At 32.3% G+C, this 56,313-nt stretch overlaps 4 protein-coding genes, 2 long non-coding RNA genes and 1 pseudogene across 9 annotated transcripts; 2 read left to right on the top strand and 5 right to left on the bottom strand.

Moving 5' to 3' along the window:
- Window positions 1-12,323: 12,323 nt before the first annotated feature.
- On the bottom strand, window positions 12,324-13,250 carry LOC146885406 (uncharacterized). Its single transcript, XR_014995948.1, has 3 exons — window positions 13,057-13,250; window positions 12,823-12,888; window positions 12,324-12,394 (listed from the first exon to the last, which is right to left on the bottom strand). It is a non-coding gene; the product is annotated as an uncharacterized LOC146885406 (long non-coding RNA).
- Window positions 13,251-15,875: 2,625 nt separating this feature from the next.
- LOC146885407 (uncharacterized) lies at window positions 15,876-16,921 on the bottom strand. Its single transcript, XM_085674912.1, has 5 exons — window positions 16,825-16,921; window positions 16,432-16,542; window positions 16,251-16,326; window positions 16,042-16,169; window positions 15,876-15,967 (listed from the first exon to the last, which is right to left on the bottom strand). Exons 1-5 carry the CDS (start codon window positions 16,919-16,921, stop codon window positions 15,876-15,878), a joined length of 504 nt encoding a protein of 167 aa, XP_085531038.1.
- A 1,332-nt stretch (window positions 16,922-18,253) lies between these two features.
- On the top strand, window positions 18,254-19,627 carry LOC146885408 (uncharacterized). The gene is made up of 3 exons (XR_014995949.1): window positions 18,254-18,538; window positions 18,682-18,745; window positions 19,119-19,627. It is a non-coding gene; the product is annotated as an uncharacterized LOC146885408 (long non-coding RNA).
- Window positions 19,628-21,359: 1,732 nt separating this feature from the next.
- LOC114188295 (protein FAR1-RELATED SEQUENCE 5-like) lies at window positions 21,360-21,953 on the bottom strand. Its single transcript, XM_028076897.1, has one exon. It carries the CDS (start codon window positions 21,951-21,953, stop codon window positions 21,360-21,362), a length of 594 nt encoding a protein of 197 aa, XP_027932698.1.
- A 1,697-nt stretch (window positions 21,954-23,650) lies between these two features.
- Window positions 23,651-32,482, top strand: LOC114188215 (uncharacterized). 4 transcript variants are annotated; one of them, XM_028076779.2, is made up of 7 exons: window positions 23,651-23,796; window positions 24,041-24,109; window positions 24,229-24,303; window positions 24,393-24,538; window positions 24,617-28,713; window positions 31,762-31,958; window positions 32,084-32,482. In XM_028076779.2, exons 4-7 carry the CDS (start codon window positions 24,460-24,462, stop codon window positions 32,196-32,198), a joined length of 4,488 nt encoding a protein of 1,495 aa, XP_027932580.1. In that variant the 5' UTR covers window positions 23,651-23,796; window positions 24,041-24,109; window positions 24,229-24,303; window positions 24,393-24,459; the 3' UTR covers window positions 32,199-32,482. The 4 variants fall into 4 exon arrangements, with proteins under 4 accessions (XP_027932580.1, XP_027932579.1, XP_027932578.1 ...); XM_028076778.2 differs by having other exon boundaries at window positions 24,041-24,146; window positions 24,393-28,713; XM_028076777.2 differs by having other exon boundaries at window positions 24,393-28,713.
- A 1,933-nt stretch (window positions 32,483-34,415) lies between these two features.
- Window positions 34,416-38,322, bottom strand: LOC114188296 (uncharacterized; annotated as a pseudogene).
- Window positions 38,323-41,876: 3,554 nt separating this feature from the next.
- On the bottom strand, window positions 41,877-42,971 carry LOC146885409 (uncharacterized). The gene is made up of 6 exons (XM_085674913.1): window positions 42,945-42,971; window positions 42,591-42,858; window positions 42,388-42,484; window positions 42,184-42,305; window positions 42,015-42,099; window positions 41,877-41,928 (listed from the first exon to the last, which is right to left on the bottom strand). Exons 1-6 carry the CDS (start codon window positions 42,969-42,971, stop codon window positions 41,877-41,879), a joined length of 651 nt encoding a protein of 216 aa, XP_085531039.1.
- Between the last annotated feature and the right edge of the window lie 13,342 nt (window positions 42,972-56,313).

Below are 56,313 nucleotides of genomic sequence, written 5' to 3' on the forward strand. Positions count from 1 at the left end.
TTTTTCCAAAGTATTGAGAAGATTGATGAATGCAGAATAAAAATTCACTAAAGAAAAATAAAAGCTAAAAGCACTAGAGAAGAGCTCTCGAGTCACATCAAGTAATACAAGGACCGTTTCAGTAGAGAAGCAGACCTTGTGTACATGAAAGAATGCCATTCAACAATTTTTCATGAGTGCAAATTAATGAATAGATTATATTACTGATGGGTCTAAAGAATACCTATCATTGACGAATTTCCATTTTTCAATGTCCAAGGCATCCATACCAACATAAAGGAAGATAAAGATCTCGGCAACAAATGACAAGGTTGAAAAAGAATGCCTGCAAGGGTTAGATGAAAAATATGTTCAGGAATGTGTAAACTTGAACAGTGTATATAACATGAAGAAATATGTTTAGAAGACATACTTGGTAGTGATTCTTGAACTCTCAGTCACATTATGCCAGGTATAATGAGACATAACAATCCACAAAAGAATACAGTAATACAGTGAGGATGTGATATCGCTGTCATTAGGCGATTAAATTACCACTACTTAACTTTAGCAACTTCATAATTGCCAAGTTAGTAGTGAACAAAATAGTTAGGGTTAAGATAACCCTGAATCGTCTCACAACGAATACGGAATTGATCTCAAATATTTGATTCTTAAAAATGCAATTAAAACTAGCAACTATAAAAATATGGGGTTTTGATATGCAAAGAAAATGATATGGAAGATTGTAAACACAGTAATAGTAAATAGGTCAATTCCACTGCTTTTTCTAAATAAGATTCTTCATTGGTTATCTAGAGATTATTGTTAAATTAATTATTGTTGTTGATTTATAAATCAATCAATGTAAAGACTCAATTCATTTGTTGGCATCAGTCTCAATTAAAAGTGAGAATTGTTAGATTGTCCATAGTAAATTCAATCAAAGTACAGTCTCAATTAATTTTACTATGCCTAATCATTTCTATTCCTTTGTTTCTTCACCAAATAGAAAACTTAATTAATCAAAATAAAGTCTTGACTAATTTTAGTTAAAGTAATTACCTCTAATCAAAGTAAAGTCTCAATTATTGGCAAAAACTTCTTTAATCAAATGAAAGTTTCTAAATAAAATTAAAGTAAAGTCTCAATTTAATTTAAAAACCTTTTAACTCATATGATTAGCATGCATGTAGATTTAAAATCATTATTTTCTATTCGATTAAGAAGCAAAGGACATAGATAAACAAAACCACAACAATAATCAAAATAACAAATACATAAATTCATCTAACCTCAGAATCCAATTAAGAAATTACAGTGGAATCAACCCTTAAAGCTTATCCCTCCATGGATTTGATGGAATACATGATAATAAATGATGAAGGAAAGAAAATAAAAGAGAGAATGAGAGATGTGATGGATGACGGTGTCTGCCAAAACTAGAGAGTTCTAAGTGTCTAAGTTGTAAGTTGTGTCACTTCTGCTCCCTTAAATCTCTTTATATAGGCTTCAACTGGACTTTGGGTTTTATCTGTCGGTTGCTAAAATCTTTTATTTTTATTTAATTAATTAGCAACTTAATTTCTGTCCAATTTCCAATTATGCCCTTCTTATTTAACCATTTTTGTAATTTTGACCAGAGTTGACTGCTGGCATTGACCAGTTGACCAGTTGACAGTTTGACTGTCCAATAGCAGCCTGATACGTGGCGGAGAGTATCTCCCCAGAATTAGGGTTTCACTCTCACACTCTTCAACCTCCCTTGGTTGTGCGTGACGGCATGGAGGGTGACGGCGCGGCTACTCCGACTTCTCCGGTGAAGGCGCGGTGGTGGAGGCGTGAACTCTGTTGGCCATTGCTGGTTCACGTTCACAAACGGTGGTGGAGCTGCGTGAATGGTAGAACTGCGATAGAGGCGAGAAGGATGGTCACCGTGGCTGCTGCAGAGATGGTACGAGGTTGAAGGTGCAGGCGACAGTGGTGTTGCGATGGCTCTTCCGCTACTATTGCGGTGCGAACGTGGTGGCTCTGCTGCAGGTTGGTGGTGCGCGAAACAAGCTTCCATGGTGGCCCAAGGTTGGAAGATGGTGGAACTGTGGTGGCCGGAGGTTTGCGCGTTGCGGATGAAGGTTGAAGATGGTTCAGATGTAGATCTGTGGTGGTGGCGTGGCTGACGGCGAGGTGCGTTCGCTGGTTGAGCTGACGGCACTGCTGTTTTCCGGCAAGATGGTGGAGAAGATTGAAGATGGTGGCACTATTGCAGCGTGAACGAAGAGGTGCGGTGGTGTTGATGGTGGCAGCCATGAATGGCCGTGAATGGTGGCCGGCGGTGGTCGGAAAGTTTGTTGCCGGCAATGGTGGGTCATGGTGGCGGCTAGGATTTGAGGAAAATTAGGATTTCTGTTTTGGGATGAAGATGATGACGTGGCAGTCTTCCATTGGACAACTTGTTAGTGCAAGGATTATTGCCACGTGGCTTGTTCTGGTTGGCCAATTTTAAAAGTTGAGGATTGTCACATGGCATGATCTAGTTGAGTGGAGTTTAAGTGGTAGGAGGGGTGCAACTTAGTGAAAACTGGGGGTGCAGAACAGGTTTTTTGGTGGTCCACTTTAGAAGGAGTGTGCAAATAAAATCTAGGGTGTATTTAGCTCCTGATTTATTCTTTTCCAGAATTTCCTGATTTTGGACTCATTTTGTATCTTTGAATATTTCAAATCCACACTATTAATGACCAAAAATAAATTTCAGCTGCATTAACAAACGTTAGAATATCCAATAATATTTTATGCAACTAAAATAAATTTTTTACGCCACTTTTACCAAACTTACTCAATAAATTCAATAATCACAAATCCTAATTAAATCAATCTTTAAGCATAGAAAATTCAATTAAATCCCCAAATTTAAATATTAAATGAGGGCACAAATTTGAACTCATCACACACCCTCACTTATCCTTTTGCACTCCTGGGCAAAATTGAACAATTTCAAAACTTTTTTTCCGAGTTTTTTATTTATTTCATATTTTCACTGGATTAAAGAAATGAATACAAATGGAAACATATCAATCTTCTAGAAATCATGTTGTCATGCACATATAAATGGAAAGATTATGTTTTCCACACATGAGTTAGTCTTTTGAGTTTACAAGATAATCAAATATGAAAGAGAAACACTCAAGTTAAATGTATATTTTCTCACCAAAATTCGCTCAAGTGTTTTGGCTTGTGTTTTCACTCAAAATACCCATGCAAGTAAACACTTTCAATGCTTAGCAAGACTCTAATATTCACAACTTTAAGAAAACATGCATTCAAAAATCATGAGGACTTTTCACAAGTTATAACAGGGCCAAGGCAAAGGTAGGAAATTTTTTTAGGATTTTAGTGTTTTTGAAATAGTAAGGTAGAAAGAATTATGGAGCATAGTTTCAAAAACAATCCCTTTTTTCTGTTTTTTTTTTCTTTTATCCTTTGTTGCTCTTTTTTCAGACAGCAATCATTTTTTATTTCAACATTCTGTCATCAACAATTATTTTCCTTTTGCCATTTTTATAACTTTGTGGGGGAAATACTCACCCCCTCACTTTATTCCTCAACCAATCTCAACATAATCCACTAGCTCCTTCTTTCTCCCTAAGGTAAGGAAAAACATGGTCTTTTTCTTTTTAAGTTTTAGCAATATGCTCAAAACAAGAAAAAAAGGTTGAAGCTCAAGGGGCTGCCAATGGATCAATGTCATGGTTAGCTTATTTGGCCAAGTAGCTAAAAACAAGAAATGCCTCAGTCATATCAAATCATGCATTTTCACCTAAGATGCAAAACAACAGAATCAAGCTAAACATTTGAGTACCAATAAGACATGAGCAAGTCACACAAGAAAAATAGAAATGGCACATGGTAGTTCTTCCTTACAATAAAGCTCAAAACTCACAAGGTCAAAAACTCTTTCACAAAAGATTTATTCCAGAAACTCCAAAATCAACTCAATTAGTAAATCACAAACAACAATTCACTCATAGCGCATGACTTTTATTTTCCCAGAATTATGATTGTTCCAATTAGTGAATCAAATCCAAAAAATCCAATGTCAACATGTTTTATTGAAAGCTTTTGGTCATGGAACTTCTTTGTTTTCTCTTTGTAGAAATTTAAGTTTTCATAGGCTGCAAGCCTAATCTCCTCTAGTTCTTGCAACTGAAGTTTTCGCTCATTTCCTGCTTCTTCAAAATCCAAGTTGCATGCTTTCACGGCCCAATAGGGTCAATGTTCAATCTCCACAGGTAGATGACAAGCCTTTCCAAAAACCACCCTAAAAGGAGACATTACCTATAGGTGTTTTGTAGGTTGTCCTGTGTGCCCATAGTGCATCATCCAATCTTGTGGCCCAATCCTTTCGACTAGGCTTCACTACTTTCTCTAGTATCTTTTTAATCTCCCTGTTAGAGATCTCTGCTTGCCCATTAGTTTGGGGGTGATATGGTGTAGCAATGCGATGTGTCACCCCATACTTCTTTAACATGTTCTCAAGCAGCTTATTACAGAAATGAGTCCCCTGGTCACTGATGATGGCTCGTGGTATCCCAAATCTACAGAAAATGTTAGACTTGACAAAACTCATGACAACTCGAGAATCATTAGTCCTTGTAGCTATGGCTTCCACCCATTTGGAGATATAGTCTACAACAAGCAAAATATAAGAAAACCCAAAAGAAGGAGGAAAATGACCCATAAAATCAATACCCCAAATATCGAATACCTCACAATATAGCATGGGTTATTGAGGCATTTCATCCCTTCTTGTAATGGATCTGGCTGCCCTTTGGCATTGCTCACAATTTTCATATACACTTTATGCATCTTTAAAGATAGTAGGCCAATATAATCCACAATCCAACACTTTCCTACATGTTCTTTGTCTGCCATAATGTCCACCAAAAGGAGACGAATGACAGAACTCAAGCACATGAGGTATCTCGATATCTGGAACAGACCTCCTTATGACTTGGTCACTACCAATGCGCCATAAGATTGGGTCTTCCCAGATATAGTACTTTGCCTCACCTTTTAGCTTGGTTCTTTCATATTTGGAGAAGGAAGGAGGAATAGCAGAAACAACCAAATAGTTAACAATGTCAGCAAACCAAGGTTCAGGAAACATACCTTTCACAACAGTCAATGCTAGGAGGACTTCATCAGGAATGTCATCCTTAATAGGAATGTTATCTTCTCCATTTTCAATCCTGCTAAGATGGTCGGCTACTAAGTTATGCGCCCCATTTCTGTCTAGAATCTCAATGTCAAACTCTTGGAGCAGTAGCATCCATCTGAACAACCTTGGTTTCGAATCTGCTTTCTTCAGAAGGAATTTTAATGCTGCATGATCAGTGTAAACAATTACCTTGGAACCAAGTATATACGGTCTGAATTTGTCCAAGGCAAACACAACAGCCAATAATTCCTTCTCAGTTGTGGTGTAGTTAGCCTGCGCTGTGTCCAATGTTTTGGAAGCATAATATATCACATGTGGTAGCTTCCCATTTCTTTGTGCAGGCACCGCTCCTACTACAAAGTTTGATGCATCACACATCAACTCGAATGGTAATGTCCAGTCAGGTGGCTGGATAATAGGAGTTGCGGTAAGCGCCTTTTTCAATGTATCAAATACATCTTTGCACCTCTCTCCAAAGTCAAATGCTACATCTTTTTGCAACAAGTTGGAGAGAGGGTTGGCTATCTTGCTGAAGTCCTTGATAAACCTCCTATAAAATCATGCGTGTCCAAGAAAAGATTGAACCTCTTTCACAGAAGAGAGGTAAGGCAATTGTGAAATAATATCAATTTTAGCAGGATCTACAGATATACCATTCTTGGAAACAACGTGACCTAAAACTATACCTTGTTCCACCATAAAATGACATTTTTCAAAATTTAAAACAAAGTTAGTTTCTTCACATCTCTCCAAGACTCTAGAAGGATTAGACAAGAAGTGATCAAAAGATGAACCATATACACTAAAATCATCCATAAAAACCTTTATACAATGCTCCAACAAATCTGTAAAAATACTCATCATACATCGCTGAAATGTTCCAGAAGCATTGCAAAGGCCAAATGGCATTTTCCTATAGGCATATGTACCGAATGGACAAGTAAAGGTAGTCTTATATTGATCCTCTAGGGCAATACAAATCTGAAAATACCCAGAGAATCCATCAAGAAAACAGTAATGAGACTTACCTGCCAATCGGTCTAGCATTTGGTCCATGAATGGTAAAGGAAAGTGGTCTTTCCTGGTGGCCTGGTTTAGTCTTCTATAATCAATACAGACCCTCCAGCTATTCTGAATACGAGTAGGAATCAACTCGTTCTTCTCATTCTTGACCACGGTGATCCCAGATTTCTTGGGGACCACATGTACAGGACTCACCCAAGTGCTGTCAGAAATAGGATATATAATACCTACTTGTAACAACTTGGTGACTTCTTTCTTCACAACCTCCATCAGCTGAGGATTCAGTCTCCTCTGAGGTTGCCTTACTAGCTTAGAATCCTCCTCCAAGCGTATTCTGTGCATGCAGAAAGAAGGACTAATACCAGGAATATTTGCCAAAGTCCAGCCTATTGCTCGCTTGTGATCTTTGATAACCTGCAATAGCTTTTGTTTCTGCTCGTCAGTAAGCAAGGCAGATATAATAACAGGGAGTTTCCCATCCCTCTCAAGATAAACATATTTCAAATGAGATGGTAAAGGTTTCAACTCCAAAGTGGGTGATTGTTCCACAGATGGCAACATTTTACAGCCTAAGATAATTTCAGCCACCTTAGCATCACACTCGGACGCCACAGAGGTATCAAATAGTGACACCGCGTGCTCAATATCACCTGTTTTAGAATTTTCTTTTTCGTCTAAAATCGAGCCCGAAATATTCGAAAAAGAAAAATCTAAAGAAGAAGAAAAACCAGATAAAACATCCAAAAGTCCAAAAGCATAATTGTTCACTACATTACTCAATAAATCAATACAAAACAAAGAATGGTCTTCAATTGGGTGCTTCATGGCTTCTAGCACATTGAACTGCACCTTCTCATCTCCTATCTCCATAGTTAAGGATCTTGCATGCACATATATCTAGGTACGTGCTATCATCATGAATGGTCTTCCCAAGATAATTGTGGTTGAACTCATTCCTTCATCATCCTTCATGTCCAAGATGTAGAAATCTGCAGGAAAAATTAACTTGTCCACACAGACAAGCACATCTTCTAGCACACCTGCAGGGTTAACTGTGCTACGATTGGCCAATTGAATGACCACACCAATAGACTTAAGAGGTCCAAGATGAAGTGAAGTAAAAACTGATAAAGGCATTACATTAATGGAAGCTCCTAAATCTAACATAGCATTATCAAACTTAGTACTTCCTATAATGCAAGGAACATAAAACATACCCGGATCCTTACACTTTTGTGGCATTCTGACTGCAGGCTTCTTAATTAAGCTAGACACGTTTCTTCCCATATTCACTACCTCTTTGTCCATAATACGCCTTTTATGTGTACATAATTCTTTGAGAAACTTGGCGTATTTAGGAATTTGTCTCACAGCATCCAATAAAGGGATGTTTATCTCCACTTTCTTGAAAGTATTCAAGATTTCTTTGTCTAACTCCTCCATCTTTTTAGTTTTTGGTTTCAAACGGTTTGGATAGGGAGGAGGAGGAGAATAAGGAGAAGAATTTTCAGAGGAAGTATTAGGGGATACCAACCTGGAGTTATCACTAGGTGCAGGCATTTCAGATGTTGCTTGTGTTGCTTCATCTGATCTTCCACTTTCATTATTAGGTACAACTTCATTGTCCTTATCTTCATCTTCTTGGGCATCCCCAAGGCCTTGTATTTGCTTACCCGATCTTAAAGTAATAGCACTTACATTTCGCGGGTTGATTACAGTTTGTGCAGGCAAATTGCTCGAGCCTTGTTGAGACTTCATCTGATTTAACTCATTTGCCATTTGTCCAATCTGAGTTTGCAAATTTTGATTGGTTGCTTCCATCGTCTGTTTCAACTCATTGATTTGTCCCTTCATCATGTCAACCATCATTTTCATCATTGCTTCCATGTTTGAGTCACCAAAGGTTGCAATTGGTTGTGGTTGTTGCCTCTATTGAGTTATAGAATTACTCCTTGTGGAAAATTGTTGATGGTTCGACGCCATATTCTCAATCAATTGTCTTGCATTTGTTGACGTTTTGTCCACCAATTACCTTCCACTTGTAGCATCTATCATTTGTCTATCCATGATACTCAATCCCTCATAAAAGTACTGAATGAGGAGATGCTCGTTTATTTGATGATGAGGACATGAAACACATAACTTTTTGAATCTTTCCCAATACTCGTGAAGATTTTCTCTTTCTTGTTGCCTTATCCCATAAATATCTTTGCGAATAGCAGCAACTCTAGATGCTAGAAAAAACTTTTCCAGAATCAAGTTGATAGAATTGACCCGGATTGGCCCGAGTCATGCACTACGCACTCCACCTGAAAGTGTTTCTCTGTTTTTTTCTTCCTATTCTTGTTTTGGATAAAGATTTCAAGAAAGAAATAAGTTAAGATGTCGTTGGGTCTACTCCCAAGAAAGAGAGGTGCGTCACAGTAGACAACTTAAATACCAAGTCTTGCCTAGATAGAGTTTTCCAAACTAGTCTCAAAAATTTCATAAAAGAAATTCTTAATCAAAACAAAAATAGAATTTTGCTTGAAATATAAAAATAAAACTAAAGACTACAAAAAACACAAACTCTATTAAACGTATATCGTAAAATAAAATAAATAAAATAAAATAAATAAATAAATAAAAACAAAATCAAAATATAAGAAATACTAACTGTATTCCCCGGCAACGGCGCCAAATTTGATATCGTTGTCGTTAGGCGATAAAATTATCACTACTTAACTTTAGCAACTTCAATATTGCCAAGTTAGTAGTGAACAAAATAGTTAGGGTTAAGATAACCCTGAGTCGTCTCACAACGAATACGGAATTGATCTCAAATATTTGATTCTTAAAAATGCAATTAAAACTAGCAACTATAAAAATAGGGGGTTTTGATATGCAAAGAAAAAGATACGAAAGATTGTAAACACAGTAATAGTAAATAGGTCAATTCCACTACTTTTTCTAAATAAGATTCTTCATTGGTTATCTAGAGATTATTGTTAAATTAATTATTGTTGTTGATTTACAAATCAATCAATGTAAAGACTCAATTCATTTGTTGGCATTCTCACTTTTAATCAAAGTACAGTCTCAATTAAAAGTGAGAATTGTTAGATTGTCCATAGTAAATTCAATCAAAGTACAGTCTCAATTAATTTTACTATGCCTAATCATGTCTATTCCTTTGTTTCTTCACCAAATAGAAAACTTAATTAATCAAAGTAAAGTCTGGACTAATTTTAGTTAAAGTAATTACCTCTAATCAGAGTAAAGTCTCAATTATTGGCAAAAACTTATTTAATCAAATGAAAGTTTCTAAATAAAATCAAAGTAAAGTCTCAATTTAATTTAAAAACCTTTTAACTCATATGATTAGCATGCATGTAGATTTAAAATCATTATTTTCTATTCGATTAAGAAGCAAAAGACATAGATAAACAAAACCACAACAATAATCAAAATAACAAACACATAATTTCATCTAACCGCAGAATCCAATTAAGAAATTACAGTGGAATCAACCCTTAAAGCTTAGTCCTCCATGGCTTTGATGGAATACATGATAATATATCATGAAGGAAAGAAAATAAAAGAAAAGAGAGAATGAGAGATGTGATGGATGATGGTGTCTGCCAAAACCAGAGAGTTCTAAGTGTCTAAGTTGTAAGTTGTGTCGCTTCTGCTCCCTTAAGTCTCTTTATATAGGCTTCAACTGGACTTTGGGCTTTATCTGTCGGTTGCTAAAATCTTTTATTTTTATTTAATTAATTAGCAACTTAATTTTTGTCCAATTTCCAATTATGCCCTTCTTATTTAACCATTTTTGTAGTTTTGACCAGAGTTGACTGCTGGCATTGACCAGTTGACCAGTTGACTAGTTTGACTGTCCAATAGCAGCCTGACACGTGGCGGAGAGTCTCTCCCCAGAATTAGGGTTTCACTCTCACACTCTTCAACCTCCCTTGGTTGTGCGTGACGGCATGGAGGGTGACGGCGCGGCTGCTCTGACTTCTCCGGCGAAGGCGCGGTGGTGGAGGCGTGAACTCTGTTGGCCACTGCTGGTTTGCGTTCATGAACGGTGGTGGAGCTGCGTGAATGGTGGAACTGCGATGGAGGCGAGAAGGATGGTTACCGTGGCTGCTGTAGAGATGGTGCGAGGTTGAAGGTGTAGGCGACAGTGGTGTTGCAGTGGCTCTTCTACTGCTGCTGCGGTGCGAACGTGGTGGCTCTACTACAGGTTGGTGGTGCGCGAAACAAGCTTCCATGGTGGCCCAAGGTTGGAAGATGGTGGAACTGTGGTGGCTGGAGGTTTGCGAGTTGTAGATGAAGGTTGAAGATGGTTCAGATGCAGATCTATGGTGGTGGTGCGGCTGACAGCGAGGTGCGTTCGCTGGTTGAGCTGACGGCGCTACTGCAACGTGAACGAAGAGGTGTAGTGGTGTTGATGGTGGCAGCTATGAATGGTCGTGAATGGTGGCCGGCGGTGGTCGGAAAGTTTGCTGCCGGCAATGGTGGGTCATGGTGGCGGCTAGGGTTTAAGGAAAATTAGGGTTTCTGTTTGGGATGAAGATGATGACGTGGCAACCTTCCATTGGACAGCTTGTTAGTGCAAGGATTGTTGCCACGTGGCTTGTTCTGGTTGGCCAATTTTAAAAGTTGAGGATTGCCACATGGCATGATCTGGTTGAGTGGAGTTTAAGTGGTAGAAGAGGTGCAACTTAGTGAAAACTGGGGGTGCAGAACAGGTTTTTTGGTGGTCCACTTTAGAAGGAGTGTGCAAATAAAATCTAGGGGTGTATTTAGCTCCTGATTTATTCTTTTCCAAAATTTGCTGATTTTGGACTCATTTTGTAACTTTGAATATTTCAAATCCACACTATTAATGACCAAAAATAAATTCCAACTGCATAAACAAACGTTAGAATATCCAATAATATTTTATGCAACTAAAATCAATTTTTTACGCCACTTTTACCAAACTTACTCAATAAATTCAATAATCACAAATCCTAATTAAATCAATCTTTAAGCACAGAAAATTCAATTAAATCCCCAAATTTAAATATTAAATAAGGGCAAAAATTTGAACTCATCAGGATGCCACTTAGATAGGATAGCAGTAGAATATTTAGATACATCAGCACATCATGTTAATGTCAAATGTTGACCCTATCCACAAAATGTTACTAAAATTCTTTAAAACTTAGTTCAGCTAGCATGTAGGATAGGTAAACATCATAAGAGCAACCTCACGATCTGTAGAGTGCCTGAAATTAAGAAGAAATGTGTTCAACATCAATAAAGAATTGTTTCAAACCATCCTGTGCCATGCCTCATAATTACCAAAGAAAGGGTCTAAAAATAATAGAGTTTGAAGAAGCAATTCAGGTGCCATAAGCATTAATCCCAACCTATATAAATACACATAAGTTTGAGAATGGTTGATGAATGATTATTCTAGGATCTTCCATGACCGTAAATTAGAAAAATAAGTATATATTAAGCATGATATTTTTGGAAATATAAATTGGTTATAATCTTAAACTTAAGGCATGAACTATGTACAGTGGTTAATGGTTGAAATCAACTGCATAACCACTCTTTGTTATAATCTAATGCAAAGATGTATAATAGCTGTGATAGCATAAAATCAGTTTTACTCTGCCAAACTCAATAGCTTTTGAAATATTTATCTTAAACATCATAACAATAGTATTGACTTTTGATTGAATGATCATATAAAAAAATTTATATTGATGGTAAATAATTATTAAACCAGTAAAACTACGAGCAATGTTCATCAAAAGACTGCACTTTATATTTTTTTTCTACTTCCTTTATAGTATAGTTTCTTAAAGGTGCTCATGGTTGATGCGAGAAAGAAGGATGCATATACACAATCATGCTAATGCAGTAACAGACATTAACCTTATTTAAGGTTTTATTACCTTCAACTCTTTCATATATTTTTCTCGTTTGGCAAATGTTACCAAGAATGCATCTTCCTTTCTTTTTGCTTTCTCAATTTGATAACAAGTAAGAGAGTGATAAAGGACAATGAAGCCGAATGAATTGATGATGAATTATTTTGAAAAAGAATAAAATGGAAAACTAGATTCTAAACCTGCTGTTTTAAAGACACTACAGAGGATTTCAAGCTCTGAAGATAATCAATCAACACTTTGGGATCTAAAAAGAAGAAAGATTAAATAATGTTCAGGTATAAATGTGCATAGAAAATAATTGTAAAAAAAAATCGTTCTTAAACAATTAATACATTAACAAACCTGAAGTGATCCCAGCAGGTAAAGAAGATAGTGCGTTAAGAATCTTCGAAGAATTAAATGCTAAAAGAGAATAGTTCATAATTTTTACATTACAAAAAAAAATCTAACTATTTCCAGGGTAAAACAAGGTAAATAGAGATAAATTGACAACAATTAGATTTTACTTGGTACTCTCGACCTACTTCTTCCCTATGTCCAATAGTGAAACACAAAAAGGACAACTTATTTGAACATGTCAAAACCTAATTGAATAATTCATTTAACTTTCCACTCAAACAAACTGAGATTAAACTAGCAGACAAAGCACACACAGGTTTGTTTTTCACTCACCTTCACAATGTCTTCAGGAACGCGGAGAACACTTCCTTAATTTGCGATGTCTTCACCGATTTGCCCCTAATGTGAAATTAAAACCAAATGAATCACTAATTTATTAGTAATAAAGAGATATATTAAAACTAAAATGAAGAAATCAGAAAGGAACTTGCGAAGAAGAAGGATTAGAATTTTCGAAATTAAAACAGATGTGTCGAAAGAAGACTTTTACGCAAAAAATAATATTACCTGAAGATGGCAATGGCGGCCAGATGATTCAACGATCGAACCTGATAGGGTTTGAAGACACAATTTTCAACTGTTTAATTTCGAGCAAACAGATTATTTGTGAATTTTTGTGAATACTTATGACACAAAAAATATTGTTGAGACAAAGTAGCAGAATAGAATCACAGTTTGAAATAAAACAGGGTATTGGAGAGTTTGTGAAATAGGAACACGCGAGAGGTTCGATTGGAAACGTTGTTAACCTAGACATATGAAAGCTATTACTTAAAATTTAATTTTAAATGAATTAAAATATTAATTTAAAACTAATTTGAAACCACGTAGAATTTAATTATCTAAAAAGGTTTGTTAACAATGTGAATAGGAATGGCAGACATTTGAAACCACGTTGGTAATTTAAATTTATTATTAAATAAATTATAATATTACTTTAAATTTACTTTTAAATAGATTAAACTATTACTTTAAAATATTAAATTTTAAATTAATATTAATTATTTCAATCAAATTAATTAATTATAAATTTATTATTATATTTTAAAATTTTACAATTAAGTTAAGAAAATGAAAATCAATTATTTATTTATAGTAACATTTATTTAAAAATGTTACAATATCATAGTAACAATATTTATAGTAACATTTTTAATTACTTATGGTAACATTTTTCTAATAGTATTACTATAGCTATCTATAAGGTAACATTTAGGATAAATGTAATAGAAAAATGTTACTAAATCTAATAAATCATGTAGTGTATGCTTTAAATAAAGTTACATTTATAATTATTAATGGATATAACATATTTTTTGTGGTGTACAAAATGTGTAATACATGTTACTACATAATAGTATGATTTCATTGTGTTTACTTAAATACATATTGAATATAAAAATATACGTCATTATTATTATTGTGTTGTTAGAAAAACAATGTGTATAACGTTTTATTTCTTTTAAAGTAAGTAATAAAAAGGTCATTTTAAAATCAGAATGAGGAATAAGTAATATCATAGTTAAGACAAGTTCAGCTTTTTGATTTAAATGGAAGCATTACAAAAAGAGTAAGTAAGTCACATATACTTAAGAAAGATTTTAAACATATGTATTAATAGTTACTTTGAATTATACATTAATATTTTAGTTGATGACACAGAGAGATATGTTTTCTAATAAACTGTCATAGCTTTAAGGTCCATATAAAATTAATAACCATATCAAATAAGGTTGAGTTACAAATGTTCTACAGTCATCAGTAGTTTGCATTTATATTCGACCATCACAACAGTCACACAAATTTTGTCTTATAACTTCAAATCAAATATACATATACCAAAAGAGATTTGTTGTGACCTCAAAAACTTGGGATAATGTAGACATAAGGTTATAATTGTTAAAATGCAAACAAGCATAATTTCTTTGATCTTAAGTCTTTTCTTTCTTAATAAATTTCTTCCTTGTCTTCGTTGTTTTGGTGGTCGACATTTGGCCTTATGGAATATTTTCAAGTCTTTCAAACTCAAGGTTAGAATCCAATGATAATAGTTTTGAAGGGGTAGGATTTTTATCAACTTTAGGATCATGGTCAGTTATGGCACTGATGGACATTTGTAAAAAATGATGAAACACAATTTAAAATTTGCTTATACACAAGTAGAAATAGAAAACTTCTATGATAAAATCTATATTATATGAACTGACCACACAACTATGAGACTCTGTTGCCATGTCAGACCTAGACATCTCATCTGCTTGTTCAATCTATAAAACCAAAGAATTTGAAGTCAATGATTTAAAATAACAATAGTAAACATAAATAAACTTAAAAATGGAACTCTTACAGGTTTTAGGTCAAGTTGACTTTTAATGCTTCGAATAATTTATGGGTCGCTTGAAACCTTGATTACATATGCAGATTTAGTTTTGGGTTGACATCTCACCCTAAAAGCAAGTGTACAATCCTAGCAAAACATCCAGATCTTTCGGGAAACATTTAAGATCATCCTCACCTTCCTAATAAATTAAATAAAAATTGTAGTTAATTTCAGTACATATGATAAGTTAGACTTGTGTAACAAAAAAAAAGACAAACACAATAGTTGTACATCTATCATTTTTTTTCTTAAATCAACAGTTGATATTCCAATAAGATCAGTGCAGTCTTGATCCCACAACATAAAATTTCTGAATCCAGATTCATCCGCTACTTGCACTTCCAACTTATATTTGCATTATACATATGTAATTTCCTTTAATTGAATAATTTCATTAATATCATAAAAGTATGCAAAAACATAAATATTATCATAATTGACATCTACTTACCTAAGTGCAGGTTTATCGTTAGTAAAGTCACAATAACTGCACTTAAAAGGTCCAATTTCATCGGTTTTCTTCCTGCAGCTATTACAAGCCAAAAAAATCCATCCATCATTTCCTAAATTGAACTTCACAATACTCACAACGGTAACACAACAGATCTCCTGATTTAAAAAAATAAATCAAAGCAATAATCTAATAACAATAAATGTACTATGAACAAAAGTCAGTATTGAGACAGTACAATACCTCTTTCAAATTTGTAATGTCTAAAAGTTTTTTGACAACAACTTTAAACAAAAAAACGATCGTTCGTACTTATTTGTGTAGAGGAACTTGTTTGAGTTAGCTCTTGACTATATTGAGAGAAATCATTCCCAAAACGACTATAATGAATATACATGATAATGTTCAATAAACAACAACATGTAAAGAAACAAATAACAATACAATATAATAAAATGAGTGATTAAGTTATATTACAAAAACGTACTCAGACCACTACTTCTTGAAATCTGCAATTTCTGGTGCATCTTGAAGAAACAACAATTTTGAGCCATTCCATGAATTAGAAATACAAACTGGCCATGGACCTATTAACAAAAAAAGTAGATAAGCTAAATATACAACATCCCAGTATGAAAATTAAAAAAAACAATGTATTAACTTGATGCAGCTTTAATCTTGCAAAGAGTCAAAATAATGACAATAACTTCAGATGGATCATTTTTCTTCCAAGTACTAAGAAATTTGTTGCAGTAAGAATCCCACAACGTACAACTAACAATTGCAGAGCTACATAGATAAAGTTGTGGTCAAAAATTGACATATTGATTAAAACAATCAAAGCACATATTTAAAAAAATAAGCAACTACCTCAGATCATGAAGATCAAACACAACATTTTTGGAATGAGGCTTTGTCCTAACATTGTCAATAACACCAATGACATCTAATTGAAAATGGAAAGTTAATTAATCACACATACCAAACAAAAAAAGGAAAGAAAATAAAAAGAAGAACAATAGTAAGTCAAAATTTAATTTTACAAACTTACCAACCAACAAATCAGTAGCGAAATTCCCATCAACAATATCTTTAATAGACTTAAACTTAAATACTTTCATTGAAATGGTAGTAAGTAATTGTTCTTTGATGGTCGTAGCTCCTATAAATAACAACTTAAATGAATGATCACATACACGATACTGTCCTTGATTAGTTAAAATTTTGAAGTTGTTTATAATATAACTTTTTCCCTCAACCAACTTTTGTTCCCACAAAGAAAAACCTTCCTTTTTAACCAAGCCCTGAATAATATCATGTTGAATACAATAATCAAATAAAGTTAGTACAAATTAAACTCAATGATATAAAATTTTTAACAATAAACGACAACAACTTACTTATTCATCCATCAATATCATCTCAATATGTGTATTAGAATCACGATTCTTTACAGACCACAAATCAGTTACCCTAATAGCAAGCTTAAGAGTTTCTCTTTGACCATCAATCCCACTAATAAAATCAAAATTTCTAGCCATCTATAAACTATTTATCAAAACAAAGCACTGATTAAATAACTTTTTAAAAACATATACGTAAAAGACATGAAAAACAAACAAATAAAATAAATAAGCCTGAACCCTAAGAATTTTATGTTCCACTAAAAATAAAAACATTTAACTTCCATAAACACCAAAACCAAAACTTGAAATACAAAAATATCCTGGAGTTAGAAATTTCAAGTTAACAAAAATAACAAAATAAAAAAATAAAATGGTGAAATCAAGGACCCATTCTCAAACATGTGAAAAGTGAAAAAGGAGAAAAAAATATGGACTTCATGTCTAATGAAGGAAATAAAAAAAAAACAAAACACCAAAAATAAGGCGGAAGAAGGGTAGATAATACTTGATGTTTACAGAGAGACGAAAATGAAAGGAGTAGAAGAAAGCGTCAGTCTGCTGTATAATACACATATGAAAGTGATAAAAAATGAAAACGAATGAAATGTAGCAGATCAAACATCAAAACAACAAATACCGCGGAAACAAAAATTTAACGAGAAAAGTAGAAAAAAAGGTTGATCATGAAACAAAGATTGAAGGAAAAAAGTTAAAAATCACCTCATGAATACTGACGATCGGAACATCAAACCCAAAACAAAAAGGAATGAAGTAGGAAAAACAAAAATTTAACGTAAAAAGTAGAAAAAGAAATGATCATGAAAAAAAAAATTGAACGAAAACAGTAGAAAAATACATGATTTCTAGAGTAGCGGAACATCAAAGCTAGAAAAAAAAATGAACGAATGAGCTGATGAAACAAAAATTTTACGAAAAAAGTAGAAAAATAGCTGATCATGAAACAAAGACTAAACAAAAAAAGTAATAAAAAACCAGATTTGTACAAAGCAGCGCATGATAAAAAAAAGGAATGAACTGATGAAACAAAAATTTAACGTCAAAAGTAGACAAATAACTAATGATGAAACAAAGATTAAACGAAAAAGGTAAACAAATACATGATTTCTTAACAGGAGCGGAACATCAAAGCCAGAGAGAAAAACGAAGGAATGAGCAGATGAAACAAATTCTAAACTTTAGAAGACTCAACACTCTTCTACCTCTACCAATTACTCAAACATCAATCAATCAGCTAATCAAATGTCAGAGATATTAAGTGGGAAATTGAATTTGACAATTAAACCCAAGAGTTCGGTTTCTCTGCTGTAAAAGCAGTGCTAAGTCTCTACTGTGCTATTTAAAACGGCGTCATTTACACTTTTTGAATTTAATAAAATATTTATTTATTTCTAATATATTATTGAAACGGTTGCATTTAGTTTTAAAATTTAATAGCTTTAGGTTATGTCTGGGAAAACTATGAAGCGAGAAAAAAAAACAATGATGGCTTTCATAACCATTAAGATGGATAGCACTGAATTTTGGGGATGGATTTAGGGCCAACAGTATTTTTTGGAACTAATTGCAGTAACAGCAGTGCGAGCGTTACATCTCGTCTCCACCACAAGGCTTCTTCGTTTTCACGGATCCAACCGTTGCATCTCGTCTCCACCATCGGCGCCTCTACAATGTAATCGGAAGCACCGTCAGATGGCTACGCCGACTTCATTGTCGTTTTTACTGTTGCTCAAGGTTTATTTTGTACCCAATTGGTTTCCCTTTTCGATGAACATCCATCACTTTATCGTACTCGCAAACAGAGGTGTTTCTAATTGGGAACACTAAATCCTTTTCCCCTTTTGTTAATTGTGTGTTGTCTTGGTTGTTTGTTGCAGGTGGTTGTTGACATTCAAATAAATTTAGATCACATTGAAATGTATGCCGATTGAACACCTAAAGGTAATGTCCTTGATATTGAATTTGCTCAAAGAATGTTATTTGAATTATGATATTTCTAATGGTACAAAAGATGCGTGGTTGGATGATGATGCCTTATTCAAATGGAAAAAGAATCCTGCAAATTAAGAGAATAAACTAAAGGAATTGCGTGTGCAAAAATTATTCCTTCAATTGACAAACATTGGTGATTCAGAAATTGAAATTTTCATTTCATTAGCTATGTCGTTACTGTTTGTTTTCAGAAATCGTTTATGTTCCATTACTTGGTTCATTATATCTTGGAAATTTTGGTGCAGTTTTGGTGCAGTGTGATTGTGTTTTGGTCTAAGTTTTTAGATAGTTTATTTTGACAACAAAACATGCTGGTCTAAAGACTATTTTCCAGATTCAAAGTCATGCTCAGAAGCTTTTTCCCAGGATTTACTACTGTATTCAAATGGAAAGGTTGGTGCAGTAAGAAGTTGATATTGTGTTGATCTGAGTGCATTTCAATCTTGATTGAAAACATTTTATTGACATTAGGATGAACACAAAACAAATATGTGGGGGCTAAAATGTCTTCCACCTTCGAAAGACCTATGCTACCTAAAATGTACTGCTTTAAAGTTATGGCTACTTGATTGGAATCTCCAGAGACAATCATGGTTTTCGTGAAGAAGCAAATACATGTCTTATGCATTTGGAATTCTTCCTCCACCCGAAGCTATACAAGAATTTCCTTGCAGCTTTAGAAGAATGACTTTTGAAACATAACTTCCTATTGTAATATGTAGTTTTTCTTTTGAAGCAAAGCTTCTTGTTGTAATATCTAGTTTATGTTTTGAAGCAAAACTTCTTGTTGTAATATGTAGTTTCTTTGTATTGTAATAATGTACAATTTAATTGGTGTAATAAAAAGTTGTTCTTGGAAATACTTCTTTTTCATTCTTGTTTATACAAAAGATGGTGCAAAGTTGATTACAAGAGCATATCAAATTCCAGAACTTAAAAAGCATTAAGAAAGTCATATTTTACAAACAACTAATCATGACAATAAAGTGACCTAACTAAATTCTAATGATTGATTTGATGCAATATTGCAGCCATCTTGGACATCCTGAAACAATAAAATAAGATGTATGTTAGTAACTTCAATAAGCATGCTAGTTATTGTTGTAAGTTATTGTTAAATTCTAAATAAATACACACACCATAAGCATGCTAGTGAAACTCATTTGAAAGGGTTAAGATAGAGAAGGTACTGAATATGACTCTAATGGAACTGAAGTTGATGACTCCAATAAATTTTGACTTGAATGAAGTTGTGAAGGATTCACTTTTCTTCTTTTTTGTTTTAATTCATCAACCCAACTCTTCAAACTTCTATACTTCTTTTGTTTTGGACCATATTTCTTCTTAAAGCCAATACCTTTGGATGTTGATGATTCAACCACATGTTGTATTGCCTCAATAGTCGTACCATGAGTACCATGTGATTGATTGTTCAATCAAATCGCAACCACTTTCTTCTCAAGTTCTAACACCCCTTCCCAAACCATAGTGCATGCTTCTGAATCATCCGATACATCATGAGCTAATCTTAAAAGTCTTGAACATAGTTGCTTATATTGTTTTGAGCTTTCCAATCTAGGATCAACATTGATTGGCTTTCCACCATGATCACTCATTGCATCACTTCGTGCATGTCTTGTTAACCTCTTCAATATATATTTTTCTGGGAGAAGCTTGATATCCTTACAAAATAGTATTCTTAATGAATGACAACACAATATTCCCCATTGTTCAAATTTTCTACAACTACAAGTAATTGCCCACTCTCCATTCTCTAAGTATGACTCATATGAAACATTTCATTCTCCTTTTTCATCCACCATTGTTATGACATAGTTGCAACATACATTGGTTTCATTCCTTTCAACTATGTTTGTTGCAGATACAAGATCCCATTCTCGTTGGAACAAGTTGAACATAGGAGGAGTGTATATCTATGAAAGTTGTCGAATTAATGGTGAACTTTGTACTATCATTCTTGGTATCTTTTGGCGCATCTCATAATCATGTCGTAACTCATTGTATCTTTTTTTTCTTGAACAATCCGTTCAAATTGCTTAAAAAATTGGTTGATATTCAAATTAGGTCTTGTGCAATTCTTTATATCTGAATTAATGCTTTCACTTAGTTGTGTGCTCCTCATGCCAAGCGTAAAAGCATTCTTCATATAACATGCTGCCCATTTCTCTTTTCTCTGATATATTGAATTCAACCATGTGTTTTCTTCAACATTGTATTTCACCAATAAATCTCTCCATAAGTTTTCAAAATCTATTTCTTCTTCATAATCATACATACACTTCTTGAAATCTTGTAAGAAATGTGATCCATCCTTCATTAAATTTCCAAGATGCTTGACTCCATTCCTCATTATATGCCATGTGCACAAACCATGCTTTGTCAACGACATAATCTCCTTTAATGCTCTTTTCATGGCTTGGTCTTGATCAGTAAAAACAGTTTGTGGATTTTTTTGATTGTGTGCTTGCAAAAATGTTTGAAATAACCATTTGAAGGACTCAATGGTCTCATCATACAATAAGGCTGCCCCAAATATCAGCCCTCATCTATAATGATTAAATCCCGAGAAAATTGCAAGAGGCCTATGATCTCCATTTGTACAATATGTTGTATCCAACGAAATGACATCTCCAAAACAATGATAATCAAATAACATTCTTGCATCAGCCCAAAATATGTTTGTTATTTGTTCTTCCAAATCCATTTGGTAGGCATGGAAAAATGAAGGATTATCTATTAATTGTTGTTGGAAATATTGTAACAAAATTCCAGCTTCACCATATGCCATATCTCTTCGCCTCTTTGAGTTCAGATAGTTCTTTGCATCTTCTCTTGTATAGCCCAAATTCTCTCTACCTCCTACATATTTACTCATCAAATCAAATGATGCCTTTTGTTGAATCCCTGCCTGTTCTGCCATTTCAAGATCATATGCTTGAAAATCTGTTATTTTTTGTTTACAAGGTAATAGATGAACTGTTTCTGGTGGATGAAGTGGGTGGTTATGATCATCAATAAAATCAACTACTCTATATCTTTCACCAACTCTTTTAACTTTCACTCTTGCAGCACATCCTGTTCTTGTCTCAGGTCGAGGATTATTGGTCTTAAAGTCTCTTTTATCTAGTTTTCGCATACCTTCCTTACAACAAACATAGATGTAAGAAGTAATACACCCATCTTTTTTATTCTTGCTAGGGTAGTGTTTTCTAACTCAAAACCTTTACTACCACCATAATTAACCCAAAACTTCCATGCATCTTCTAAGTTATCAAATTCAAGACCAAGTTTAAGACTCAAACCTGTATCCATCAATTACTCCTATAAAAAACAAATATATATAAAAATATTTATTAAATTGGTCATAAAAAAACATGAATGTTTTTAAGGAGAATCATGACAGAAACACAATAATATATGCTTACACATTTAAATGTTGTGAAGAAAAACAAAACTGAAAAGAACTATGCTGAATAACAAAAAAAATAATAATGACCTGATAAACTTCTGAGGTGCTGGTCCTGAGCAGCTGCACTGTTTCATTCAGATGAGGGTTTTTTTACAACAGTGAAAGAGGAACTGTTAAAACGTTACGCTTCATTCTTCTACTAAAAGTTAATATATTTTATAAAATTGGAAAAGTGCAAACGGTGCGGTTTTAACTAGGCCAGCAGGGATTAAATTGAAAAAATGCAAACGATGTTGTTTTAATTGGGCCACCAGAGACTCAGTATCTTCCTGTACAATAGAGAAACGAAACTCTTAAACCCACTGAAGAGAAGAGAATAGCACAGATGACGATGAGAGAAGTAGAAGTTTGTGTGATAAAAAGCGGAAAGACAATAAAACCAAAAAATTTACACGTATCAACTAGGGATGTCAACGGGACGGGTAGGGTACGGGTAGTAGCTCCCCCGTACCCTACCCGCTGGATAAATATTCGCCCCGTACCCATATCCGTCGGGTATCCGTTATGCGGGTACCCGTCTATTTTTTTCATATCCGCGGGTATTCACGGGTACCCGCGGGTATTTACGAAAAAAATTTAAAAAATAAATATTTAACCATAATTAGTGCTTGGATCAACAAGTCCCCTTTCTCCGATTGATTCTTGAAAAACAAACAAATAAAAAATCACTACCAATTTATATAGTATTTTATTTTTGAATAAAATATTAAAGAAATTACTAACTTCATCATGTCCACCTCTTGCAACATTGTATAAAGTTTCATGTTGTCCATAACTAGTCTTAGAGACACATCAATGTCTCCACAGTATATGGAAGTAATTTACTCATGTGTGGGGTAAGAATCTGACCACCATTATTGAATGAAGACTCATAATGTTTTTTACTAATATAAATATATATATATATATATATATATATATATATAAATATAAATATATATATATAAAGGTATTTTTCTGAATTAAAGTTTAACGGGTACGGGTATCCACGGGTACGGATACTATGATACCCGTACCCGCCCCGTTAACATGCGGGTATCAAAAATACCCATACCCACGGGTAGCGGGTATCCATTTTTAGTATTCATTTCCTACACGTTGCGGGTTTTATCCGCAGATACCCGCAGGTACGAATTTTTTTTTTACATTCCTAATATCAACTAGACAATAATAGGTATTTTCGTATTTTTTAGTGGTAGTTTTTTTTTTTTTTTTATATTGTTATAGATATTAAATAGATGTTATGGTTAAAATTTACTTGACCGCTTCTATATTATTGTTACAATATAATCATATTATATTTTAATTAATAATAATATTCGAGAAGCTACTAAAAAGGAATTACGAGTGTGATTCCCAGAAAATACAATAAAATATTTCTTATGAGTAGATGGAGGGAAAATATGCCGCTTGGTTGCTTTATAGAATATGAGTAGTTGCTGAATGGGGAAATACACAACCTTGAAGAGATTCTTTTTACTCCGACCACGCCAAAAACCCTTTCCCACGGGTTACTTCCTTTTTCCTTTTTCGCAAACTAAATTTTTGGGTCTGGGTATATAAAATTACATGATTTCTATCTGATATATTGATTGAATGCGTGGTTTTGGGTTCTGGGTATTAACTGTTACATGATTTTACCTTATTGTAATCCCTTATCCGTTAGCTCTGCACCATGTTTGGTTTTGTTTGGAGAATGCCAACTGAGATATATACTTTTAAATAACAACTACTCTGTCGTGCCTGACTTGCAGAAACCTCCCATTTTGGGCTTTCTCTCCAATCCTACCTCACAGTCTGAAGAGGCTTAACACTGGAGTGAGGTAAAGAAACTTATGATCACATCTTTCCCTGGACCTAGTTAAGCATTCTTTGATGTATATTGCGCTTACACTTACATTTTTGGAATAATATTAATTTGTTTGCTTGTTTCCCATAAAAGGGTCGTGCAACTTTTTTTAGCGGGAGTCCATTTGATCATTTTGAATAGAACGGCAAAGCTTATGCTTCTTACCAGGTTTTAAAATCTTCTTCAGATTCATTATTTCTCTCTTTTCATTTGTTAACAGTGTAACATCATATCAGATTCTTTTCTTGTTAACACAGGCCAGCAATGCTTGCATTTTCCCAGACTTTGTTTTGACTTTAGTAATCTCAGGAGAATTTTAGGACAATGGACTGCGTTTTAGCGCTGCCTGCCCAGAAAGAACGAAATGTGATCGAATCGGAAAGGAAGAGAGGGTCCAAGAAACGTAAGCCTCATCAAGGTGACATCGAGGAGAAGGTTGATTCTGATTTGTATTCTTATGGATGTGACATTGGATTTGTAGGAGATAAGTTGCTGTCAGATGGAAAGATTCAATCCAAGCAAAAGATGAAGAAAACAGTTGAGGATGAGCAGCAGGAAAATGCAAATGACACTGAAGCCAGTAAATTCATACTCAAGAGGAGTGAGCCTCACATTTACAGCAGGGAGAAGATTGATCAAGAATTGTGCAGTTATGGCTGTGGTATTGGATTTGTTGAAGATAAGCTGCTAGAAGAGGGAAACATTAAATCCAAGGACAAGAAGAAGAAGAAAGTTGTTGACCATAGGCTGCAGGAGGATGACTTTGCCCTTGGTTTTGTTGAAGATAAGCTCTTGGTGGATGGAATTATTAAATCCAAGGACAAGAGGAAGAAGAAATTTGCTGATAATAAGTTGCTGAAGAATGGTGATGATATTGAAACCAACAACTTCATACTAAAGAAGCATGATCTTCAAGGTGACAGCAGGGAGACAATTCATCCTGATTCGTGTTTTCATGGCTCTGACATTGGATTTGTTGAAGATAATTTGCTGGTAGATGGAAAGTTTAAATCCAGGAAAAAGAATAAAACAAAAAAAGCTGTCAAGGATAAGCTGAGTGAGAATGGGGATGATGCTGAAACCGGTAAATTCTTACTCAAGATGCGTGATTCTCAGAGTGACTACATGGACACTGTTGATTCAGGGTTTTGCTGTTATGCCAAATCATTGGATAAGGAAAGCAAGTCTTATCCGATTGCTTTACCTGCCTTTGGACGGTTATTAGGGGATAAACTGGAGGAAGATGGTTGTGCGGTACAGAAGAATCAGCTGGGACGTGAAGGTTATGTTGATTCTGTTTATTTGTCTGCTGTTTCTAGAGATATCTTTGAGGATAAGCTGAATGAAAATGGAAATGAATTCAAATCCATTGGTATTAAATCCGAGAAGAAAAAGTCTAACAGCCAGAAAACTGTTTCTGAGAGTACCAAAGCTAGAAAGGTTTCTCCTTACTTTCAGATTGAAAATGTGAAGAAGACTGTTGAATTAGACGCACCTGATAATGGTGAAAATGACTTTGACATTGTTGCTTCAGTGGGTACTTGTAGATATATGGTCCAAGACAGGGAGGAGGGGAACAAAGATAAAATTGCCATTGCGAAGAATAAATCCAAATGCAAGTGTAGATACAAGAAGCTTTTATCTGTTGAGCATGATCCAATTCAAAAAAATTCACCTTCCATTCAAAGTGACAATGAAAAGAAGGTTAATGCATATTCACGTTGTTGTGAGACTGAATCCATTGCTTCACCAAGTATTGGTAGTAGTTTCCTTGGAGATAAGACGCTGGCGGATGGAAATGAAATGGAAAATGGAACAACTAAATTAAAGAAGGTCAAAGCTTTCCGAAATAAGTTGCGAGAGAATGGAAATGACGCTCAAACTAGAAATGTTAATTCCATGAAAACAGACTCTGTGATACAGAATAATACAACCCTTCGTGTTGAATATGATTCCCATTTTTTTCATAATGACATTGCGGAGATGATTACAGGCAATTCATTGAATATGAAAAGCAGATCTGAGTCCATTGCTTTACCTGTCTGTGGACATTCCATTGAGAATAACCTGGAGGGAGAACTTGGTGGGGAGAAGATCAAACAACATGGACTTGATAGTTGTATTGATCCTCTATTGTTTACAGTTGCTTCTGGAGACTTTGAGGAATGGCGTGAAAATGGAAATGGAATTGGGACTCTTAAAGTTGAATCCCAGAAAAAAAGAAAATTCAGTGGTCAAAAAACTGCTGCAAAGCATGGCAAGGTTCCGAAGGTTTCTCCTTATTTTCAGAATGACAAGAAAACAGTGAATGTTGAAGCGCTTGAACATGAAAATGATTTTTATTCTATTGCCAACTCTGGTGATAACATCGCAATTGAAAATTTTAAATTCCAAGGTAAGAGAACATCCGCAACGAACAAGACAGTGGAGCATGTGCAAGTTCAAAAGGTTTCTCCTTTTTCTCAAAGTAACAATGGGAAGAAGGTTGATCATTCTGGAGACTTTGAGGAATGGTGTGAAAATGGAAATGGAATTGAGACTCTTAAAGTTGAATCCAAGAAGAAAAGAAAATCCAGTTGTCAAAAAACTGCTGAGAAGCATGGCAAGGTTCCGAAGGTTTCTCCTTATTTTCAGAATGACAAGAAAACAATGAGTGTTGAAGCGCTTGAACATGAAAATGATTTTGATTCTATTGCCAACTCTGGTGATAACATCACAATTGAAAATTTTAAATTCCAAGGTAAGAGAACATCTGCAAAGAACAAGACAGTGCAGCATGTTCAAGTTCAAAAGGTTTCTCCTTTTTCTCAAAGTAACAATGGGAAGAAGGTTGATCATTCTGGAGACTTTGAGGAATGGTGTGAAAATGGAAATGGAATGGAGACTCCTAAAGTTGAATCCAAGAAGAAAAGAAAATCCAGTTTTCAAAAAACTGCTGAGAAGCATGGCAAGGTTCCGAAGGTTTCTCCTTATTTTCAGAATGACGAGAAAACAGTGAATGTTGAAGCGCTTGAACATGAAAATGATTTTGATTCTATTGCCAACTCTGGTGATAAAATTGCAATTGAAAATTTTAAATTCCAAGGTAAGAGAACATCTGCAAAGAACAAGATAGTGGAGCATGCTGAAGTTCAAAAGGTTTCTCCTTTTTCTCAAAGTAACAATGGGAAGAAGGTTGATTTTGGATCATGTTGTTATGACAGGGAGATTGGATTCAGTGCCTTATCTAGTACTGGTGTTGATTTCCTTGAAGATAAGCTGCCAGAGGATAGAGATGTAAGTGAAAGTCTGGAAGTGAATGGAAATGACACTAATGCTTATGTTAATACCAAGAACATGAAATTTGTGGCTCCGAAAACTGTAGTCCAGGTTGGTGTTAGATATGTTTCCCCTTATTTTCAGAATGACAATGGGAAGAAGTTTAATGTTCAGCCACTGAAAAAGGAAATCAAGTCTGAATCCATGGTTATACCTACCTTTGGAAATTTAATGGAGGATAAACTGATGGAAAATAATGCAGGGAAGAATGTTATACAACAGGTACTTGAAACTCATGCTGATTCTGTTGCATTAATAGCTAGTTCTGAAAATTTATCTGAGGATGAACCTCAAAACATTGGAAATGAAATTCAAACCTACAAAATTGAATCAATGAAGGGAAAATCGAACAGCACAAAAACAGCCCAGGATCATGCCAAAGCACGGAAGGTTTCTCCTTATTTTCAGAATGACAGTGAAAAGACAGTTAATGAAAAATTCCATGGGCTTGAAAGTGACATTGATTCTGTAGCTTTAATGGGTACTTGTACTTTTGGAGATAAAATTCCAATTGAAATGTTTAAATATGAAGGAAATAGGACATCTGAAAGGGAAGTGTCAACTGAGCATGCTCAGATTCAAAAGGTTTCTCCTTTCTTTCAAAGCAACAATGTGAAGAAGGTTCGTGCTGAATCATGTTGTGCTGGTGGTATGCTCCTTGAACATAAGCTGCTGAGGGATGGAAATGTAATTGAAAATGGATTGACTAATATCAAGAAGAAAACCATTTCCAATAAACGGCAGGGGAATGAAAATGATACCAATAGTAAAGTTAAACCCAAGAAGACAAAACCTCTAGTTCAGAAGAATGTTGCCAATGATATTAGATATGTTTCCCCTTATTTTCATAATGATAGTGGGAAGAAGATTAATGTGAAGACAAAACCTCTAGTTCAGAAAAATGTTGCCCATGCCATTAGATATGTTTCCCCTTATTTTCATAATGATAGTGGGAAGAGCATTATCGTGAAACCTTTGCATGAGGAAGGCAAGTTGGAATCTATTGCTTTACATGCTGCTGAAAATTTTGTGGAGGATAAATGGGAGGAAAATAAATCCAGTTGCAGTGAAAAATCTATTGAAATTAAAAAAAATCTTTCTGCCTCTGAGAAGTGGGACGAGGCTTACAAAAGAAAAACTCCTGATAATGCATGGAAGCCTCCACGGTCTGCAACTGTTCTCATTCAAGAGGATCATGCTCATGACCCTTGGAGGGTGTTGGTCATTTGTATGCTTCTCAACCGGACTTCTGGTAGACAGGTATCAATTATTTGCATAATAATTATTTGTATGCATAACCTTAGATGTTTAGCATAGTTTATTTTTCATTTCAGCCCTTTGTTTTACTCTTGGCCTGAGGTAGGCACCATATACCGGGCTTTTATATCTGTTTATTTGAAGGCACAAAATTGTCTCTGTCTCTTATATTTGTAGCTGTTATATGGTATCAGTGTCATTCATCTGTGTTTATCTGCAATTGAAGACACGGTAAAATAGGGGCTATAGTTGTTGTTATGCCTTTCTAAAATGTTTTATGTGGGGTTACTATTGCCATCTTCGAAATGAAATCTCAGACGTTAATGTTTATCCTCTTTGGTACTCAGGGAATTATGTTTCATTCTCTCTTGCTCTATGAAAATTAGGGTTTATCTTGCAGTGAGTGGTAGAATTGTTGCTTCTAATAAGAGCCGGATGACTAATTTTATAGTGATAGTCATGTTAGTCCAAAGTTCTCAGGAGTGATAATCTCATTGAAATTAATATTTAGTTCTCCCGTCTTATCAGCGAATTGCCAGATTTGCAGCAATTTTTATGGCTTATATATACCTATCACGTGAAAGGAATATTTAAAACCTATGTATGCACGATATAGTATGTAGTTTTGTTGCATTATTTTTCCTCTTTGATTTTTTTTGTTGAACTCGGTTAACATTCCATATTTATAATATGGTTTTGAGAGTTTAAAAGGTTGTGGTCAGTTAATGTTGAATTTTCTGCAACATGTACTCTTTTCTGGGGACTCCAGTCAATCTGGTAAATCTCCTTGTAATCTCGCCTAATAAAATCTCAACAACCTGCTGCAATTTTATGCTTGGCAAGTAGCATATCATGACTTTCCCCAAGTAATTCTTTGGGCCTTTGTACAGAGCCTCTTAATGCAGATACGTGGTTCTTGTTATTGCAATACGTAGATCATAATTCTTAGCTGAATAATATTGTGATCGTAGTTTTGGAGAGTCAGCCATTATTTTCTATCTTAGTATTAGTAGTATCTTTGTATATAAGTGTAATGTAACAACAATTAAGCCTAATATTAATATATTTCTTGAAAGAGGAGTGCTAGCAACTCTAACACTCGTAATACACCCGACAGTTTGTTAAAATTTATTGGAAACTACAAAGTTAGGAAATATTCATAAAATAAGCAGTAAGACCATATTTGTAATTGCAATAAATTTTAGCTAATAGTAGAAATTGTGTTCAGAAGAGTGTGTTGCTACCATTTCTCCTTTTATAAGTTGACAAGGATTAATTTTATAAGTGAAAAAATGATGCTGGGTTGTTAATTAGTTCTTCATTCTTCCTTATAGAATGGCTAACCATGGCTTATATTCTATGCACCATTTCTTATGAATGATGACATGTTGGCTTGATAAATAGGTGATCATTTAACAAATGAATGAAATCAGAATTCAGGTGTCAAGTTCATGACGTGTTTCAGAAGAGAAAAAAATTAGTTTATGGATTTGTGTATAGAGTATTGAGGAATATAGATGCCATCCTTTTCATATCTTGAGGGCCTTTTGCTTGATTGCTGTTAACGAAGAATTTTCAAACTTACTGGGGTGACATTTAAAACCCTACAAGTTGTTTTACCTCACATTTTTACTATGTCCACCTTTAATTATTTGCTTTCCATTCTATCCATGTTTATTCTTCAAATTGGGTTTCATTTCAATTGTAGGGTAACCAGTGAATTAAAGTCTTGTGTGTTTTAGTATAGTTATCTCAACTAAACTACGAAATTTAGACCATGGTTTCTATGGCAAATTTGAAGTATTACAAAAGGCATATGGTCTCGCATTGCTTACATCACACACTCTCAAAGAGTTTATATACCAAGGCACTCCTTACACTTCCAAAGTGGGTAGCAAAGAGGTGGGCCTCGTGCATATCATTTGGGCTTTCTATGCACGGTTCAATTCAAATTCTGCGAATTCCACCCCCACTCCGCCTGTGCAATAAGGAGGTCTAGGTTCTTTTTACCAGTTTGTTTTTTCCTTTTGCCTTTGGTTAATATAAACCCTAAAGCCTTATCTGGATTTCCTTATATTTTGGCCTTGTGAATATTGGACCCTTGGTCTTCCCTCTTCATCCCTTTATTCCGTACCCTGATCGCGTCATGTGCCTCCACTTTCTCTACCTTTCCTTTCGTAACCTACGCAATCATTGGTGCTTGTGACTATGTAGATCAAGTCTTCACTCCCAATAAAAGGTGTCTCTTATCTTGGGTTCTTTGCTTTTACAAGCTTGCTTGCTAGTTTTGTGCTCCTTGTACCTCTCGTGAAGTTCTAATTGTAGTCTGGAGGGTATGTGCGACACATAACGGATAAGTCCTTAAGATTAGTGTTCATCTACGTCTCAGGAAACTTAAGGGTAGTGCTCATCCATGTCTCAGGAAACGATTTGGCTCATGTTCTCAGTCAGCCTTTACTACAGTTTCTTCTGCCATTGTTTTCTTGGAAATATTTGTTTCAATTTCTTACCTACTCTAATCTTCAAAGTTTCCTCCTTGCCAAAATCATTTGAAGTCCAAAGCTCCTTCTAGTATTTTGTTTGGACGTCTATACATAACAGGATTGTCATATATAACTTTCTCCAAATTTTAGGTATGTTTCTTCCGGTGAATAATTCAAGAGTGTTGGTATCATGTATTCTTCCGAGTCTTGCTTTCACATTGGTTGTTGAAATTGGATATTGAGTCCATCAATTTAGTGCGTGTTTGGCTTGACTTTTGAAGCCTTAGATCCACGTCAGTTAGGTAGGAGCACTGTTTGAGAATGTGTTAAATTTAGGAATCATAAAGCCTAGTCAATCCGTCTTAAAGAAATCATTTCATAGTTGTCATTCAACCCTGAAAATTATGTCAATAGAACTAGTAGTTATTGGCAGAGTTGAACTTCTGCTTTTCCTGAAAACAACCTCATGCATTTGTGGTTTCCTTTCAATTAAGAAGGACCATTAGATGTAGTGTAAATCTTGAAATTATATCTACATGTACTGATGGATTATTTTTGCAAAATGCAGACAAAAAAAATTGTGTCAGACTTCTTCAAGTTATGTCCGGATGCAAAAACTTGCATAGAAGTTGCAAGAGAGGAAATAGAAGAGACAATAAAGACTCTAGGTTTTCAACACAAAAGAGCAAAAATGTTACAACGTCTCTCTGAGGAATACTTGGACGAAAGCTGGACTCACGTAACTCAATTGCATGGGGTTGGGAAGTAAGTCATTTTTGTGTGCACTCTTTTGGTCATTATTTATATGCAGTAATTACATATTACCTTGATTGTGTGTGTGTTTTTGATTGCTTCTGTTGTTGATGATACTGTGGTTCTTTCTTAATCAGGTATGCAGCAGATGCATATGCTATATTTGTTAATGGGAAGTGGGATAGAGTGACACCTACAGATCACATGTTGAACTATTATTGGGAATTCCTCCGTAGAATCTATCAAGCATGAATTGGAATGAAATTTCTAATTTTGCTATTTTTTCTGTCTTTTCTTTTCGTATCAGTTAGAAGAGGGTTTTCCCTCTCTTTATGGAACCACAAGTCTAAGTTTCCAAATTGTAATGTTTTGAGGAACAATGTGCTAAGCATGACCTACAACATTTTGCATAGGGCTTTTTATTTTACAGATAACTATTTATGCCCATCACTATAGCTAAATTGTTGAAATTCAGTTTCTTTTTGGATCATGTATGTTATTTTTCATTTTAAAATGTACAAAATTATGTTTCTTAATCGTACTATTCATATATATATATATATATATATATATATATATATATATATATATATATATATATATATATATATGTATGTATATTCCTTTATTTGATGACTACACAGATATCTCAAACTTTCTACCCTCATTCTCAGTCCACCATATTTTTTTATAACTTATTAATTGTCAAATCTTGTCAATTTTTAAATTGCTGGTAATTTTTTTATCCAAAAGTTCATGTTTTATATATTTTGACATCTTAGTTTAATAATTTAAAATACATGTATCATTTATTATCACATGAAAAATATTATTAAAAGAATAAAAAAAAACAGAAAATCAGTAGAGGATCCAAACATCTCAAAAATATAAGACAAAGAAGATAAGATCTCTTATACATAGGAAGTTTGCCTCTATTATGAAAGAAACCCAAACTAATTAGGAGACAAAATAGAAGACTTAGAAGATTCTATCTTACTTTTTCAATTTTATTTACTCTTCTATCCTAATTTTATTATTTGAATATCTGCGGTACTTGATCATTCTATTATATAATAATAATCTTTCTAAAGTTTACGCTAATTAAAGGTGACATGAAATGTCATGTCACAGGAAGAGATGAATTCTAAACTGTGAAGAGTTACAACTTTGAGTCCTCTAACCAATTTAACATTGTTGGTAATTTTTTGTATCTTAATAACCTACATTAAATACCAATTTTTGTTTGAGATAACGCTTTTAGGAACTATATAGATTGAGTCAAACATTTTCAACGATATGAAAGGATACGTAATCTAACTAGTTTTTCTACCCATGCAATGCACGGGGTTTTTGTAGATGTAATTTTTTTGGTAATGACAATGAACAATAAGTGCTATCCAATAATCTATATAATGAAAATATGATGTCTTTAAAAATTTATCAAGTGTAAGATACATAAAATAAATCAATTAAGAACCTAATAAAAAACATATTGTTGTTGCTTTGAGAAGCATTGTTGCTCTATTTCATTTTTTCTTTTGTTGTCTATTTTTTTATCTGCAACAACCAACAAAAAAAAAAATGATTGATACAAATAAGCACTTTATAACGAAGTGTTACCAAATTACACCTCTTTGTTCAAGCTGTTTTCAATGATAACAATTAAAGAAGCAAAGATATAAATAAGTTAATCTATGTTTATACAAATGAATAAGTTAAAATAAGAATAAAAACTAATTAATTGCATACCTATAATCTCTTTTTTGTTAAACAACTTCAAAAATTTCTTTGTACACAATGTTTTTAGTTGTGTTGGAACCTGTTTTCAAATGGTTGTATGACTTCAAAAGTGCAGGATATAAACAGAATAAAAATAAATCTTTGATATAAGAAGAATTAGGTAATAAACAGAAGACTCACTAAACTCCAATCCAGTTAATGAATGCCTTTGTATAACAGTTTGAATAATTTATCATTGTCAAGTTCGAGTAAAAAACATATACATAGTAAAAAATATCAATTTCAGCTTAGTTAAGTCCAATCAAACCTGATATGTTGGTACTTTCAAAAGCATTGTTGTTGTGTTTAATTTGTTTGTTCTGTTGTCTTATTTTTCATCTGCAACAACAAAAAATTCACTGATACAAAAGAACACTTTATAAAGAAGTGTTACCAACTTACACCTCTTTGCTTAAACTGTTTTCAAACTACATTTGTAGAATGAGATGTTACAAACTTACATCAATGTTTATTACTTCTTGAATTCAACCTTTGTTGTAACACCATCTTGCATTTTAAACAATGATTTTTCTCCAGTCCAAAATAGAACATGCAATACTTTGAAAGATAACAATTGAAGAAGAAGCAAAAAGATAAATAAGTTGATTTATGTTTATACAAACAAATAAGTTAAAATCCAAATAATAAATAATAAATTACATACCTATAATCTCTTCTTTGTCAAAGAGTTTAAAAATTTTCTTTGTACACAACGTTTTTAGTTGTGTTCCTAACATTTCCATCTTCATCTAGTATAAGTATTTTCAATCCTCTTTTGATTTTTACTCTAGAAATAACAACATATAGCTAGCCATGTGTGAATACGGGACGTGGAAGATAAAGTCTGACTCTAGAAAGAATTTGTCCTTGACTTTTGTTAATCGTCATTGCAAAGCATAAGGATATCGGAAACTGTCTTCTTTGAAATTTGAAAGGCAACCCTGAATCAGATCGAACTAAATCCATTCTTGGTATAAAAAATCTGTCACCAATGTTTTTTCCAGTAATTACAGTTGCAGAGATTACATTCTTGCCTAAATGGTTAACTTGCAATCTTGTGCCATTGCAAAGACCTTTCGCTTGATCAATATTTCTTAAGAGCATAATTGGCACACATGTTTTTAACTTCAGTTTATGATTTGGTATCCCTGAACATTTGATATCATTTAAGAATTCAGATGTAAACCATTTAGATTGAACTTCATCTTGTTCATTAGATTGACAAGGTGTATCTGAACTTAAATAAGTTACCTCTTCACCACCTAATAAAGACAACATGAGTTCATTTACTTCCTCTACAAAATTAGTTGTTGGGCACAAGATTGCTCCATCATCAAAATAACCGGGCTTCATCATGTTAACCACAAATTGAGGATAGACAAATTCAACCAATGACAGTAAAGGTAACTCTATATTTGCAATCAGCAGCTGTTTTGGAATCTCAACCATGCACTCACCATTCTCATTTAAATCCATGTCTCTATCTCCAATCTTCAATATCCAATCAACAAATTCTTTGATATCATTGGCTATTTGAGTATCTGTTGTAGTACTTAATCTCATGTTCTTTGAGAGTTTGAGCACTTGACAACACTTCCATAACTCAAAATACTTGGTTGCTAATTTGATGATATCAAACCTAGATCCTTTCTTGATAGCAGGTAAAATTTGCCTGAAATCACCTCCTAACACAGCGGCTTTACCACCAAATGATTTGGCATTATTGGCATCATCAACATTTTTCATAATATATCTTAGTGTTCTATCAAATGCTTCAAAGCACATTCTATTCATCATTGGTGCTTCATCCCAGATAATCAGATTGATTGCCATCAAAAGTTTAACATGAAGACTACCTTGAGCTATGTTGCAAGTTGATTCATCATTAATTAACAATGGGATGTAGAAGGTAGAGTGTGTTGTTTTTATACCAGGAAGTAGTAAAGAAGCAATTCCACTTGATGCTACGTTCAATACAATCATGCCTTTGCTTCTTAGAGCAGCTGACAATGTCTTTCACATAAAATTTTTCCCTGTACCACCATAGCCATATAAAAAGAACAATCCTCCCTTTCTTGAAAGAATTGCTGTCATGATATCCTCATATACATGAACTTGTTCATCAGTGAGTGCTTTTAACAAAATGTCATGTTCTTTGGCCATGTCTTCTTTATTATATTGCAGCTCATCAACAATAAATATATTCTAGAATATATGTAGATCTGAAATATCAAGTTGAGGTAATGAAGGATAATCTTTCAAACATCTACCATTTGACATTAGCATTTCTTGTATTTGAAGCAGACAAATTTTCTATAATTTAGCATCTTTAATTTGAAGACCTGCATCAAAAAGTTAATGCAATCAGAAATTATATTTCTATTAATTTAAAGAAATGACAATATACAATACCTGGTAAGTTCAACTCCTTTCTTTTTCGGTACAAAATTCCATCACATAAGACACTCCAAGTAGAATTCTAAACTACATCAAGTTTAGAAATTGTATTCATCGACAACAAAGTAACAAATAATCTTCTAAGTTGATAGCCAGAAGCAAATTCACTTGCTTCTTTGATTGCATCAATATATTCTTTGTCGTCAGTCAACAATCCCAAAGCATAGAAAGCTTCTTGGTAGGTTTCAAAAAATTTACCATCAATGGTCTTTATGTTGTCATAATCAATACAACCTTTTTGAATGGTCAATAATATCCTCAAATAATAAAGGTCTCCAAAGCCAGGAGGAATATAAGTAAGTCTACCAATGTTGTAGCCTTTCTTCCTTGGTTTCCATTCTTTTTCTTTAGCAAACCACACAAATTTGCTTGGAAATTCAGAATAAGTCAATTCTTTTCCTTCTGTATAAATTTTGTTAGCCTCAAACCAAGCTAGAAACATTGTGTTAGCATTTTCTTATCTATTTAAGACCACATTAATATCATCATCATCTTTAAACAAAGCTGATTGTTGGCTAAGAAGATGGAATGTCAATCTCTGAACAGGAGGCCATCTATGATGGATGTCAAAAGCAAATATTCGCCAAGCTGCTTCACATGGTGATGATAGATACCTACAATCGTAATACCTCTTGATCTCATCAATAATGTTTGATTTGTCAGATTCTGAAGAGTTGTTGCTTATTTTAAGAGTAGCTCTGTCAGGACCTTTGTTCACACAGTAGAACAAATAGTTTATTGAATTGGTCTTGTTGCAATACTCTGTACTGACGTGAGCTTAATACCTCATTAGAAGAGGTGGATTGTAAGGAACAACACTTCTATTGTCAAGTTTAATTCCATTCTTCTCAACAAATCTACCATTATCAAGTCTTCTATAGCATGGATATCCTTCTTCATCAATTGAAGTTGAAGATGAGAATTTTTTTGGATAAAATTTATAACATCTACCTTCCTTCATGCACGGTTAATTATATCTTGCAGGTCCGCATGGCCCATGGATCATGTAACTTGAAACAACTTTTTCCAATTTGGGGTACAAATCCATATTGGGCAATTCAGCTGATATTACTTTATAAATATCAATTGGATTTTTCAATTTGCTTTCTCCATCCAACCACAAAAGTATATGGACATGAGGTAATCCTCTTTTTTGGAATTCTACTATGTACATTCCTGGATATATGAAAAAAAAATTGAAATTAGTTGTAAGAATTTCATTTCATCAATATCTTCACCATGTATATTATTTGATACAAAACATACCTATAGTGGTTTTTCCAAAGAAATCCTTCTTTTTAAAACATGTCATCATTTCATCAAGCTTGATTTTGAAGACTCTACATACAATATCAAGTATGTCTGAAGCGGATAACCTTTTGGCCAAAACAAATTGTCTTATTTGACTATAATTCACATTGCATGTTATAGTAATGAAAAAATCATGATATCCAATTTTTTTACAAATGGCCATAACATCTTGACAATTGTTGAACATGTACCTGGTACCACTAGTGAATCAAGCATGCAAGACAATAAGTCTTCCAATTAAAGAAGGATTTGTCTCTCCTCTATTAACAACCTCTTGTATTCCATTAAGAATATCACAATGAATTAACTTCTGATTAGCTCTAATGAAAGACAACTGTTGTGCTTCAACCATTGTATAGCAATAAACCAAAAACTGTTGGAACAATCGGCATGCATTGACAATATTACCAGATTCTATAGATCTTTGTTGTATTCTGAATGCAATAAATTCTCTCAAAGAAATTCGAACTCTCACCCTTGATTTACTTTTTGAATGAGATTCTCTTATTGGAATATCTTCTTCATAACCATCTTCTCCATATGGAAACATGAGAGGATATTGCAGTGGAATGAAAGGAGTGTGAGTTTCATGTAGTTCTGTCAATTCACCAGAATAATTTTTGACCATTATATCTCTGCCTACATCTATATTGGCAAAATCACCAACTATCAGTGCAACTATTTTATCACATGAAGGTGTGTTGTAGACTCTAGGGTCTTTGTTTCTGCCTCTAAATAGTCTTAGGGTGAAATCTGATTTCATATTTTACAGTGACAAATCACTAACTCTTCTAAAATATTTAGCAAGAACATTATGATTTTCAATCATTTTATCAAATCAGCAACCAATGATTCATCTAGAACAGATTCCTTACAGTTTGACCTAAAACATAATTAACGGAATAGATGTCAACAAATGTATTTAAATATTTAATTTAAGCAACATAAAGCACATGTTAACTAACCTGAAATGCTTCATTTTGTTACTCATTTCATTTTCGGTATCATATATGTACAATTGTGCAAACTTTGACTTTGATCCATCTTCTGGCAATAAACTACCAATATGGTGATAGTTCTGTCCATTAATAATAAATTGTGGTTGAGCATAACCATTGTTCATTGAAGCATCTATCTTACCACCAATTGAAGTAAATGAGAACATGTTGTTGTATATTATTTTATTCTGTAAAAATAGTTTGCTTCTATGATCTTCACCATTTAACAAAGCTTGAAGTAGATTAGGTGTTTTTTTTAATAGTGGAAGTTCCACTTTTCGCTTTTGCCAACACAATGAGAATTGAACTTCTTTTGAGGTGTTACATTTTTCTGCTCTTTCTTCATACCAAAGTTGAGTTTTACAATATTGACATTCCAAACAAAGTTCTCCAATATTAAGAAGTTCTAAACATCATTAAAAAGCATTAGCATGAAATGCATATATTTACTGTCAAATTATGTACAATTGGTGTTCGTTTACCTTGCAACTTTGCTTTGCAATACAATTCGTTTGTACTTGTAGTATCTGGTTCAATTGTGGTCAAATGACATGCATTAAATTAATGATTCAAATTATGTAGTTATTCACATGACTAAGTTTGGCATTAAATTTGTGAATTACCTTCATTTGTTATTGTTGCTGAAGAATCATTTGTTGTGTCTGAACCATTTTGTTTTGTTGTTGTTTCATCATCAAGACTGAATATGTTTTGAAATGATTGTATGACTTGAAAAAGATATTTGACAACCTTATTCTTAGAGACATAATAGGAATCATTTACAACTTCAGATGTTCCACCTATGGAAAAGAATTGTTAAAATACTTTACTTACATGCACTGCCATTATCATTATGAAGATTGATATATATCAGTAAAAACCTACTTACCTGCACTACCATTGTAATTATTTCGTCCATTGTTTCTTTGTCTGTTATTGTTAACAACTGTACTGACTAAAAAAACAAATTGATATAAATTTTAAATTCTTTTTCTTCATGGAATTAAAATAGGTATATAAGAAATTAGAATGAATGTAGAAATATACCGAAAGTACTGTTGTATGTTACAGTAGAAGCTGGAGATTGTGAAGTGATTAAGTTTTGTTTGATTTAATTGTGAATTACAGTACTGGAAGAACTTGATATATTGTTTTCAGTCACTACATTCAAATGAATCTTATGTTATTATTTATTAAAATGAGATTTGAGGCATATTATTGAACAACCAACAAATATCATTCACCAATTGTTGTATGAAATATTGCATTCATATTCTGAAGGTTGTTCATGTTATTCTGTAGATCTGTAAAATTATTATTGTAAAAGTAGTGAATGTAACAAAATAAACAAAAATAGTTCATTCATTGATGTAAGAAGAATTTCTAAAAAAGTAGGTTAGAAACAGAAGACTTACTAAGATCCAACTCTTGTAATGGCTTCCTCTGTATAGCCTTTTCCAATAATTTTTCAGATTGACTTATTTTATCTGTCATTACAACAGGAAACATATTTCATTATGCATCTATGTTGTGAAGTTCCAATTGAAAAAAAAATTAAAGTTATTTATAAAAAGGAAACCTGATATTTTGCTACTTTGAGAAGCATGGTTGGTATATTTAGTTTTTTTTCTTGCATTCTCTTCTTTGTAATCTGCAACACCAAAAAATAAATAAACATACAAATACATAATTTGTAAAGACATGTTTGTTGAAGCCATTCTCAAACTACATGATTAAAATGAGATGTTAGATTACTTCTTGCATGCAACCTTTCTTGTAGCTCCATCTTCCTTCTAAGCCTTGCATTTTTGCAATCGTTTTGCTCCATTTTAGAAAAAAAAAATGGAATACTTTGAAAGGTTACAATGGAAGAAGAAGCAAAAACAAAAATAAGTTGACTCAGTGGCTGCAAAAGCTTTTACTGTTTTATTCCTATATTGGTGAATGTATTTCTTAAACTTTTTTTTGACATTGTACCTCTAATCACTATTGTGAAAAGATAAATGTTTGTAATTGTAATAGAAAAGCAATTGTAAGAGTATAAAAAGTTTTTATCAGTAGATAAAGATTAAAAATAGAAAGAGCATGCAGTGTTGACTGTTAATAGATCATAATCAATCATATGAATAGGAGTTCTTTCATAGTTGTTTTGTTCTTGCAACTAACAACACATTTCCTTTTTATGTAGGTACAACAACACATGTTTTTTTTATGCAAGTACTATATATAGTACAACAAAGAGGACAATTTCATAGCAACTTGGTTAAAAATTTTGTGGTCAAACATTCAGCAATTTTAATATGATTATTTGTCAATCTGATAACATATTATCAGTATCTGCACATCCTAAAGCAACATACATCCATACATATGATAGATAAGTATGATAAATATGATGATAGACTACCAAAACATAAATCGCAGAGGAAATTCAATATTCAGATTAAAAGAAGTTCAATTAAAATGGTTTTCTTGATAATATATGAATGAAACATACAATAATTATATACAACACACCAAAAACCATCCTCCAGCTTTTTAGTTATCAATATGATCATACATCTTTTATTTACAGTACCAAAATAAGGTCTGAGTGTAATTATTAATTTTTTGCTATAATATGTGTCACTTTAAATCAATGTTTAATTAAACTTTCATCATAAACTATTTATTTGCATGCATAGAATTTGAGAGAAGCTTCAAACTAATTTCATTAATAAAAAATAAAACTATACATATGCATTGCTGAAAATATAAAAAGTTCTAAGTTGATCAACTACATAAGTAGTAGACATAAAAACAAAACTATTGTTACTCGGCAGTTCCAAAAAACAACATAAAACAAACTCTAAATTAAAAATTACAATATGTCAGCACTTTGACACTCTGATTGCTTTTCATCTGGTCTACTTCAAACACTAGGTCAATAGTTTCATCAAATCCATGAGCAATACAAAATTTCTTCCAGCCACTTCCAATTTTGTTAGACTTCTTTGGATGATTTCTCAACAGTAGTTTACACTTCACTATTTTGCATAGTCCATGAAGAACAATGTTTTTAAATATTCCTTGACGAAGATAATTGCCAAAATCAGCTGGAAAATCCTAACAAATTTAATGAAATAATAAAATTAAATATAAACTAAAAATCAAGGAAATATATGAAATATAAATAAAAAGATAAATATAAATCTACAATAAACATCCACTGAGTAATTTAAATGAATTTCACCATATAGCTAGCTTGGCATTGGTATGGATTGAACAACAAAATTGGATGCAACCATTAAAAAGTCATTCTGACCTCTTTACAATCTTTGAGACCTTGAATGGTTGTCCTAGGTGTAAGCGTTAAAAAGTCATCTTCAACAGTATGTTTGGAACTCTAAGAAAGTTGAGTTAATCCTTGTGATGGAGATTCAGTGTTCTCACACATTCTGTGAAATAAAAATTAAAGTTAAGACAATGAATATAATCGAAGATTTGAAAGTTATAATAAAATGAAGAAGAATTTTAATATTACCTTGATTTTAGTTTAGATGCCTCCTTGAAGTCAACATTGTACTTAATCCTAGTGCATAACTTACAATTTTGAACTTGAACCTTATCTAAATTTAAAAATATAGTGTATGTGAAACTAACATCGAATAAATAGTAATAAGAAATGTATAAAACTAATAAAAAAAGTTTACCTTGAAAAGTTTTTACTTTAGCAAACTCTATACTTATTGTAGTGTTTTGTACTTCTCCACTTGAAAGAAATACATTTGGTTCATCCACATAAATATCAAACAAAGTACATTCTATTTGAAACCTAAACATTGAATAAATTTTATGTGAAATCATTATTTTAACAGGAAGAAGAATGTATGTATTATACTTTATAACTAAAGTACCCATCAGCTTTTATGGCAATGGCATTTAATTTTGTTTTCTTTCCATCAAATTGCAATTCTCTTTCAGTGCCCACTCCCACCAGTAATCCCAAGATATCTACATAACTATTCATAAATATCATATCAAATATTTTAAAAATAAATCACATAACAATAAATAATGATACAAAAAAATGGTACAAAAACTATAAATATTAACTTACCCACTAAATAATCAGTATCAAATCCAGTAGTGGTCAATAATGACAAAGGTGTGTATTGTGGTTTGATATTTGGAACCAAGTTAGCATGAAGCAAAGAAACTTTTGTACCAAACTGGAAATTAATCTTATAAGGGTGGTGTGTAGTTCTGTATATTCCACTATTCAGAGTCACATTAAAATTTTGGATGATATAAACATGGCTTTCAGATATTTCAGTCTGAAATTTGTAAATTAGAGTACGTCTAATGGACACATTTATTTTACCACCCTGAAAAAACTCAATATAATAAACATGTTTAACGTACACATATTTTCTTCATAACAATGATGGAAAACAATTAAACGCAATATTACCTCTTTGTCTTGAATAACCAACTCCATGGAGAAAGAACACCTTGTTTATTGAAATCTGAAACAAACCATGAACGTATGACCCTAACAATGATATTCCAGTTATCCTTTTCCGGAGTAACTTCGCTTAGGTTTTGGCTTTGCTTTTGAACTTCACAGAGAGACATATTGAACTCATAACAACGATATTCAAAAATGAGAAGTAAACAATTGAGTATTAGATTTGTGACATATTTATACTAATATAGATAAAATAAATAAATAAATAAATAAAGATAACTAAAACAAATATAATAAATAAAAAGGTTAAAAGCAGGTATAGAGTTTCAACTTTTTTTTTGGGTCAAACCATGAAAAAAAAGTAAGGATTAATCATAACATGGATTTGGCAATTCTTGATAAACTAAAGGTTCATATGTTAGTTGAGTGTAAACTTTCAAATGGTAGAAGAATGAAAAAAGGACAAAAAATTTAATTGATGTCATACTAACATTTTGTTGTGAAAACTGCGAAAAACAGCAATTGATGTCACAAACCATTAAATATTCATATTGATGTATTCACAGGTTTCATAGAAAAGAACTATGATGAACATAAAGCATGAAACAAATTATTTAAAAATGAATACATAATTTGTTGGCATGATGTATTGAGTAGTGAACCATTAATTGAAACACTAAGGTGGAAACAACGCAGATCTGCAAATACATATTGGTGTATAAAGCATTCAACAAAGAAGAAATCAAGAAAGATGTTATTTCAGAGCTACAAAATAAATGGACAAACCCTAATTATGTAGAAAACAACATATCAATTGCATAATTTTTGGTATTTTCGTTTTTCAAAGAAAAACTACTATATTTGTAAACAAAAACAAATGAAGTACATACCTTTGGTTAAAGATGGGTTGTAAGAATCTCATCCTGCTAGTGAAAAGTAATTTGGCTGAAAACTTTTTACAATTCTACAAAAAGTAAAAAAGAAGTGTTGTGCACAATAAATTTTATGTCAACACAACAGATAACATTTCAATACTCATATAAACTTCCTAGAGAAGCCAAATGTCTTGGATGATTTAATTTAATAACATATAAATTAATATTTTAATAAATTAATATTCGTATAATAAAAAAAGTAAAGATATGACTGATTGGTGCATATTAATTTACAATAAAAAAAATCTTGTGGAAGATGTAAAAAGGTACTCGAGCAGTGCAAACAGTCATATCATTCCACAGTTTAAAAATCAGATTTTAAAACTTATTAAAATTTAAAAAAATGAGAATGAGAATTATGACTATTGTGTATGAAACAACTTTTGCAAAGTCTTATATTCAATAAATAATATTTAATATTTAAAATGATATCAATTATTTAAAAAAGACAAAATCAATGATATGACATTTTGGTCTCTGACATTAATTAACTAGCAAAGATATTCGTATATGGAAGAAGATATGGAGCAGTTACCATTAAATAACTTTGGAAAAGTTGAAAATAGGAAGACTTAAACACACACACACATATATATATATATATATATATATATATATATATATATATATATATATATATAATAAAAAACCATAATAATTCATACAAAAATTATAGAAAATTAATCTGTTAAAATAATATAGTTCATGGATGATTTCAGTGGCAATGGTAATATTCATTGATATTAAGCAGAACATTAACATCCTTGTTTGCTTTTTCACCGTCAACCTCGAAAAGATTAAATCTTTTGCCTCTAGTCCATGAACGTCACGAAACATTTTCCATCCACTGCCTATCTTCACAAATTTAGCTCTAATCAACAACTTGCATGGAACTTATGATTTTGGACCGTAAACCACAATGTTTGACAATTGACTATTACGAAAATATTTACATAAGTCTGAATTCAAATCCTGTAAAAAAAAAAGAAACAATAGTAAATAAAATTGAAGTTTTATTAAACAGTAGATAAAGAGAAGATAGAAAGCTTGGTCTACAGATTATAAAAATTATAGGAAAAAAAGGTAAGAAACCTCACCAAAAAGCTTTCTTTGCAGTTGTATTTAGAAAGCCTAAACTCAAAATGAATTAACTTAGACCTTGCTAGAAGAGCATTTGTTCGAACATGACTTAGAAATTTATGAACATTTGATTTTGAACATTGTTCGTAATGGTGTATTTCAAAAGCAGAATTTCCAGTATGTCTTAAATAACATAGTTTAGGTGGTTGTAACTGCTAAAAATTTCTTAGATCACACCAGCCTTTAGTAATCCTGGGATTATAAATATCCATGTTGAAGGTAACATGGTGAACGTTACCCTTCTTATCAGAAATAGTCCAACGTGGACCCAATTCATGGCCTAATGTTCTAACAAACAATCAATTGACGAACCAAAAATCCTTTTCAAAACAGCAAGTTCATAAAAAAATAGTTAAAGAAACACAGAGAAGAATAATGGTAAATAATTTAATGTGTCAACTATTTGAAATGTATTATAAAAATCTGGTCTTCGATGAAAATAGTAAAGAATCCACCCTTCCACTTTCCAACAAGTATAGGTTGTTCACCAAGTATGCATTGTGTAATTGTCATTTGTTAAATTGGTAAGATAGATTTTTTTTAACAAAAGACGAACAATCTCTCAATGAATCGTATATAAAAGTTTACAACCATTGAAAAAGAGATCGTGTTCATTGAGATTGAAGTAGATGGTAATGTAGTGAAAAAAATGGTGATTTGAACATGCATACCTTTCTGTGATGGATAAGAACTTGTTAAAAAACTCAGTCTAATCTGAAATGTTGTAGATGATGATCAAAACCGATGAGGATGAAACATAGAACATAAAAGAGTGTTGGTGAAAAAATCTTAAATCTGAACATGCATACTTTTTGTAATGGAGAAGAACTTCTTAAAAAACTCAGTCTGTCGCTGGTAATGTAATGTGAAATGTTGTAGATGATGATCAAAACCGATGATGATGAAACAGAGAAGATAAGTTCAAAATGATAAACGTAAATGTCTTTTAAAATGTGAAGAGACGTATAGGTGATAAAAATGTGTTGGTGATAAAAATCTAAATTTTAAACATGCATACCTTTCTGTAGTGGACAAGAACTTCTTAAAATCTCAGTTTGTCGCTGGTAATGCAATGTGAAATCTTGTAGATGATAATAAAAATCGATGATGATGAAATAGAGAAGATAAGTTCAAAATGAGAGACGTAATTCAAGTTTGAAATGTGAAGAAAGGTTTTGGTGATAAAAATATTAAATATAACAGTTGAAAAATCTGAACAGTTCAATCATCATAATCTTGAGAAGTGAAAACCATAATGAAAAAAATTTATAAAAACCTGCACCGCGACCCAAATTCAGAATTCGTATTGATTAGTGGATTATTTTAATGTTTTAATCTGAATCAATTTAATGATGAAAACGTGTGGGAGATGATGGAGCAGTTGAAATATCTAGAACAATGTTTAATCATCATTATTTGGAGCAGTGCGAATATTAATGAGAAATATTGATTGACATGTTTATTCGAAGTTAATTGGAAGTAGTGTTCTAATGCGTTGGAATAAACAACGTTTTTGTAAGTGATTCGTGAGCAATGATAAATGGTGATTTTCCATGCGTTGTAACTTTTCATATTTATTTAAATTTAATAAATATTTAATATTTAAACTTGACTCTTGGAATGCAATAATTCTAAAACTTAATATTTAATGTTTAGGTTAAATTATATTAATAAAAATAAATTAATAGCTAGTATTTAATGTATTTGAGTGACATTTAAATTTTGAATTTAGATGGAATCATAATTAATTATAATTAATTTAAAATATCATTAATATTTGTTTATAGTTATTTCAAACTTTTGGTTTTCATTTATTTGACCAAAGAAATTCATAATTAAAATAATGACGTTAAATAAGCTAGGAAATAAAGAAAAAAACTATATAAGAAAAAAACTTCATAAGAAAACAACACATAACTTCATATATAGAAAGTTTAAATTAAAACACATATAACTTCATATATATATATATATATATATATATATATATATATATATATATATATATATATATATATATATATATATATATATATATATATATATATATATATATATATAATAACTGCAGATATTATAAGAAGCTTAAATTAAAATTACATACAAAATGCTCAACTTTACAGGCAATTTAATGGATACAGAATTTTTATATGTATGCTTGTTTTTTCACTTTCAACTTCAAAAAAGAACTTCACGGTGATCCTCTGCAGATAGTTGATGAAGAGCACAAAAATTTTTCTAGCCAGCTCCTATCTTAACAGACGTTGGTCTTATGATTACATTGGACTTCGCCCCTTGGTCCGTGGAGAACAACAGATGAAACTCCACTGTTTTCAAAATAACTCGCAAAGTCTTACTGCAAACATAATGTGAAGAGATATTACTTATTAAGAAGTCATTTAAATAAATATTAAAAAAATAAATAAAAAAACTAACCAAGCGTCTGGCTTGAAAGTAGTATCTCGATAGTTCAACTTGAAAATGAATTAACTTTGACATAGTTAAAGGATGACGAATGGCAATATTCTTTAGGAAGTTAGCTTGGATTCTTGAGTCTAAAGAACGTCTAGAGAAGTGGATTTGGAAAGAACAATTTCCCACGTATTTTAACACAAACAATTTGTCTGACTTATCTACATAGAAAGATCTTAAATCATTCTAGCCTTGGGTAATCATTGGAGTGTGAATATCCATGTTGCAGGTAACATTGTGAACATTTACATTTGTAATCAACAATGGTCCACTGTGGACCAATGTCCTTCCTATATTGTATTATGAACAGTCGGTCGACGTGTCCAAAATCCTTCAAAGATTAACATGTTCAGAATAAAGAAGTAAAAATAAAGATAAAAAAATGTGAAGGAATCAAAAAATAAACCTGGTCTTTTAGAAACATAGTAATGAATCCGCCAATAAGTTATATAGAAAGTATGGATTGTGGGGTGGGCATGGATTCCAAGGCAGGATAATAGAGTGGTGATGAAGAAGATTTGTAAGAGAAGAAAATTGGTAACACAAGAAAAAAAAAGATTTTTCACTTGTTAGTTGGTAATGAAGAATTACAAAAATTGGGAATATATAGAAAGAGAATAGGAGAAGTCATACTTGTTCCAAGAGTCTGTACGTACTGGTCAGCCTGCTTCAACATTATTGCAACTCCTTGGGAATAAACATTTTAAAAAATATGTAACAATTATAAGAAACAAACTCGTTAAACAAAAAATTATACAATATAAGCTTTATAAAATAAAAATAATAACATTAGAACAAATCCTAAAATATTAATTATCAAATCAAAACTCATAAAATGAATAATTGCAAATATTAGGAATATTTATAAAGAGAATAGCAGAAGTCATACCTGTTCCAACAGTCAGTACTTAATTGTCATCCTACTTCAAAATTATTGCAATTCCTTGGGAATAAACAACATAAAAATAAGTACGAATTATAAAAGAAACTCGTTAAATAAAAAAATTTACAAATACCAATAAATGCTCCATTAACTTTTAAGAAGATAATAACAAAACAAAAAATTGGACCTCTTCACTTCAAACATTTAAACAAAAAAAAATTAGCATCAAAAGAAAAATCACTTAGATAAAAGAAAATATCAAAAGAAGATGATTGCTTTGCTTGAGAAAGCTGAAAAATAACCAAAAACTACATAAAAATATGAACTTTACATACCATTTTCATTATGCTACGAAAAAGATCAAAGTTCAAATTTTTTGTTGTTTAAGACTCTTGCATGTCTTCGACCTATTGAACACCAAATCACTTAGATAAAAGAAAATATCAAAAGAAGTATATTTCTGTGATTGAGAAAGCTGAAAAGAAACCAAGAGGTGGGTAAAAATATGAACTTTACATACCACTTTCGTTCTGCAACAAAAAAGATAAAAGTTCAAGTTCTTTGTTGTTTAAGACTCTTCATTGTCTTCGACCTCTTCATTTCAAGCATTTAAACAAAAAGAAGTTAGCATTAACATAAAAATCACTTAGATAAAAGAAAATATAAGAAGAAGATGAAGTCTTTGCTTGAGAAAGCTGAAAAAAATCGAAAGCTGAGAAAAATTATGAACTTTACATACCACTTACATTCTGCAACCAAAAAGATAAAAGTTCAAGTTTTTTACTCTTTAAGACTCTTGCATGTCTTCGACCTCTTCATTTCAAGCATTTAAACAAAAAAAAAGTTAGCATCAACACAAAAATAACTTAGATGTAAGAAAATATAAGAAGAAGATGAACTCTTTGCTTGAGAAAGATGAAAAAAACCAAAAGCTGGGTAAAAATATGAACTTTACATACCACTTACATGTTTCTGCAACCAAAAAGATAAAAGTTCAAGTTTTTTGCTCTTTAAGACTCTTGCATGTCTTCGACCTCTTCATTTCAAGCATTTAAACAAAAAACATGTTAGCATCAACACAAAAATCACTTAGATAAAAGAAAATATAAGAAGAAGATGAACTCTTTGCTTGAGAAAGCTGAAAAAAAAATCGAAAGTTGTTTGAGTGAGAAAGAGAAATATGAAGCTGAATAGGTTGTGTTTGCCATGGTGTTATCTATGAGTGAGAAAGAGAGATGAAGCTGAAGATTATCTAGAGGCCATGGTGTTGTGTGCGACTGAGAAAGAGAGAGAATAACCGAAAGAATAGTCGGAGGCCATGGTGTTGTGTGTGAGTGAGAAAGAGAGAGAAGAAGTTGAAGAGGTTTGAATGTGTGTGAGTGAGAAAGAGAGAGAATAAGCTGGAGAGGTTTGAATGTGTGAGTGAGAAAGAGAGAGAAGAAGCTGAAGAGGTTTGAATGTGTGTGAGTGAGAAAGAGAGAGAAGAAGCTGGAGAGGTTTGAAAGTGTGTGAGTGAGAAAGAGAGAGAAGAAGCTGAAGAGGTTTGAAAGACGATGAGAAAAAGGTATTGTGTGTGGGACACGGAGGGTCACAAAAAAATAGTGTGACAGTGATTTGTTTTTTATTTATTTTTTATCTTCAAAATTCTTAGAGATTGACACGTAACCATATTTCGTGTTGTAGAAAGTAAATTTTGAATGGAAGTAGTTCAGAAATATTAAAATATTGAAGAAGTTGCCTTTTGTTAGTTTAGAATTGTATATAGTATTAGATTTAAGTTGTATTATTTGAATATTCCTTTTTTCATTTAATTTTCTTTTTTACATTAATATTAATTTAAAAGACTACTTGTACTATAACTTGTGTATTTTTTTCTATTTTTACTTAAGTTTATTTGTTGTAATTAAAAGTTAATTATTTTCTTAATTTAATTAAAAAGATTTTTTTTAAAGAGAAATATGAGTTTTTTTTCTTCAATTGTTTGCTATTAGAATATTGAACTAGGCAATTTCTTTCTACACCCATGTTTTCTACATGCACCCCATAGTTTTGAAAATACTGAACATTCCCTACGTTAATGATTTTAGGAAGTGAGAATACTAAAGAGTTGTCAGTGTGTAATGGTGTCTTTGAGGTGGTTGTCAGTGGTGATTCTAGGTTCCCGATTCCTAGTGTTGATTGGTGATAGGAGTTGACAACATTGTGTAGATGAGTTTCTATTTTCCATCCTTTTTGTTTTATTTCTATATTGTGCACTATAAAGATTTTCTTTCTTTTTTTTTTAGAAGTTTTTCTTTTTTCTTTTTTAATCTGAAATGCAAAATTCAAAATATAAAATTTGTATTTCAGAATGCACAACCTAGAATATAAAATATATTGTGAATTTTACATTTTAGAATACAAAATTTGTATCCACTTATAAAAATTGTTCACAATCTCTTTTACAAATTAATAATGTTGGTCTCATCCTTCCTTTCACTTGGGATGCACCACCTCTCGTTCTACCATAACTTTGTATAGTACATAATTCTTACATAAACAAAAGCCACAATATATTAGCCAAAAAAACATATTTAAGTTTTACAAACACATTCAAGATCGTGCATTCTAAAAGATATCTTTAGGTCTGGAAATACATTCTAGGATGCATAATATTAAGAATGTAAATGATAAATTTAATATATTATGGATTGTGTAAGAAGATATTAAGCATATTTCCTAAGAGATAGAATGTTTATAAGGGGTGTATAAATTTGAATTAAATCCCAAGAATATAGGAATATATTTCCAAGTCCTTTTGTTTGTTATTTTCCCTTGAATATAGGAATATATTCCCATGAATATAGGATATCTAGTTCCGGTGTAAGAGTCTCACTATTAAAGAAGAGTTGGAGTAGTGGTGAGGTATCATAGTGAAATATCCTAACACAGTTTCAGAGATAAATCAAAGAAGTAAGGAGAGTTTTACTTGAAATGTTAGAGTTTGAAGGGAATTTGGACTTAAGAGGATTTTGAAGAAAAATTTGTAGAGTTGTTTAGAAATGTTGAGTATCTAGGTAAATGGAGATGATTATCTTGCTTTCTTGTTTTCTGGTTTTATTGTTTTCTTGGTTGAATGAGTTGAAAGTTCTGATTTCTTGAGTTCATGGATAATTGGGAAACTAGTTTTATGTGATGGTATGATTATATGATTGATGTGTGATGTGTCTCAACACAGGTGGACTATGTGTGAGAAATCCTATATGGGCAATGATACTTTGTGGACCATATGAAACTGTGTGTGAGCATGGGTGGACATTATAAGTCTCTATGTGAGCATAGGTGGACTTTGTCAATCTCTATGGGAGCTCCTTCAGTCTCTCTGTGAGCAAGAGTGGACTTTGTAAGTCTTTGTGTGAGCATGAGTGGATTCGGTAACTCTCTCTGTGTGAGCATGAGTAGATGTAAATATTTGTGTGAGTATGAATTGGTAATCCTGTATGGGTTGAGATATACGATAAACTCTGGGGAATGAGTGAGAGGTTGGGAGCTCTTTGTGAAATAAAAAGTTGATACTTCCAAGTGAGCAAATGCCTAAAAACCATGTGGGAGTAATAGTTGGTAGTTTCACATTAGTAGGGTATATGGTAACTTCGTGTTAGTTAGTGGAGGTTTTGTGTGAACTTGGGACTTTGTGTGAGTCTAAGACCTTGTGCTACCAAATAGTGGTTAAAGTTTCTAAGAAACTATGAATGCATGCTCTACATTAAGATGCATGAACTACTATGTATAAGACAAATTAACACAAATATCACTTAAAATTGTCATTTCCCCGACAACGACGCCAAATTGTTAAATCCCTAGTCGCATAGATATCTATAAAAAAATCCTAAATTCTCCGTTTGTGTAGAGTAGGGATCAACCAAGGTGTCAATTCAAAGAAATGGCAAAAAATTTGAGTAATTCTAATGTTTAAATATGTCCTAATGATGAGGAATATGAATGGAACATATAACAATCACCATAAACAACTAAAACAATGCAAAATTACAAAAACCAAAATTGTTTGTGGAAAGTCCTAAGAGAAAATAATATGCATACTAAGTGTTTGATGAAATGTTTATGAGAACCCAAACTGTGTTTTATGCAAAACTAATGCATGGAACGTATTTCAATGAATATGGCTACATATGAAATGAATTAAGAACTTTCAACTCAATCAAAATTATCATAATTGTATCAAAAAAAAAAAAAAATTGGACAAACAATGCTCTAAAAACGTGACTGATTTTACAGCTTTATAGAAAATGAATGCTCTATTATGCAGATAGCTCTATGTTATGATATCAACGTAAACATAATATCAATATGAAAACATGTTTGAAACAATATTAATTGAAGATTAAAACTTAATAACAAAAAGAGTAATTGCAGAACAAAATTCATAAAATTAGGAACAAGAAAACCTAACTAAATGGTAGGAACTGGAAACAAAGAATTAAAGTTGGATTTGAATGCATAACCATGAACCAAATGTGGAAACAAACATGAAATATTAATTAGAATTGGAATTTAACAACATGAATTGAAAATCAATATTCAAACCTAAGAGAGAACCATTGGCACAAGTAATAACGAGAATAAGGGTCAAAGTTGGAAAATATGATTCAAGTATGCAAATTTTGGATTAAATGTAGATAGTATATTTCAAACAAGTTTCTAAAGCTAGAACAATGAATAAATTACACTAAAACTTCAAAAATTGAAACTGGAATGAAAAATTGCATTAAACCTATGACTAACAACATTAATAGTAGAAAAAAAATTAAAACAACTAAAATGGAATATGTGTGGTATATTAAGATGTGTAATCTGGATTAAGACAATAAAGAAATCAATCACAACCTTTCTTTCCCTAAACTTGACTAAGAATCCAATTCATGGGTTCATAGAAGATACGAGATCAATCAGAACACTAAAACGCAAATTCTATATAAAAAAATGAGTACAACTTGCAAGGTCAGAAAATAGCCAGCATATGATTGTGTTCACATCATTTTAAGTTCTAAATTACATTCAAGAATATGAAACATAGATACTAAATTGAATTAAACCAGAAATAGTGAATAAAAGGTATAAAATGAAATAAGGAACATTGTAGCTATGAAGAACAAGATGAAAAAGAGAAAACAAATATGAATTAAACCAATCAAACATCAGGAAACATCAAGAACTTGGACTGTAAAACTTGAATTTGCATTGAAAGCATATAGAACCTGTATCTGACTCCTAAATTAACCTAATACTAAGAAAGCCAATATTCTAAACAAATAATAAATGAACAAAAGCAAACCTTATATAGGCTTAAGAAAATTTGAAACTGGAAAATGAATGGGTAAAAATTGCCTATTACCGGTCATAAACTAATCAACTGATTGTACATACAAATCAACCTATTAAATTCACTTATGATCATATTACATTAGCTGGTTTTTCAAAGAGTGGAGTAACTTTTCAGATTTCTAAGCGTGAAAACAGTAAAACGCATTTGGAAAACTCTCTCTGAATCACATAGTGTGCAACTTGTGAGTGGAATATATTTTTTTTCTTGGAACATATTTTGCTTAGTAAAAAATTTTCATAGTTGTGATAATCGATTACTAGGAGTGAATAATCGATTATTACATGGTATTTTCTGTAAATCTTGCTTCATTTGAATAATCGATTATTACAGAAGTTTTATGAAAAATAAAATCTTCCCTGAGTGATCTTTGTGCATGCTTCTTTATGACTCTCTAATCTTAAGTCTTGCACACAATTTATTCACTAGTATATGCTTATTACAAAAGCTTAATCATATACATAAATAAAACACAAGTCTTCTAATATCTTTTGTCATCACTTTGAGTTCTTGGACTTGCTTTTATCATCATCAAAATTTACTCTCTAATATTGATCTTCATCATCTTCTTCTTTTGCCAACAATCTCCCCTTTTTTTTATGATAATCAAAATATGCTTTATAGCCTTTTGTAATACCCTACAAATTCACAACTATACAAGAGAAAAAGCATTAAATAGTCTTAAGGAGTCATGATTTGCTTTAAACTTTTCGCCCCCTTTTTTATCATAAACAAAAAAAAATGAATTCTCGAGATAACACCCCCTAAATCAGATAACTTAATAAAGTTGAACTCCCCTTAAATCAGACAATTCAAACAGTACTAAAAACAAAGGAAAAGTTATTTTATTAATTTAAAATTCAACACTCAAATCATCATTATCGTCAACAAAATAATGATCAAAATTTTCTTCTAAGTGCGAAACTCTATTGTCTAAATTTATAACTAAACTACACACCTTCTTCATGCCTAGTTCCTTGAACAATGGACATTTCTTCTATCCTCTTACACATATTAGAAATATTTTTTTGCATGGAGGAGGAATACCTAACTACATCATTAGAAGAACCAACAATAGGAGCATCCTTCACTAGTGCAAGGAAGGGAAATGATAGCGGTTATCTCCACCTTTTGGTTGCGAGTGCGCACCTGAGGCATATACTACCAAGGTAAAAAGGTAGATCTTTATGCATCGGTTATGAACCCGAGGCATATTTAATAGTTACTATCTCGGTTTCCGCCTAACTGAGGCCTAACAGAGTATCAGGAATTAAAAAAAAATTGAATATAGTTTCTGCCTCGGGTCTGGTCCAACCGAGGCATATCAACATTTTTTTTAATCAAAAGAAAATTTTGAAATAACCTTCTGCCTTGGTATTGGTTACAACCAAGGCATAAAGGTATTTTTTTTTAATTCTAGTCTTGTTATATTCATATCTAAGACATTTAACCTGCAAATTTTGAACCAGAAAACCAAAACCAGCCAAAAACAAAAGCCAAATGCTATTCAAACAGAAAATGTGACAAAATACTTAAATATTATTCATATTAATGTATCATTCATTACAATATCATATGCTTCCATAAACAAATATACCAAGTACTATTGTACATTTGTATAATGTACTTCGCCACAACTATCCTTAAATATTTGATGGACTTGACGAAGATTGATGTAGTGGTACTGAACCTCTGCACACAAGAGAATAATTTAAATTAGTATATAAACTAAGACAAAATTGCAGATAAGTATTTGATATAGTGAAATTATTATTGTTTCCTAACCACTTATGATATGAGCACGTACAATGGTTAATATCCATTGCATTACACAATAACCACACTCATATGAGTCGGTTTGTAAATTACACTATAATGAATGCACAATTTTAAGTAATTGAGGAAGAAAAGAAATTGAATAATTATAATATTGTAGACCAAAATAGCAAACCTGGAGGCCAAACCATGCTAGCCTTTTTGTCATAGCAGTTGATTTCCCTAACAACATGTTATGTCCAACAATTGAACTATGAAAAATGTAAGGTGTTAAGATACAATTATAACTTGAGGTTCTTACCAATCTATAACTTGTCTGGGATGGTTAGGAGGAGGCTCGTGCAAGGAACAAAGCCACACAAAAATGTTGTCCTTCATGGAAATCACAACTAGTTGTCAATGATGCCTGCCATAAAAAAAATCATTATTGTACCTTAAAATAATATATTATAATTAGAAGTCAACAAACTACACTTACCTAGAAATATAGGGGACAAAATATACTTCCTTCCTTCGTCCAAAGCACCGGGTAACGTATGCTTGAATGTCATAAAATTTATTGCCTACATGAGTGAGTTAGGGGTCTATCAACCCATATACATCTCTTAACCCCATATTGTTACTGACACCAAACATATACCTACACACAAAAAAATTATTTAAGATAAGTTACTAGATAAATTAATTAAACATAATGAATAGTTTAGATGCTTACATCTTCCATAACTAAATAAGGGTAATATTTAGTTCTTTTGTCCCCGACACAAGCTCTAAGACATCTTGCTA

This window comes from Vigna unguiculata, chromosome 6, assembly GCF_037176805.1.
Source record: "Vigna unguiculata cultivar grain cowpea cultivar isolate G323 ecotype 2 chromosome 6, ASM3717680v1, whole genome shotgun sequence".
In the NCBI taxonomy this organism is placed as follows: domain Eukaryota; kingdom Viridiplantae; phylum Streptophyta; class Magnoliopsida; order Fabales; family Fabaceae; genus Vigna; species Vigna unguiculata.

Excerpts from the sequence above, each read along its gene's own strand:
- LOC146885407 (XM_085674912.1), bottom strand. The coding sequence starts at position 16,921 with ATGGCTAGAAATTTTGATTTTATTAGTGGGATTGATGGTCAAAGAGAA. Across the intron at positions 16,543-16,824 it reads TTTGTGGTCTGTAAAGAATC|GAGCTACGACCATCAAAGAA; the intron begins GTGATTCTAATA and ends TGTTATTTATAG. Across the intron at positions 16,327-16,431 it reads CGCTACTGATTTGTTGGTTG|ATGTCATTGGTGTTATTGAC; the intron begins GTAAGTTTGTAA and ends ATTTTCAATTAG.
- LOC146885409 (XM_085674913.1), bottom strand. The coding sequence starts at position 42,971 with ATGGAGTTGGTTATTCAAGACAAAGAG. Across the intron at positions 42,100-42,183 it reads TAAAGTAAAAACTTTTCAAG|ATAAGGTTCAAGTTCAAAAT; the intron begins GTAAACTTTTTT and ends TTTTAAATTTAG. Across the intron at positions 41,929-42,014 it reads GCATCTAAACTAAAATCAAG|AATGTGTGAGAACACTGAAT; the intron begins GTAATATTAAAA and ends TTTATTTCACAG.
- LOC114188295 (XM_028076897.1), bottom strand. The coding sequence starts at position 21,953 with ATGCGAAAACTAGATAAAAGAGACTTTAAGACCAATAATCCTCGACCT.
- LOC114188215 (XM_028076778.2), top strand. The coding sequence starts at position 24,460 with ATGGACTGCGTTTTAGCGCTGCCTGCCCAGAAAGAACGAAATGTGATC. Across the intron at positions 28,714-31,761 it reads ACCGGACTTCTGGTAGACAG|ACAAAAAAAATTGTGTCAGA; the intron begins GTATCAATTATT and ends TGCAAAATGCAG. Across the intron at positions 31,959-32,083 it reads CAATTGCATGGGGTTGGGAA|GTATGCAGCAGATGCATATG; the intron begins GTAAGTCATTTT and ends TTTCTTAATCAG.